The sequence below is a fragment of the Nicotiana tabacum genome, chromosome 12 (genome assembly GCF_000715075.1).
Source record: "Nicotiana tabacum cultivar K326 chromosome 12, ASM71507v2, whole genome shotgun sequence".
NCBI classification, from domain to species: Eukaryota; Viridiplantae; Streptophyta; class Magnoliopsida; order Solanales; family Solanaceae; genus Nicotiana; species Nicotiana tabacum.
Window position 1 is genome coordinate 125,993,443 of NC_134091.1, and position 72,089 is coordinate 126,065,531.

The 72,089-nt window shown below is 37.8% G+C and overlaps 3 protein-coding genes across 3 annotated transcripts; 1 reads left to right on the forward strand and 2 right to left on the reverse strand.

Moving 5' to 3' along the window:
- The first annotated feature begins 12,150 nt into the window (after positions 1–12,150).
- On the forward strand, positions 12,151–16,470 carry LOC107780375 (putative galacturonosyltransferase 12). Its single transcript, XM_016600898.2, has 7 exons — positions 12,151–12,397; positions 12,581–13,648; positions 13,819–13,874; positions 14,026–14,181; positions 14,642–15,232; positions 15,338–15,640; positions 15,940–16,470. The coding sequence occupies exons 2-7, from the start codon at positions 13,426–13,428 to the stop codon at positions 16,222–16,224; spliced, it is 1,614 nt and encodes a 537-aa protein (XP_016456384.1). The 5' UTR covers positions 12,151–12,397; positions 12,581–13,425; the 3' UTR covers positions 16,225–16,470.
- Positions 16,471–21,708: 5,238 nt separating this feature from the next.
- On the reverse strand, positions 21,709–25,677 carry LOC107780376 (transcription factor ILR3). Its single transcript, XM_016600899.2, has 5 exons — positions 25,355–25,677; positions 23,256–23,318; positions 22,569–22,646; positions 22,326–22,488; positions 21,709–22,180 (listed from the first exon to the last, which is right to left on the reverse strand). The coding sequence occupies exons 1-5, from the start codon at positions 25,492–25,494 to the stop codon at positions 21,920–21,922; spliced, it is 705 nt and encodes a 234-aa protein (XP_016456385.1). The 5' UTR covers positions 25,495–25,677; the 3' UTR covers positions 21,709–21,919.
- Positions 25,678–33,169: 7,492 nt separating this feature from the next.
- Positions 33,170–33,958, reverse strand: LOC142167376 (uncharacterized). The gene has a single exon (XM_075227540.1). The coding sequence runs from the start codon at positions 33,956–33,958 to the stop codon at positions 33,170–33,172; it is 789 nt and encodes a 262-aa protein (XP_075083641.1).
- Between the last annotated feature and the right edge of the window lie 38,131 nt (positions 33,959–72,089).

Here is a 72,089-nt window from a genome sequence, read left to right on the forward strand (position 1 = left end):
GCCTTGGAGAAGGGAGTTATTCTCAAGAACTGGACTGTTGCACCATCAAGGGCCCATCGAGTTCTTGGGTAGCCTGGCAATTAGCATCATTTATTTTAAAAGCAATTTTTATGAGAATTTAAGACGTTTTCAACATTTCGTTTTAAGAATGTTTTGTTTGAAATAATTGCTCGGGTCATCGAGACGCACATGTTTGACGTTTTCAAGATTTATCTAAATGCATTGCTACTTTTAGTATTTATTATTATTCTTTACGTTTTTTTTTTCTTTACAACATTATTATTACCTATCCCGATGAACTTACGACTGTGACATGTAATGAGACAACGCAACATAAGGATAATGATTCAGAGGATCTGGAAGAGGATATAATGCCCGAGGAAATTGTCAGAGAAGTGGAAAAATTTAAAAACAAGCCTAAGTCCAGTTTGGATGAGACTGAAACAGTTAATCTAGGAGACTCCGAAACAGTCAAGGAAACATTCACCTGTCACCATCAGAGAAAGAAGAATACACTCGTTTCCTGAAGGAATATAAGGATATCTTTGCATGGTCCTATGATGATATGACCGGTTTGAGCACGTCTATAGTGGCTCATAAACTACCTACCAACCCAATGTGTCTTCCAGTAAAGCAGAATCTCAGAAAGTTCAAGCCAGATATGAGTTTGAAAATCAAAGAAGAAGTCACCAAACAGATCAAAGCTAAGGTTCTCAGAGTGGTTGGATATCCAACTTGGTTGGCTAACATCGTGCCAGTTCCGAAGAAGGATGGGAAAGTCAGGGCCATGACAACTATTTTCCACGACATGATACACAAGCAGATAGAGGTATATATGGATCACGTCATCATCAAATCCAAGAAGAGTACAGATTACATAGCAGACTTGAGGAAATTTTTTGATCGGCTTCGGAGGTACAATTTGAAATTGAATCCCGCAAAATATGCCTTCAGGATCCCCGCAGGAAAGTTATTAGGGTTCATCGTCAGCCGCCGAGGAATTGAGTTAGACCCACCAAAGGTCAAGACTATCCAGGATTTTCCGCCTCCAAAGAAGAAGAAAGACGTGATGAGCTTCTTGGGACATGTTAACTACATCAGCCGCTTCATAGCACAATCAACTGTAATAAGTGAACCAATTTTCAAAATGCTGAAAAAGGATGCCACCACTAGCTGGACTAAAGACTGTCAGAAGGCTTTTGATAAAATCAAGGAATACCTGTCCACACCACTAGTCCTAGTCCCGCCAGAACCTGGTAGACCACTACTACTCTACCTTTCCGTACTAGATGGGGCTTTCGGTTGTGTCTTGGGACAACATGACGAGATAAGGAGAAAAGAGCAGGCCATATATTATCTAAGCAAGAAGTTCACACCCTATGAAGCACGATACTCTCTGCTAGAACGCACTTGTTGTGCTCTAACATGGATAGCCCAGAAATTGAGGCACTACTTTTGTGCTTATACCACATATCTCATATCGAAAATAGATCCACTGAAGTACATCTTTCAGAAGCCTATGCCTACAGGAAAGCTGGCCAAATGGTAAATATTGTTGAGTGAGTTTGACATCATCTATGTAACTCAGAAGGTAGTCAAGGGACAGGCATTAGCAGATCATCTTGCAGAAAATCCTATAGGAGGAGAATACGAACCACTGAAAACGTATTTTCCTCATGAAGAAGTGTCTTTCGTAGGAGAAGATATTGCTGAATCCTACGACGGTTGGAGAATGTTTTTTGATGGAGCTGGAAATTTTAAAGGAGTCGGTATCAGAGCCGTTTTGGTGTCAGAAACCGGTCAACATTATCCGGATAGAGGCAAAACTCAGGTTTCCATGCACCAATAATATGGAGGAATATGAAGCCTGCATATTAGGGCTCAATTTGGCCGTTGACATGAATATCCAGGAATTACTGGTAATTAGCGATTCAGATCTGCTGGTACATCAGGTGCAGGGAGAATGGGCTACAAAGAATACCAAGATATTACCATATTTATATCATGTGCAAGAGATGATGAAGAGGTTCACGAAAATAGAGTTTAGACATGTCCCGAGAATCCAGAATGAGTTCGCAGACGCATTGGCCACTTTGTTCTCCGTGATACAACACTCGAACAAGAACTTCATCGATCCCATTCCGGTAAGAATCCATAATCAACCGGCTTACTGTGCTCATGTTGAAGAAGAAACAGATGGGAATCCATGGTTCCATGATATCAGGGAATATTAGACAAAAGGAGAATATCCAGAGCACGCAAACCACACCTAGAAACGCACACTTCGGAGGTTGCCCAAACCATTTCTTCCAAAGCGGAGGAATTTTGTATAGAAGAACTCCTGATCTGGGGCTATTATGGTGTGTTGACGCCAAAGAAGCCTCCAAACTGCTTGAAGAGATACAAGCCAGAACCTGCGTCCCATATATGAATGGTTTCGTCCTAGCCAAGAAGATACTCAGAGCCGGATACTTTTGGATGACTATCGAAACAGACTGCATCCGGTATGTCTAGAAATGTCATCAGTGCCAGATACACGCAGATATGATACGGGTACCTCCACATGAACTTAATGCAACCAGCGCACCTTGGCCTTTTGCTGCCTGGGGAATGGATTTCATTGGACCAATCGGGCCCACCGCTTCAAACGGGCACAGGTTCATTCTAGTGGCTATCGACTATTTCACAAAGTGGGTTGAAGCTGCATCTTACAAAGCTGTAACAAAGAAATTCGTCACAGATTTTGTCAGGGACCATATTGTTTGTCGATTCGGGGTTCCATAATCCATCATCACTGACAATGCCGCTAATCTCAACAGTGATCTAATGAAAGCCATGTGCGAAACCTTCAAGATCAAGCACAAAAACTCCACAACATACCGACCCCAAATGAATGGAGCTGTGGAAGCCGCCAACAAGAACATTAAGAAGATACTAAGGAAGATGGTAGAGAATCACATGTAGTGGCACGAGAAGTTACCATTTTCCTTATTGGGATACCGTACCATAGTCCGCACGTCAACCAGGGAAACTCCTTACCTATTGGTCTATGATATTGAAGTCGTCATCCCCGCCGAGGTAGAAATTCCTTCCTTGAGAATTATACAAGAAGTTGTGCTTAGTGATGCGGAATGGATAAGAAGCCGCTACGAGCAGTTAGCTCTCATTGATGGGAAAAAATGAATGCGATGTGTCATGGTCAGCTTTATCAGAACAGAATGTCCAGAGCTTTCAACAAAAGGGTTAAACTTAGACAGTTCACACCGGGGCGGCTAGTGCTGAAACGGATCTTTCCACATCAGGATGAAGCCAAAGGAAAATTCTCACCCAACTGGCAAGGGCCTTATATGGTTCACATGGTACTAACAGGAGGAGCACTCATACTCGCAGAGATGGATGGAGAAATTTGGCCAAAGCCTATTAATTCAGACGCAGTCAAAAGATACTATGTCTAAACTTTTTGCATATGATGTAACTGAACTACGCTTGACCTGATTCCCATTTAAGAGGGGATACGTAGGCAGCCCTGTGGGTTCGGTCACAATTCAATAAAATTTCCATTTTCCCCATAATCGGAAACTGGGGCAGAATTTTGAGGATGACCCTCAAAATTCCGAAGCAAGTTCAGCCAACGACACTGTATGCAGAACAGCCAGAGATTCGTCTAGGTAACTGGGGCAGAATTTTGAGGACACTCAAAATTCTATGGCAAGAAGGCCACAATGTCTCTAATAGTGTCGCAATTATTGGTTCATCTAATCAATTTTTAAATTGCACAGTACTATGTTTTCAATAACTATGCATGCATATTGTTTTCAAAAACTTTATTCTTAGCCAGATGCTACCCATGGTAACTCGGACAGGATTTTAATGCAGAACAAAGCAAAGCAAGCAGACAAAGGCACGAACCAACCCCCCCTCCCCCCGCAAAACTCACGATTTTTCTTTGAATGCAGGAACAAGAGATAGTCGCCAGTACATGCGCACCTTAGAATCACTGTATTCACAACAACAAGGCTATCGAACTCATCCACGGCTAAGAAATACTCCGCTATCACTTATTATTTATTCGCTGCATGAGACTAAGCATTGTCTCCATCCTGAAAGAGGTTAAGCCCTGCCTCCTCAACTGCATAAGGCTAAGCATTGCTTTCCATTTGCATGAGACTAAGCATTGTCTCAAATCTTGCATGAGGCTAAGCCCTTACCTTCCATTGTATGAGACTAAGCACTATCTCAACCTTGCATGAGGGTAAGCCCCGCCTCCTTAATTGCATAAGGCTAAGCTCTGCCTTCCCATTGCATGAGACTAAGCATTGTCTCAAATCTTTGCATGAGGCTAAGCCTTGCCTCCTTAATTGCATAAGGCTAAGCTCTGCCTTCCCATTGCATGAGACTAAACATTGTCTCAAATCTTGCATGAGGCTAAGCCCTTCCTCTCAACTGCATAAGGCTAAGCTCTGCCTCCCCCCTCCCACGAGACTAAGCATTGTCTCTCCTTGTATGACCATAAATGTTGCTCTATTCCAAAAACCTTGCATCATTCTCTTATCTCGAGGCTGAGCTCTGCCTCCGACCTTACACAAGACTAAGCTCTGTCTTGTCTTATCTCAAGCATCATGTCTTTGCATCTCATGGGCTGATACATAGGCAAATTTTTCAAGGGCGTCATAGTCCGAAGGCATCATCTTCATAGCCGGAAGACACCATGCCATGGCCTGAGGATCTCTTAATATTGCACATCATTATTCAAAGGCATCATGGTTCAGAGGCACCACCTTCATAGCCCGAGAACATCATTTCATCACCTGCGAATCCCCTATCTCACAACTCATGGCCCGGGACATCATCCTCACCGTCCAAAGACGATCTCCATGGTCCAGAGGGAATTTGCATCATGTTTAAATTCTTGCATTATATATATATATATATATATATATATATATATATATATATATATATATATATATATATATATATATATATATATATATATATATATATATATATATATGAGTTTGCAGGTGATCCAAGAAGTAACCGTTCTCTTAACGGGAGCAATCTTCGCTCCAATTTCCAATCAACGTTCATATCCTTCAATTATTTTAAACGTAACCAATCACCATAGCCGTTCAAATATCCATAACCATTCTCAGACACATCCATTCCCAATCCCGATATTGTCCTATCCATAATATCTTGTCCGTTCTTACAATAACTCCGTCGACTTATTCCACCGTTGGATCCAGAGCTACACATGGCCTGATTCCTGTAAAATCAGGGATATGTAGGCAGCTCAAAGAGAGTCCGGCCAATATCTTTTCAATCACCCCATTCGGTCAAAATCGGTCATCATTTCTTTACCCGACAACTCTTTCATCCTTCCCGTGTAAAGAGGGGCAGCTGTTGATACCCGATTTTTCCCTCATATTTTTCATATATATATATATATATATATATATATACCTTCAAAATAGTACATATGCATCATCATTTGATTTACAAGCATACACAAGTATTTTCATAATTTTCCATGATTTTTAAAGACTTTAAACCAATTTATTTTTGTATTTTTATTGTATAAATATCCAATAATTATCCTCCAAATTATTTTATGATGATTTAATAATCTAAACTTATCATTTACACCAATATGAGGTTTAAATATTTTCAGGGCATTTCTTATAATTACATTTGCATTTTTCTAGGGCCAAATTGCACATTTTGCAATAATAGCCCATATGCATGTATAATTACATTATTTATGCAAAAAATAACTTTTATATTTTTATAATGTTAAATAATTTTAATTATTTTTATGCAGAAATGATAATTTTGATATTTATTAATTATTTTTATAAATTATTTATTTATTAAACATTGGGTATTTAAAATCTACCCCTAAATTCCTTTTAATTTCTGACCTAACTACCCAATCCCAGCCCAATAACCCTTGAGCCCAAACCAATTAACCCAACCCCATACCCGGTCGCGACCCGTTTCACTAACCCGACCCGGAACCCCCGACTAATCGTGTTCGTTGATCTCTGAGATCAACGGCCCATAATACACCCGCCCTTTTAAATTATACCTGAACCCCCTAAACCATTCATCCCTTCACCCACCGCCCTCGAACTCTCTCAAACTCCCCTTCTCTCTCTGTCAAACCCTAGCCATCTCCCCCCCCCCCAGTTTTCTCTCCTAATCCCACCGATCATGGGATTCCATGGTCGCTTCTTGCCATATTCGACTCCCCCTTGGTACTGGAACCTTCTGTATACCGCTTGCCTAAACATGCAAGCGGATTTCATCGATTTCGAACCAAAGCTGGTTCATTTCCTTGACATTTTCTGTCTATGTTCGTTCTTATTCGTTTATGGTATGAATCTCTATGCATTTCCATGATTCCTACTCACCATAAAATTAGGGTTTAGATTCTTTTAAACCGAACCAAATCTGGTTCGATTCTTTGATTTTAAAAGTTATTTCTATCTATGTTCATCTTATTCTATGCAGCATGTGATTTTCACCTTTTATTTATTTTTGGTTTCTGCCGATTTTACACTTTCCCTAAAATTAGGGTTTGAGATTTTTCTCTTTTCCTTACTGATTTGATTGCATGCGATGATTCTTTCCTTTCTCGTGTTTGGTTGATGATTTTCTTTGTTTGGATGTTAATTTCTACTATTATATAAACCCCTCCCCATTCCCCTTTTTGGGACAGACTTGAATCATGAATGTTTACTAAAAATGAAATTATCGCTCTTTGTTCTCTAAATACTTTTGTTCTATATTCTGGTTCCCGGCCAGGTGAAAGCCAAGGCAAGAAATTCTGGGTTCTTGTTACTGTGTACTTTGTTCTTTCTTGTCTCTTCGCTTAACGGCCAATGCCAGAAATTCTAGGTTCTTGCTACTGTGGACTTTGTTCTTTTTTGCTTTTCGTTTAACTGGTGAGTTGCTGAACTTTCGTCACTTCATTCCTATTTACCTGTCATTAGCATGTGTTTTCACTTCTGAAGGTTGTTGTTCAATATGTTTCTGGGTTGTTCTCGTATACAATCCTGACTGTCTTACTTCAATTCTAGGCCTTTCTAATCTAAAATGCCATTACGCTTGTAGTTTGAGACATATTTAGACCTCCTTTAAGTTGATTAATTTCTTTTTAAGTCTGCCTAGCCTATGTGTTACTGATGTTTAGAACCTTTGCACTTTAGCCATCTCTTTAGTGTTTAAATTTGCTATTAACCTTGTTACTTGAACATGCTTTCATATCCCTTTTTATGGATTAGATGACTAAGCATGAAGGTATTCACTAAGTGTTTAGCATAAGTTTGTTTCTGAACTTGCTGTGATAACATGTAGCATGTTTGATCCTGTATGCTTCTACCATGTCTTGACTTCCCAATAGTGGCCTTAATTTGTTCTCATTCTGTTAAGTTCTGTTGCCAATTGATATGATCCCTTCTTGGGACACTAGCATCTACACTTAGCATAATTTGAACCCTTTTTGTTTCTAAATATAAGTATGTGTACATCAATCTTGCAAACATGTCTTGATAGTATATGCATTATGTGTTGAACTTGTTTTTCTGAAACTTTGTTAAGTCTGTTCTCAAAATCTAAGCATGTTCTACTACATGTTCTATGTTCTTAATTTGAATCTGCTTGTATCCCTCAGTGATGTCCCTTAACCTTAGTCTATTCCCTTATTGCCTGTTCTCTTTTGAGTTCTTATTCTTAGTCGGCTGAAAGCCAAGGCTACTTAGGTTCTATCATTTGACCTCCCTAGTGTGAGCACTGCTCGGGGTCCAATTGAGATCCTTGTGAACTCTGACACACTAAGATTTGGTCCTTAGGCTTTCTCTGAATTTTCCCTATCAATCTCCCTAGTGTGAGCACTGCCCTGGGTTCTTGAAACCCTTGGGAACTCTGACACACTAGGGCCATGGTTCTAATGCTCAACTCTGCCATGTGCCCACTGGGTGAATAACTTGATTCCCGACTACCTTATGCCCATGAGGATGTAATTTTGGGCTGTTATGAACTATGAGAATGAAGGTCTGGCCTGGTCGGGTGTATCTTTGGGCCTGCTGTAGGCTCCCTATAGCTATTCTACTTTGTAATTCATTCTATTCATTTTAGGACTATAATAATTCTTGTAATAACATTTGGGGTATTAGTAAAATTGGGAAAGAGATTTTTGTCTTATATTTGCAATCAATGGGGTAGGAATCCTGCCTATAGGTTCAATAATGTGTGTTTAGTTATCGTGTATTAGAAATCATGCCTATAGGTATCCTATTATGTTCAGTCATTATATGTTAGCAATCCTGCCTATGGTTTCAATACTTGGTTCAATTGTGTTCTATTTCTGCTTATTAGAAACCATGCCTATAGGAAATCACATACTTCACTTAACCTGCCTAATACCTACACATTATTCAAAAGCATGATAATTTGACAAAATATTTTACCTGCTCCTATGCCTATTTCTGTCCTATCATTAGATATCATGCCTATAGGGAATGAATGGTAATAACAGTCTTTTCAATCTGCACCACGCTCAATAGATATCATGCCCGTAGGATTTTAATTACTTAAAATCGCTATTGCATCATACTATCCATCTAGAAACATGCCTGTAGGAGCTAACATATGAGAATTAGTTCCAATCACTAGTCTCTAGAAATCTTGCCTATAGGACATCACCACTCACTCTTCAAACGTTGTTATCCTTGCGATTATAAGGAGGCATAAGTAATTTTGAGCATTTTCAATAAGTTTTATTGACCCTACTACGTGAATCACCTAGAGGTCATGTCTATATGTTTAATAACCTACAACATGTAGTCTCAATAATCAGCGTGTAATACCAAATGCTCCTAAACTGTATAGTCGCTTAGAAAGCATGTCTATAGGTTTCATGACCTCCATAATCTGCAAATCAGTTAACTTGGGACAGCAGCACCACATATACGATATTGAATTCGGCATCACCTAGAATCCATGCATATAGGACTCTAAGTCTCAAATTCTCAAACTATGTACTGCCCCGCGTGTATTTGTTTGTTTGTGTGTGGAGGCTAACTTGAGCCCTTAATTGCCTTTACATGAAGTCCCAACTTGTTTTTTTTGTATGTCGCATATTTTTATCATTTTTTAGCAACCTAAGTTAAAGTCTAGAACCCCCCTGAAATAGAGGTCCAAATGCCTCCTGGACCATAGGCATGAGACGGGTAGTGCACGCATAAAGTACGACTTAGAATTGACTAGTGCGTTTTAGGTAAATAACTTAAAAATAATAATCGGGTAGCAGGAGATGATAGTCTGTGCATATGAGTAATATCCCATCTTGAGGGAGTTACAAAGTATTATTTATGTTGCACGAGGTGATCCTTTAGGCTAAAAAACTTAGGACCCCCCACCTTTGTTAAAGTCAATCATTTTATTTGTCCAAATTGCTTCCTTTCCCTTAGACTAATTCATATAATTCGAGTTCGGTCGGGACCCACCGTTGTGGACCTCGAGGAGTGCCTAACACCTTCTCCTCAAGGTAATTTGAGCCCTCACCCAATCTTTGATGACACAAACTAGTTAAATCAGAGTTATCTGCAAAATAGGTCCCCTAACGCACCTTAATTCGTTAGGTGGCGATTCTCTTTTAGTACCCTCCCATTTAAAAGAGTTGTCACGACGTCGAGGCCCGCTTTCCGCGAAGGAAAAACGGCGCGCGCCACCTACAATACTCCCAACTCCTTACTGATGTGTATAGAGCTACAAATCCATACACAAAGCACCCATCATATGTTTTTCCAACCTCACAACTGATCCGGGGTAAGTTTTCTCCAACATGTATAAATATCTAGGAAGCCGGTTGTAAGACTCACCTGGATCACCTCTCAACATTTGGAAAGTATTTTATTGTGCTTTCCAAGCCTGCATATATGTTAAGTTCACACCATGTTCCTTCAGCATGTCGAATTGTATGTCCTTCGGTGTATATAATTTTAGGATCTAAATATTTGGTCATGGTAGTACTCCAAACAACCTTGGCAATTGCTTGCCGACATGTATAAATAATATCCACCAACGAGCATGTGTGTACAGTGTTGAATTCCTTTACCTTGAACATGGTCGATTTATATAGGTTTGTAGACTTAAATTTCTATGCACAATACTCGTTGAGGCACTCCAGGCAGTAGCTAAGAAATAAAACCATTATATATGATGCAATACAAATAACATACAAAAATCATACAATAGTAAAATTCCTTTAATGCACTGCTTAACTATCAAAAACATACTTACTCAACCATCATGCGAAATTGATACACTTACCATATAAAAAATTACATACAGTAACCATACATATAATGCTAAAACAACAAAACCAATGTTATAGGATTCTTTCACTAAAACTATAAGAAACACAATAAGACATTAAATACATTTCTTTGCATGTTAATACAAAGTCAAGTATCATATTTGTATATTTGTCAAAAGTAATTACATGTTTTCACATGACCTTTTTACCCTGAATTGGAATTTATTCATAACTGCGTAATGTTTCGTATCTTTGTCTTAGTAAATCTGACCGACCTCAATACTTTTAGGTAATGTGTCTGATATTATTAAATACTCACAGCCACCAATGTCATCACATGCATCAACCTCAAGCAACTTTACTTTCTCGAAAACACTGCTGAATGTATCAACATTGTATGGTAATTGTAGCAGGCTATATTGTGTATTTTCAAAAGACCCTGCAATATTATTCTCGTCTGTCGTATTCCAATCCAGTGCGAATTCCTTCAGTGTTATACATAATGGATACATTTCGAACTCCTTGTAGTTCCTTTTCGTCTCTATATACACTCGTAGCCCCATATCATTGTGAATTTTCATGGGAGGGCACCTGTCATTGACTATATATTTGATCTCCATTATTTTAACAGAGGTATCTATAGATAATTGCCGAGCAATGACTGAAATTAACTCATCGTAGCTTGACTCTATGTTGATTACAACTCCGTCGACATTGAAATCGACATATCGGCCAATAATATCCCATCGGCCTGAGTGTTGAAGCATGAATGCCATAGTCGCCATTTGAATCTCTATCAGGCTTTGAATTAGAATCCTACTCGATATCGAACTTCAAAATTGTATCACAGTGACCATGATTTTTTTCCTCAAATCGAATTTTGTTCTTCAATTGTAGCAAAATACCTATTTAATCGATGCTACTTAGATTTTACAGAGCTATCGTTAATGGTTGGAAAGAGAAGAAAGGGAGACTCTGGACGGACATCAAGCGATTTTGAGGTAAATGAATCCCAAATTTTTCGATTATAACTGATCGCTCATATCACGGTAGTATTAAAGGAAAATCCTACGGTCTTGAAAAGGTAATACACTAATTGTATATACATTGTTAAAAAACGTAGGGTATTTGTTGAAAACTACTAAACCTAGAGGAAATTGATAATGAAGTCCTTACTATAATATACCTAGGAAAAGTTCCCTAGTTAATGGGCATCACTAAACATCGGAAGCATGGGATTATTAATATTACTTAATAAGTAGTATTAGTTTAATTGTGGACTTGAGACTTGAGTATGGTTAGCAACACTATGTAATATGTCATGTAAATATTTATGTATTTCCATTTTAGATTAGAATTTGATTTTAAAAAATTATGTAAAATATTTTTAAAGTGATGGCTTGGCCCGGCCTAGCCTGCGGCCCACTCAGGGCGGGGCTGACCATTTTAATGGTCCATCAAAATGGTGGACTCATCCCAGTTCATAAAATTCCAAGGCTGGCATGGGCATGCCTAGCCTATATGAACAACTCTATAGGGAACTGAAATTTTATATATATACACACATCTTTTCAGCTACTAGACGTAAATAGTTTCAGCCGCGGGCTAAAGGTGATCTTGTCCCAACTCTATATAAATTATTCCCGGTCAGCCGTGGTGTACGTTCGGATAATTCAGATTAGATACGAAAATTTCAGCTTGGATTTTTTATTTTTGGATTGAAGAAATATTATCCAAATCCAATCCAAACTATTTTTTGCTCCAACAGCCAACAACTCAAAGCCCAACCACACTCGTATTAAGACAGACCAAGAAAGGAGGAAGACAGTATGTCATTGTCCATTAGAAACTCTGTTCAAATCCCTCATGTTTTTTTCAAGCTTACTATACTCATAACTTCATGTGAAGGCAAAGTGAAACAACACCAAACTGTCTTCTCTTTTCCTCTAACATGTACGCTTGTTTTTTAAAAACTTTTTTCACAATGTCCCTCCCATCTTCTAAACCAAGCCAAACCAATTCCACAAATCAGCTGCAGCCTTTTCCATTCTACCATCTCTTTCTTGAAAAGATGTAAGTTATATACGTACACAAAATTCTACACTATCAGGTGTTACAAATTTATTGGTAAATGTTTGATTTATTGAACTTAAAACACGATTATACATGGTATAGTACAAAAAATGTATTTGGTTCTACACTAGATAAACTTGGATAAATGTTTATTTTCAGTTTTGACCTTGGCTTTGTTAACAGACTTGAGAAGAAGAGCTTTGGAGAAAGGCAAATATGACATTTTGTTGTTTCAACCCGAGATTAATATTCCCGGGATTGTATCCTACATAGAGTGTGGTATAAAAATAGCATTACAATTGTGGTATAAAATTCATCAAGATGCGGGATAAAATAAACTCACATTTTATCCGGAAATTATTATCCTTATCTTTGTAATCCTTTTAGTAAAAGATTAGCCCAAGTTTAAGTGCAATTCAATTAAGAGATACAAGGATAATTACTTGAGTTCTAGCTCTTTATCCTTCTTTATTTCCTGCTAATTTATCTACTAGTGTCTATTGTTTTTCTTTATCCAAAAAATCCGCTGAACAACCCCTCAATATATTTTATCTATTTTAGCAGATAGTCTACCTTATTTTTCAAGTTACTAATCCCCCCTCTCATGGACGGTTACTTGTAATTATCATTAGGCGACATGAAGTAAAAATTATTTTACACTATAAGTTTATCTATAGTACTTAAAAGTTAAAACTACCACAATCCTCAGAGTCTTCTTCTCTGTCAAATATTGATACAAATATGTTAAAACCTGGAAAACTTGCATGTCTAACCTTCATGCTAAGCAAGGTTAGGTGAGTGACAGCAACTTTGAACATCAAACTCCCTTCAACAACCTTTTGCAAAATCCTTCCTTTTACAGCATCTCTCCTACAAGGTGTCTTTTGCAATTCAACTCATCAAAAACTTATCATATGAATGATTGCCAAATTGAATAACTAAAACCAGGAACACCAATAGTAACTCTAGTTAAAGCTAGAGTTACTAACATTGGCTATTTTTTTCCTCTCTTTTTCCTTTGTTATCGAATGAAACAAACAATGCAGCTCCTCATATCACCAAGTCTAAGGCATGTTACTGTCCTACCAGCTAAAGGTTTCAAGGAGTTCATCAAAATAAAAGTTGGTTCCAGACGATTATCGTATCTCATGGTCTTCTATTCACTCCTGCTTTTTACATTTCTTCTTCGGTTTGTCTTCGTTTTAACAGCTGTAGACACCATCGATGGAGAACTAAAATGTTCAACACTAGGTACATCTATCTCTCTTTCTTTCTCACACACACATGCGCGCATACAATTCACCAAACCAAGAAGCATGTATAAGAAGATGTATTAAGCAGCACTGGATATAAGAAATATAGAAGCATTAATGAGGATCTCTCAGCATACTGAAGAAACTCCAAATTTCATGTTACTGCAGGTTGCTTGGGGAGAAAAATTGGACCAAGGATTTTGGGAAGACAGCTCGAATCAACTGTACGCTTCTGAGCCGTGTATTTTTTATCCCTTTGTGCATAGTACTGTCCCCTGCACCTACCTAATAACTCTGAAATCTCCTTTCATTGTGCTTTTATAGCTAACTTCTAAAATCACATGCTAAAATCTCTATTCCCCTGACTTCTGTTAGGTTCCAGAGGTGATATACCAAGTATTGGAGGAACCTTCAGACCAGATTGAAATGGAAGCAGGTCCCGAAACTCCTCAAACATTAGAAGAGTTTATGGCAGAAATGAAGGACACAAAGCCAGATGCAGAAACCTTTGCTGTCAAGCTTAAAGCTATGGTATTGTGCACTTATCATGCTTTCTCCATTATACATAGATATAAAGTAGATCTAAGATACCACGATGTGTAATCACATTAACCAGTCAAGGCAAAAAACAGATCTTGTATGCAATCCAGAAGAAGCAAACAGTTACTCCTAATCTGCCTAGCTGCGAGTCAAGGCCTGATTAGTGCGATCATCTCATCTAAAAGTTTAAGCTGTAAGAGAGCATACTGTTATTTACTTATTTATGTCTTCAACACACCTCCTCTCGTGTGAGCCTTATTCTTTTTTATGCACCTAGGATGTGATTTTTTTTTTTTTTTGATAATGGATGACAGTGAGACTCGAACTCAGGACCTCTGCTTAAGCTGATACCATGTAGAATCATTACTGTCTCATCTAAAAGATTAACTTATTAGAGAGAGTACACTTTTACTGAATTATGTCTTCAAAAATTAGTGCCTATTTATTGCAGGTAACTCTCCTTGAACAAACAACAAGAACTGCCAAAATTCAAGAGTACCTTTATCGGCATGTGGCATCTAGTGGCATCCCGAAACAGCTGCACTGTCTTGATCTCAAGCTAGCGCACGAGCATTCTATCAACGCCAATGCCCGTCTCCAATTACCATCAGCGGAACTTGTTCCTGCCCTAGTTGATAATTCATATTTCCATTTTGTCCTTGCCTCTGACAATATTCTTGCTGCTTCTGTTGTTGCATCATCGCTCGTCCAGAATTCTTTCCGCCCTGCAAAAGTTGTCCTTCACATAATCACAGATAGCAAAACCTTCTCGCCGATGCAAGCTTGGTTTTCATTACATCCTTTGACACCTGCAATCATCGAGGTTAAAGCGTTGCACCATTTTGATTGGTTAACAAAGGGAAAGGTCCCAGTTCTGGAAGCAATGGAAAAAGACCAAAAAGCAAGATCACAATTCAGGGGAGGATCATCAGCAATCGTAGCAAATACAACCGAAAAGCCTCATATCATTGCAGCAAAGTTGCAAGCCCTCAGTCCCAAATACAATTCCCTAATGAACCACATAAGGATATATTTGCCAGAAGTAAGGGTAGTTTAATTTTAAGCTGACTTAAATTGCATATAACATCCATCTTTTTTTTTATGCACTTAAAAATTTCAGTACTGAGAAGTACAAATATTTTTGCAGTTGTTTCCCAGTCTTGATAAGGTAGTCTTCCTGGATGACGACGTCGTTGTTCAAACTGATCTTTCATCTCTATGGGACATTGACATGAATGGAAAGGTGAATGGAGCAGTGGAGACATGTAGAGGAGAGGACAAATTTGTGATGTCAAAGCGCTTCAAAAGCTATTTGAATTTTTCTCATCCTATGATATCAAACAACTTTGATCCGAATGAATGCGCATGGGCTTATGGCATGAATATTTTTGATCTAGAAGCATGGAGAGAAACAAATATAAGTCAAGCATACCAATATTGGCTTGAACAGGTAACTATAAGCAGTGGCAGAGCCAGAAATTTCAGTTAGGGGGTTCAAAATACAAATGAGTAAACATACAAGGGAATTCAACATCTAATATATATACATAAAAGTTTTGACCTAGTATAGTTAGTGTGATTCTTCGGCTCCGCCCATGACTACAAGTGACATCAACTTTTACTTCAAAAAAATGCATTCCAAACATTATGCAAAATTCTTGAATTTTGTTTCAACTAGTAAATCTTTTGCAGTTATTCGAAAGCGCTTACTGAAAAAGTTAGTGATCTAGTTTTCCTTCTGTTGTGCAGAACTTGAAGTCAGACCTAAGTTTGTGGCAGCTAGGAACATTACCTCCAGGTCTAATTGCATTTCATGGTCATGTCCATGCCATTGAATCCTTCTGGCACATGCTAGGACTCGGGTACCAAGATAATACGAGCATCGCGGATGCTCAAAGTGCTGGTGTGATCCACTTCAACGGTCGAGCAAAACCTTGGCTAGATATATCATTCCCTCAACTTCGACCCTTGTGGACAAAGTATGTCAACTTCTCTGATAAATTTATCAATAGCTGTCATATTAGAGAAACTTGAACCTGGGGAAAGGATTTGTTGACCATGTTGCTTGTAAACAAGAAACAAAATTTTGAGAAAGGTGAATCATGTATAGAAGGTTTTCGCTCCGTGACGCGAGATGGCAACAGCCCCAAGCCTGACATTCTGGAACTCTTCAAGGCTACTATAGTTTCTGCTTCCCTGATGTACTTTACTCTATAGTTAGATATTGTACAATTTATGGTGGATTCTTTCACTAAATAATACTTAGAGATAATAAGAAAAGATACTCTTCCATCCAATTAATGTGACGTAGTTTGACTGGGCATGGAGTTTAAGACAAAAATGAAAGGATTTTTGAAACTTGTGGTATTAAACATGCCATGAGATTTCTGTGGCTATATGCCATTAAGAGTAAAATAGAAAGTTTATGGTCAAATTGAAACCAAAATATAGGAAGGTGCGTTCTTTTTGGAATAGACTAATAAAGAAATAGTGCCACATAAAATGGAACGAAGGAAGTATCATCTTACGTACCATACTAAGTGTGTTTTTGAGGTTTATCATGCAGACTGAGTATGCAAGGAACCAAAGGTACTAAAAGAGAGTGAAATCACTATACAGGCAAAAGGAGAGAACTTGTGCAGAAAATAGCTTCCACCTTCTTGCAATATGAGCATTTATGTTGATGCCTAATTCATGACAGCTACCAATTCTCCTAAAACCAACTATTTAATTAATTTATCTTCTGATTGGTTTTTGATAAGTTAAACACTAACAAAATGTCTTCAATAGATTTGGTTTTTGAAAAAACTTGCATTAGTTTTTTGAAACACTTTATGCTCTCAATACAGCTAAATATGCATTTTATCTGGAAAAGTCATTGCTTTTTATTTAAAAATACAAACAAGCAGATAAAGAGGACTTCAGCAAGCATTAATGCGAGATAAGTACAAAAAACTCACAACTCACATATATATACTTAGCGGAGCTAGAAGTCGGGTTCGGCCAAAGCTAGTAGCTTTTGTCCAAACCCTATAACCAGTTACTAACACTTGATATCGCTATCCTAGAATTTAGAATCCATAAAGTCCAATTCCTGGCTCTTGCCTATGTTAGGTTTCAGAAGATTCAAGGCATTTCTCAACAACTATGTGCTACTAAAACTATCCTCATTCCTTTTGTATTTCTAAGTACAAACTGAAACCCATAAAATCTGAACCACAACGCTAACTCGACACCACTAATTTACACAACAAAAACAGTAAATACTGCACAAAAAAGCAACAGCATGCAATTCAGAAGATTTTGAGAGGAACAAAAGGGGCAAACTTTCAGATGAAATTGAGCAAAAACTGTACAAGCAAACATGGAGTCCGAGAATCCGAAATATTCAAAATGCACAAAATAAAATGGTAGAAATCAGCAAATACTCACTGCCTATATATATATTGAAATGGAGACTCGCTTCCGGTGTTTTATGTGACAATAAGGTGCTACCGAAACTTAAGGGTAAGTTCTACAGAGTGGTGGTCAGACCAACGATGTTGTATGGGGCTGAGTGTTGCCCAGTCAAGATCGCTCATGTCCAGAAGATGAAGGTAGCAGAGATGAGTATGTTGAGATGGATGTGCGGGCACACCAGGTTAGCTAGGATCAGAAATGAGGTTATTCGCGACAAGGTGGGTGTAGCCCCTATTGAGGACAAGATACGGGAAGCAGGGCTTAGGTGATTTGGTCATGTGAGGAGGAAGAGCACAGACGCCCCGGTGAGGAGGTGTGAGAGGTTGACATTGGAGGGCCTACAGAGAGGTAAAGGTAGGCCAAAGAAGAGGTGGGCAGAAGTGATTAGGCAACACATGACGCAACTTCAGCTGACCGAGGACATGACCCTTGATAGGAAGGTATGGAGGCCGAGCATTAGGGTAGTAGAGTAGGTAGTCTAGACTGTTCATAACAGTAGTATTGGCACGCAGTCTCGCTTTCTGTGGGAAATAGGTTTTTATGACTAACCATAATTTTCTTTCATTGTTGATTAGCTTAATATCTTGTTGTTTTTATTCTACTTTTATATGGCTTTTTGGTACTGCCCTTCTTGTCTATATTTTCATTAATGTGGTGCTTATACTTTCCTGAGCCGAGGATCTATTGGAAACTCTCTATCCTCACAAAGGTAGGGGTAAGATCTGCGTACACACTATCCTCCCCAAATCCCATGGTGTGGGATAAGACAGGGTATGTTGTTATTGCTGTTGTTTGTGTGTATATATATATATATATATATATATATATATATATATATATATATAAAACTCAAAATAATAAAGATTATCATTAGATTAGTTAAAGTCTTACCAAAAAAAATTGGAAGGGCGAATTGGCACTGTTAGGGCTTTTTTCTCGGACGAAGCTGAAGCCCGGCAATGAAGTTCCGTTCGTCGGAAGGGGAAATGAAGATTATTACTCCCTTCGTTTCAATTTATTTGAACTCATTTGACTGGACACGAAGTTTAAGAAAAAAGAGAAAACTTTTGAACTTGTGGTGTAAAATGAGGCACATATATTTTGTGTGGTTATAAATCATTGGATAAAAGTAAATTGTTTCAAAATAAGGCATTCTTTTTTGCACAGACTAAAAAGGAAATAAGTTTTCATGTCTCGTATTTAAAATATGCGATTTATATTTTTCTATTATTTTTCTTTTCTTACTTTTTCCCCTTTTCTCTCATTTTTCTTACATCATTGGATTAATTTTGTATATGATCATTGTTTTTATATCAAATTATCACGTTCTATTGTTTTAGCTTTTTATTAGTATCTTTTAAAAAAAAATTTACTCACTCTGTTTTAATTTATGTGAACCTATTTCTTTTTTAGTGTGTGCCAAAAAGAATGACTCATTTCCTTATTTGAAAATAATTTATCTTTATGTAATGATTTATAGCCACACAAAATATATGTGTCTCATTTTACACCACAAGTTCAAAAGTCTTCTCTATTTTCTTAAATTTCGTACACAGTCAAATGAGTTCACATAAATTGAAACAGAGGGAGTATTATTTTTTATAAATTTACTTCATAGGTACATATTGATTTTCTTATTTAAATATAACGAATAAAAATTATAAGTCAAAAATACAAACAAACAAAAAAGTAAAGAAGAATAAATAATTATTGAAATCCCCTAGCAATGCTTCCAACGCTCGAAATTAACCTCCAAGCAGAGGCTCATCCAGGATTTGATGTCTACGGGTGTTACTTTTTAATGCAAACCTACCATTAGGGAAAGAGATTGAATTAGTGTGTACATTTTGTTGGTTTGATCTATTTTGAACTAATTCGGTTCACTTCGGTTTGGTTCGATCTATTTTGAATTAATTTGGTTCGATTTACAAGATTTTTGGTACATAAATAAATGTATGATCATCAAACCGAATAAATTTTGTCCAATTCGATCTAATTCTCTGGCTCTATGGAATGATGTGATTAGATGCACAAAATTCAAATAAAATTTTAAATTATCAAATGCACTCCTTATATGTCTATTGATGCCATAATTATAAAAGATTTTTGAAATCATGGAAATAAAATTATATGGATAAAAAGAGAAAATATTAAAATCACATTCAACTAAAATATTGAAGATCTATGCAAAGAAAAAGAAGCAAATATATTATTGAATAAATAACAAAGTGGTTGTACTAAGAAAGAAAATCAAAGATGAAGAAATACTAGAAACTAAGAAAAGGAGCAGTAAGTAAAGAAAGAAAAAGGAATAACAAGGATTCGATCCTGAATATGGAATTTGGAACGTTGGCTTTCAACCATGGCACCTAGAGCCAACATACAAGTCTGGGTGCCATCCATATAATATATAACGACCTGTTTGTAAAAAAAAAATATATATATATATATACACGCTCAAAATTTTACCCGAGCGTCCGGGTGGCGTACCACCCCAAACCTTCTACATATATCCGCCCCTGCCTCCAAGTGTCACGTATGAATATTGTACAGATTTCATAAGGAACTAATTACTTTCTAAGAAAATTTCTTTTAATTTTTTCTATTAGTATATATATAAAATAAAATAAAATAATTTAAAGCCTCTAATTATGATTTAATGTTAGATCATCAATTCATTTGAGCCGCTCAGCTCTATGCGATACAACAACAATAACAACAACAACAATCCACTGAGTTCTCATGTATGGGATCTGGGGAGGATAAGATGTACGCAGTCTTACCCCTACCTTGGAAGGACAGAAAGGCTCTTTGCAACAGATCCTCGGCTAAAGAAAGCTCCGCTCTATTCGACATAGTGCATTTTAATTTAGGTGAACTATCATTTTCTTCTTTCTTTTGGTTAACTAGATAATTAATACTAGTAGGGGTTGTTTGGCAAGGGAACAAGTTATTCCGAAATTATAATGATTGGATTATAATACGAGAATTAAATAATGATGGGATTATTTAGTGAACATATTTTTATTGGAAGATGTTTGGTTCATTGGACTAGAAATGAGATATACGGGGTATAATATAAATATGTGTTTGGTGTATACTAGATAAGTTGAGATAAGCTAAATAATTAATACTGGTAGAGCGTATGCACAAGATATTACACAGTAGCTAGAGCATTGCAGAGAGGGGAAACCTTGGAGTAACGGTAAAGTTTTATTCCCATGATCTATAGGTCACGGGTTCGAGCCGTGGATATCCACTAATGCTTGCATTAAGGTAGGCTATATACATCACACCCTCTGGGGTGCGGCTAGAGGTGTTCCTCGGTCGGTACGGTATTTAGTTCGCTTCGGTATTTTCGTTATTCGTTTCTTAGAATGCAATATCAATACCGTACCTAATTAAATTCGATATGGTTCGGTTTTTCTCCTTTCGGTTACGGTTTATTCGGTTTGGTAACTTCGGTTTATTCGGTTTTAATACTAACTAGTGCATAGAGTCATAGACTGTAATATTCTTAATTAAAGTACTCAAAAGTGTATAAAACTAAAAACGTTTGTTGACAAAAGTTTTGTCCAAAACTAGCAAATATCAACCCAGAGAGAAAACTGTACATAAAGGAATAAATTTGATCATTAAAAATGTCTTATTACTTGCTTAAAGTTAATTGATGAACTTAGAGAATAAAGAAAAGTAAAAGTTTAGATTTTTTATATTTATGATATAATTAATAATATGTATATTGTGTAATATAATATATATTTCAGTACGGTATCGATATTTAGGCATTTCTTTTTAAAATACCAAATACCATACCTAATACCAATTTTTTTTAAAAACTTAAACCGAATACCATACCAAATACCAAATACCAAAATATTCGATTTCGGTACGGTAATTCGGTATTTATCAAATTATGCACGGCCCTAGGTGCGGCCCTTCTCCGAACCCTGTGTGAATGCGAGATTTTGTTACTTAATTAGCCAGCAGTGTCATAATCATACCAGACAGAAGGAGCAAAAATAGCAGAGAATTTAACCAGAAGGCGAAAGAATGTACACGTAAATGCCAGGTTGAAACTGCTAAAATTTACAGTTGATAAAACCAGCATTAACTCTGTTAAAAGTCCAAAAGGTCACAAGAAAACTTCTATTGTTCACCAAAATACACCAAGAGGACTCGAGGCAAAAACTAAAACAGTCAAAGGGCATTTGACTAAAACAACATAATCAGAGTAAAGTCAACTATCATAGGCTTTAGCTGCCACAACTTAAGCAACTGGAGGTCGGAGAACGTGGTCTTGCGACGTGTCTACTGCAGCAGGAGGCATGAACTGCCACATCGCGACCCCAGGGTAACTTATGATCGGCACGAGCTTGCTTCCTGCAGCTTGACCTGGAGCAGCAATAGCAGCTGGTATGCCGGGAGGAAAGAAGCTAGGTTGCGCATTCATAGTCTTTAGTTGTTGCTCTAGCTTCTCTTTCTCAGCCTTAAGCCTCTGCTTTTCATCTCGAAGCTCATTTTTCTCGGCCTACATAAGTTTTAAAAAAAATACTTGAAGTCGAGGGACAGTACAGTAAGGCAATGTTTTAGTTTTTTCTTGTCATCAGGTTGTTTTGTGGAATTGACAATAAGCACAAAAAGATTTCAAAGGGAAGAACATAACAAATACTTGCCTTCAACTCCGTTATCTTTTCCTGTAGATTCAAATTTGAGTCTTTCAGCTTTTCAGCCTCACCACGTAACTGGGTTACCATACGAACAGCATCAACCAGAATGGCGCTCTTGTCTGTTCTTGGAGTTCTGCCAGGCTCAAGAAGTGCACCCAATTCCAGGAATCTGAGACCGTATCAATTTAGCAATATATAATATGAAATAAAGGGAGAAATGGTTCTAAAAAGAATGAATAGTTAACACACTTGTCATTTAGCCTCTCTCTCCTCAATTTCTCCCTGCAAGCTTTGGAACTTGACGAAGTGCATGATTCAGCTCTTGCCCTGTAACAAATGTCCAAAACATGTGTAAACATTTAAGAGCGCACCTGGCTTTCCTTCAAAAATCAATACTATGAGGACATGATGTTCAATGCATATACCTTGACAAACAAATTAGTTCATCCTTTAGTTTCAACCTAATAGTAGAATTGCGAAACTAGAAGCAACATAAGGAGAACTTAGTCTACTATTATTACATTACAAGAATGTGAATCTAAACTAAATTTGTGGAATCGATGTGGGATAATAACTTCTTTCAAATAGAGCAAAGAGAACTATATCTCTATGAAACCTTCAGAAGGCTGCTTAGGGCATATAAGTCCTCCATTCAGGCCGTTAAAACAAGAAGACAGAACAATGGTCAAAATCTTTAAACTCTCCTATTTAAATGCATAACGTGATCGATATTTTCTCAACAATGAACTGTCGAGATGATAGTGGAAAAAGGAAAACTCACAAATGAAATAAAGGGAGGGGAGATTTATCTTTTTTCCTTATCAAAAGAAGAAACAACTGACCAGATAATAGTGATGAGTTAGTGCAACATCACATCTCTATGCTTAGGTGAACAGCCAATACAACAAAATGTCCCTAAATGGCAAAAGTTTTTACCTTTTCTTAGAGCCGCTTTCCTTCAGGCAGTCGGATTCACCAATTGAGCCATCAATATCAACACTAAAATAGACATAGAAAGAAAAGAGGTCAGAATAAATACCAGAAACAAAAGCAACCAGCAGATGGAAGAACGAAAATGATGTTAATCGAATATCTAGAATTCATGATCTTAAATAAGAAGGAAACAAAAGTTCTCATGATGTATCACACTTAGTCTCTGCCAGTGATAACCATAATTTTCAAATAGAAGCAGCCACAATTTTAAATCTCGGTCTGTATAACAAGTGTAGTTTACAATCAACCAAATCCTAGCCATTTAACTAGTGCTAGAAACATTTGATCCCAGCATAGCACAAATATAGCTGAAGCCCAAAGGAACACTTGTCCATGCTGCGCTTATTTTTGGGTTTCATATGATCTGGCTCCAGCCCTTTAATCACAAATTTGAGATGCCAAAAGAAATTTTAATGCACTTTAATCCAGAGAATAGTTGAAAAGCAATTAGGAAAGGCCCGACTGAAATAGCTCTATTTAGCAAACAATGTCTTCATAACACATCAGACCTGCCTCACTAAAAGATCTAGATTGCTACATCTTTAGCTGACCAATCCTTTAGAAGTTAGAACAAAGTGCACGAGGCTATCTAGAGCATTTCGGTAACACCTTGACATAGGGACTGCAGCTGGAAAACACCTTTCTTTCTGTCGTATACTAGCCACAACTTAGCAACAAACGAATCAAGTTTTGCTTTTGTACTCATATACTAGATAAATTTATGTGAATTTCCCATTTGATAGTAGGTGATTCGAAAGTGTTCTAACCACAAACTTGTTTTACTCTCTTTTAATAATTTCATAAGGTCCTTTTAATGTAATTGGGAGGGATCCCACCCATATGTTATAGTTAGTCTCTGAATTAGACCTACACATAGGTACAACTGTGAAGGAGTTGGTTTGTCCGCTCTTTGATCTAGAAAATATCTTGTATCAGGAGGATCCAAGCACCCCCCCCCCCCAATTGCCATCTCTTATGACCCCCACGATACCCCCAACTCCCATAGTAGTTTTCCCTAATCATTCAGGGTTTATCTTGATGTGATCCATCTTTTTTTTCCAGATAAGAAGTTTATCTTGATGTGCCAACGGAGAAAACCACTAGGAGAATTTTTTCCATTTGTCTAAACCTCGGTGGATAGAGTTACCTGTTGCTGGTGATAGGTAGCAAGTATCCCATGGAAGCTAGCCCGAACACCAGGGCTATTAAAAAAAAAAGAAGTTTATCTTGATGTGATCTAAAGAGAAAATTGCCACAAGATTAAGATATATCCAAATCCGGCCTAACATAGACAAAGAATAATGTCCCTCTCTGTATTCTGTAATCTTGCTCTTCTTGCTTTATATAAACAAGTAGGGGTCAAGGCCTAAACCCCTCCCCACCAAGTTAGGAGATTTAATTTTTTTTTTAAAAAAGAAGAAAGATCTCTGTTTTTTCTTTCTTCTATTTATCTCCTCTTAGCATTCTCACCCTATGTCTGACTGAGTTAAAGGACATTTAAATTTCACTCTTAGCTATTATCAACTTACAGCTTTTGGCTAGATCCCATATTTGTAGTAGGAAAATTCAATGTATAAGAATATTTAGTTGGGAACCCAGTATTTTAGTCAGGTTATTATAATATATTAATTTAAAGTCGATGTAGGAATCCATAAATTTAAAATACTAGATCTGCCTCGGTCCGTACACCTCTTTCAGTAGGTCGGATACATTGTCATAAAGCATTTTACTACCAAATTCCTCCACTACTGACTACTATTAGCTTTTATGATTCAATCAGTAGGTCAACTATAGAAACCATGTGTCAATCCAATCAAGTTGGGGTCGATTATATGAATTCTATTGTTTCAATTCCACTTCATTCAGAAGCAACAACACAAGACTCATCAATCAGCTAAAAAGATTCCAACTTTTAGTTGGAGTCAACTATATCAATCCTCTATATAAAGAGAAGTAATAAAGACTCACTAATCAGCTAAAAGATCCGAACTTAAGCGAATATTGTACAGAATCAATAAGGCAAAATTTGACAAAATAGGTACCTGACATTAGTAGAACCATTAAAGGGTTGCATAGACCAAGAAAACCCAGATGTTGAATTTGAGAAATTGGGATCAACAGAGACAGCCATATCTTCGAAATTGTAATCGTATAACCAGTTGGTAGTTTCCGGTGAAGCCATCTCCGATCAATCGCCGGAAATAGAGGAACTCAAAAAAAAAAAACGGCGGCTTTAAGAAAAATTGGTTAAGAAAGGGAAAGAATTTACAAAAGAGCTTTAAGCTACGCGGTTTGGATGGGGAAGTTGGAACGATTTGGGACTCTGGTTACAGATGAAATGTTATATTGGGAATCTGGCGGTTATAGGAATTTTCCTGTTAGGTCGCATTTTCAAGCAGCGACTTATAATGGTAAATTATTATATGGTAAATTATTATACGGCAAAGAGGCAAATATATCCCTCTACTTTCGAAAACGGTCTAAAAATATCACTCATTATACTATTGGGTTATCTATACCTCTGCAGTCATACTTTGGATTCAAATATACCCCTCATTTAAACGGAGTGACACGTATCATCGTCCTATTGGTCAATTCTAAATATCTTCTAATTAATTAAAAAATTCCATTAATCATACCTGAAAAGTAATTTTTTAAACCAATTTTATTTTATAAAAACTCGAAAAAACTGAAATTATTTTTACTAAAAACTGAAAAAAATGAAAATAATTTTTTTTCCAGTTTTTACAAAAAAACTGCTTTAGATAAAACTGAAAAATATTTTTTAAAATAATATTTTTGAAAAAACTAGAAAAAAAAGAAGTTGAAAATCAATTTTTAAAGAATATTTTTTTTGTAAAAACTGAATTTTTTTTACTAAAAATTGAAAAAAACGAAAATATTTTTTTTTTCTAGTTTTTACAAAAAACCTACTTTAAAAAAAGCTGAAAAACATTTTCTAAAATAATATTTTTGTAAAAACTGAAAAACAAAACTAAAAAGCAAATTTCTAAAGCAGTATTTTTGTAAAAACTGAAAAAATAATTTATTTTTTTTCAGTTTTTAGTTAAAAATATTTCAGTTTTTTTTCAGTTTTTAGTTGCTTTAGAAAATTACTTTTCAATTTTGTTTTTCAGTTTTTACAAAAATATTGTTTTAAAAAATATTTTTCAGTTTTTTTAAAGCAGTTTTTTGTAAAAATTGGAAAAAAATTATTTTTGTTTTTCTTTTGTTTTTAGTAAAAATGTGTTTTTAGTTTTTTTCCAGTTTTTACAAAAAATAAATTATTTTTCGGGTATGGATAATGAATCTTTTTAATTAATTAGGAGATATTTAGAATTGACCAACAGGACGATGATACGTGTCCCTCCGTTTAAATGAGGGATATATTTGAACTCAAAATATGACTGCAGGGGTATAGATAACCCAATAGTATAACGATGGGTATTCTTAGACCATTTTCGAAAGTAGATGGGTATATTTGGCCCTTTGCCGATTATTATATTTGTTAAGAGGTGTGCAAAGTTCACAGTGGATAAGTAAAAGTGAACGGATGGAGTATTTCTTAAAAACTACATTGTGTAAGCATTGTGTTTTTTGAATTTTCATAAAAACTACGTATTAATGAAATTTTTCTGCCCTAATTGCACATCTTAAAAAAAATATTATAAAAAAAATATTCTGTACTATATTTTTTTCTAAGTTTCCTTTCGAGATGCGAGTTGTAAGATACATTTTAGAAATTACAAATTGCATTGTAGAAATGTGATTTAAGCTAACATCATTCTCACACTGTCTTTTACTTTAATTAACTTAAGGCATGTAAATCGCATTTTGTATATGTATTTTCTGAATTCTCACAAATACACAATATATATTAAAAAAAATCAGTCAAAAATGCAAATTTGAAAAAAAAAGTTTATATTTTCTGTTATTGTTGTTGGGAGTTGGGTAGGGGGAAAGGAGGGGGGGGGGGGGTTATTTTGCAACTTGGCCATGTGTGTTTTTATTTGTAATATAAAAGATTGTATTAATGTCTGCACTCAATTATAGATTCCCCACAATCATGCCATATTGGGAAATTGGGATTTTGAATATTTGAGTTTTGGCTTCTTTTTCTCTTGAAATTTTATCCACGGAAAAAGGTTCTGTTTGAATCATTTATATCCTTGTCGTTATTGTAACGTCTCGTATATTTTTTTTTGTCATTAGTAGAGTTTCAAGGTGATATGGTTAATTCTTAGACCAAAAAAAAGAAGTTAAAGTTTATCCCTTAGCCTTTGGCTATATACGATTTAATATTACTCTCAAATTTGAACTCTAATTGATTTTAAGGACATAAATAAGACTTTTTCTAATGATAGAGTAATATTAGATGGTTATGTGGTAAAAGAAAATAGTTATTATAAGTTTGGTAACAATGTCTTTACCTTTTATGTTAAACCTCGTGATATTTATGAATTTAGAATATGATGAATAATCTAATACATACTTGTACTTGTTATGTTTTGACATTTCGTCTTTTTACTTCACGTATTTCATCGAGACACTTAAATTGATATCTTAGGTTAGATAGATTATTAGTACACCATTTAATATATTTTCCTATTTTTAGAAGCTTTCTTTAGATTTTCATATACATATAATACAGTCTGAATCTGAAGCTTGCATAAATAGATGTACTAATTTGTAAACAAAGAATTTCCTTTGGCCAACATACATCAAGCTATGTGGCTATGGAAAGTTGACAAAACAAGCTGACATGTGACTTAGTGGTAGATTTAAAGATTATAAAATGGATTTTACAATTGTTGGAAGACCTTTTCCTATTTGATAAATGACGGATAAGATATTCTAAAGTGTAGTTGTACAAGTTAGAGGTAAGCCACTTCAAAATAAGGAATAAATTAGGTACTATCTACTATGGTCAACTTTGATAAGATGATAATCTCACATTATTCCTCTTTAAACATGTCCTAATCATTCCTAGGCATAATCAAAATTTGAAGCTTATGCGATCACGATTATAGTCTTTTAAAGAGAGACGATAAAGGATATTTATGATATTTCGAATGTGATCAGACAACCAAAAATCAAACAATAACAAAGCTATTATGATTTCCAACACCCAGTGCAATATGAAAGAGTGCTTTAGAATTCCTTAGAGGTCGTTTTGTAGCTGGTTAGGAGAAAAGTTATCCAATATTGGGGGCATCATAACTTATATAATATTTGGTAGCCATTAATTATTTTGTACAAAATTCACCATAGCTAATACCATGTTTGGTTGTCATTTTACAATTCTACATAAATAATAGATGTATAAGTTATGAGCCAATTTGTGTATTATTTTTTGCGGGGTAGAAGATGTAATAACTAATACATGTATTAGTAATACATCGATAACATATTGAAATGACAAATCTACCCATATCATTTTACACATAAAGGCTTCCTTCTATAGATTGATATGTATCAAACCCTTTTGAGAACAAGCATGGAGATACTGATGCCTCACTGCTAGTCTCTTCCTCTTCTCAATCTATTATAGACAAAATAAGTAAATAAGTATTTTACTTTAAAATTTATATAATGTATATCAATTTCTAATCCAACAAAGCAAATATTCAAAAAAAAAATCTCAACGCAACTAATTTATGTATAACTAATACCTGCATAACTAATACATGCATAACTCTAACTGGCAACCAAACGACCCCTTAGATCATAAAGTAAAGGTACGTAAGAGAGAGAAGATCTCAACTTACCTAGCCTTAGACCTATTTTTATTGCAAAAAAATATAAAAATTGCTATTGCGACTATACCTCCTGCTTTGTCATGTATACTACGAAGAATGACATGGATCAGTATCATTTTTGATACTAAATTAATAACTTGTATATATTTAATATTTAACCCGTAAGACACACTAGCTCTGCCCCTACTAATCAATATTGTGACTACATGTGAGTTCTTTCCTTATTTGTTTCAATATATTCAACATAATCTCAGCGACAATGATTAACAATGGAAAACTGTAAAATTCTGCACACTTAGCTCATATTCAGCTCAAGCTTTCTACTCTACATTAATAGAGATGTAGAGAATAAGAAGAAGAAGAGCTTCTGTGAAGCTTCGAGAACACAACAGAAAATGAAAATGAATGAGCTTAACTTCTCATTGATTTAATCCTCTATTTATACAAGCAGCTAACTCCTACATCTAACTGACAGCTCATTGATAGCTGTCCAAATTACCACTAACTAACTAAGTACCCTTCCAATAATTAGTTACATAACTAACTCTAGTTTAACTCCTAACTGCTTCTACTTAACCTTGATTCCCAGAACAGCTTCAAGTTTTCCCATCTCGAACACTCTCCCTTAAGCTGGTAGGTGCAAAAATATTGAGCACTCCCAGCTTGGACATCAAGTACTCATGCTGCAACCTCAGTAGCCCCTTTGTCAAGATATCTGCTTGTTGATCTTTTGAACTCATATGCATTATTTTCACCAGTCCTTGTTGTAGCTTTTCCCTGATAAAGTAACAATCTATTTCAATATATTTCGTTCTTTCATGATATATTAGATTTGCAGTAAATTGCAGAGCTGCCTTATTATCACAGAACAATTCAACTGGAAGCTTCGCTTCTGCACCAAGCTCTTTAAACAAGCCTGTCAACCAAATAAGTTCCGCTATTGTCCAAGCCATGCTCATGTATTCTGCTTCTGCAGAGCTTCTTGAAACTATATTTTGCTTCTTAGACTTCTAGGATATAAGAGAATTGCCATGCTTAACAAGAAACCCTGTGACTGATCTTCTTGTGTTAGGACATGAAGCCCAATCAGCATCACAATATGCACTTAGTGTATTGCTCCTTTGACTGCTCATGAGGATTCCCAAGCCTGGTTCCTTCTTGACATATCTGACCACTCTCAATGTTGCTTCCCAGTGACTTCTTTTGGGTTGTTGCATGAATTGACTAAGTTTTTGGACTGCAAAGGATATGTCTGGTCTTGTCAATGTTAAGCATAACAACTTCCCAATCAGTCTTTGATACTTGCCCCTGTCCTCTAGTTGCTCATAACCTTCTAAGCCTGCAATATCATCCAACTCTTTGAGAGTATACTTATAGTTATATTCTAATGGGGTAAAAGCTGGTTTAGAGGCACTTAGCCCCATCTCTTCAATGAGTTCTAGTGAATACTTCCTTTGATTCACCAAAATGCCTCTCTTTGACCTGCTGAACTCCATCCCCAAAAAATACCTCAACTCACCAAGGTCTTTCATCTTGAAGGCCTGCTGCAATTTCTGCTTTGTTTCTTCTATCAACTGGAGATTATTCCCAGTGGTTAGCATGTCATCCACGTAAACAAGAATAACAATGATATTGGTTCCTATCTTCTGTGTAAAAAAGAGAGTGATCAAGAGTGCTTTGCATGAATCCCTAAGTTGTAAGTGCTTCTGTGAGTTAAACATTCCATTGTCTACTTGCTTGCTTCAGGCCATATAAGGATTTAACAAGCTGACATACCACTGGAGTCTTCCCCTAGCTTGTAAAACCCTCAGGCAGTTGCATGTAGACCTCATCAGGTAAGTCACCCGGCAAGAAAGCATTGTACATATCTATTTGATGGATGTGCCACCCTTCCATTATAGCTAATGACATGACTGATCTCACAATGACTATTTTCAAAACTGGGGAGAATGTCTCATTGTAATCAAGCCCCTCCTGTTGATTATAGCCTTTAGCTACCAATCGAGCCTTGAACCTTTCAACCTCACCATTAGCTTTGTATTTGACTTTAAACACCCACTTGCAGCTAATAAGGATCTTCCCATCAGGTAAGGAAACCAACTTCCAGGTGTGGTTATCTTCCAAAGCTTAAATTTCAGCTCATATGGCCTCTACCCACCTTGGATCTTTGGAAGCCTCATGAAATGTTTTAGGTTCCACAATTGAAGTGAAAATTGCTATGTAGTTCTTGTATGATGGCTGTAGAGAAGAGTAATTTACTGAGTGATCAATAAGATAGGGGATGGTTGAAGTAGTGATGGTAGGTGTAGTGATGTAGTCTGATAGCCATCCTGGAGATTTCTTTGTCCTAGTAGACTTTCTGAAATTTTGTAAAGCTTCAGAAGTTGAATTATGGGATAAGTCTTCTTGCTGATCTTCAGAAGCTGCAGGTTGATCTTCATTCTGATGCATCAGTTCATGATGGGAGTGACTTTCATGTTGTTGTTGAGCAACATCTTCATGAGTTTCCTTATGGTGAGCATGTGATTCCTCCTCTTGAATTGTCAAGTCCTCTTCTTGTACTTATGTCAGCTCATTTGCTGTGTAGCCTAGGCTTGGATCACTGTTTGGTTCAACTTCTGAGAACAATGATGAATGTGTAGCTGGCTTGTGCTTGAAAGAAAAAATATGTTCCTTGAAATGAACATCCCTATTTATAAAGAACACACGATTAGTGAGGTCATATAGTATGTACCCTTTGCTGATTGCTGAGTATCCCATCATAACTACTGCAATTGCTCTTGCTGCAAACCTGTCATGGTTATGGACCTTCTTGGAAAAGCAAAGGCATCCTATTACTCTCAAATGATCCAGTTTTGTTTTATCTAGTAAAAACATCATAAGATGACTTCCCTCCTAAAACAACTGATGGCATTTTGTTAATCAAGTATACTGCAGCTAGAACATAGTGTCCCCAAAACTTCAGAGGAATACCTCCTTGAAACTTGACTAATCTTGTTATTTCTAGAATGTGTCTGTGTTTTCTCTCAGCAATCCCATTCTGCTGAGAAGTATAAACACATGTTCTCTGATGTATTATCCATAAAGATTGAAATAAATGGAAACAATTGGTGTTGATGAACTCTCCACCATTATCAGATCTTAATATCTTGATTGTTTTCCCAAATTGAGTTTTAACCAATGAAAAGAAATTCCTCAGCATCACAATTACATCACTTTTAAGTTTGAGTAAAACAACCAAGTAGTTCTCGAACAATCACCCACAATAGTCAGAAATATTTTATTTCCATCAACTGTAGGTACATTGTAAGGTCCCCACACATCAACGTGTAACAACTCAAAAATATCAGAAGACCTACTTGTACTGTTGTGAAATGGTAGTCTAGTATGCCTTGCTAAAGGGCAGATTGTACAGCTATCTATTGCTACTTTACATTCTTCTTGTCCCAGACCTAAGATCTGCTTTATGGCTACTGCTGATGCATGCCCAAGCCTTCTGTGCCACAATCCAATATTTAAATTCTCCTTTATTCCAGTCAATCCTCTTGCTATAGTGTTGTTGTTATTGATAGATTTTTGAAGGAACAGATAAAGTCCTTCACTTTCTCTACCAATCCCCTTCACCATTCCACTGTAGAGGTCCTGGAATATACAGAAATGTGGAAAGAATCATACTGAGCATTGCAGCTTGGTAATTTAGAGACTGACAGAAGATTATACCTAAATTCTGGTATATACAGGACATCATCTATTTTAATGTTTATCAGCCAATCTACAGGATCCAAGATGTGTCACAACTGTAGTCTCATCATTTGGCAAATATATCCTTTTTCTTTCATTCTTATCACTTTTCCTTTTTGTACTCAACATGTTTAAGTCAGCTACCATATGATTTGTGGCTCCAGAATCAACAATCCAATATTTTATGTGTGCATCTGCTAGAAAAGCATTAATAGTACCAGCCATGTTGGCCATTCCAACTGAATTTGAACTTTCACATATGCCATCCTTGCTGAGCAGCTTCAGTATTTGATTATATTGTTCTTGTGTGAAGTACGGTCTTTAGATCCCATATGTGGTGTTGAGTTTGTCTGCTCCTCAATCAGTATTTTCCAATGCATCATGCCTTCCTTGATCCTCCACTACAGCATTCTGAGCAGCTCCAACACCAGGCTTCTTTCTATACTTAAAGTCAGCAAGATATACTATCAACTTGTAGCATCCTTCACGAGTGTGCCCTTTGAGTTTGCAATAATCACAGTACAAGTAGTAGTTCTTTTTCCCTTTCTGAGCAGGATTATTGGCCCTTGTTGTCATGAGTGCTTTCACCTCTCCAGTATCAGCATTTACCATGCTCCTCTGGCTTTCCCTTTCCATCAATATCGAGTAGGTTTTGTTGATTATAGGCACTGACACTATCATTAGAAGCTGGCTCCTTGCCTGTTCATAGGACTCATTGAGTCCTATTAGAAACTGTAACAGCTTCAGCCTCTCCATAGACACTACAAATTCACGTGATTTGGCACAATCACATCCAGGAATTGGAGCTAGCCTGTCAAACTCAACCCACAACAGACGCAACTTTGAGAAATAAGCAGAAATAGAACTGGTTCCCTGAGTTATAGTAGCAATTTCCTTTTGTATTTGAAAAATCCTAGAGCAATCAATTTTGTTAAATCGTTCCTTCAAATCTCCCCAAACTGAGGAGGCATTTGTCGAGTACACTATTCTACTGTACAGTTCCTTCGACACATAATTCATGATCCACGATAGAATAATAGCATTGCGTCTCCCCAAGAAATCAACTAAATTTGGCCCAAAATCCTCTCTTTTACAGGTGCCGTCTATGAACCCTAGTTTGTTCCTTCCTAGGATTGCAATTCTCATAGCTCGACTCTAAACAAAGTTATTTTTTGGCCCAGTCAATTGAAGAGAAACAAATAATATACCTGAAGTGTTAGTAGAATGCAGGAACAACGGATGATTGTGACTCAACTTTTTCGGCTCAGTATCGTCAACCGCCATATTTTAATTTGTGATTGCTCCGAAGAAAATGAAATTTGAAGAATTGGATCGAAGATACAACTGCACTAACAATCGTGAAGCTCTGATACCATGTGAAATTCTGCACACTCAGCTCATATTCAACTCAAGCTTTCTACTCTACATCAATGGAGATGCAGAGAAGAAGAAGAGCTTCTGTGAAGCTTCGAGAACATAACAGAAAATGAAAATGAATGAGCTTAATTTCTCATTAATTTAATCCTCTATTTATACAAACAACTAACTCCTACATCTAACTGACAGCTCATTGACAGCTGTCCAAATTACCACTAACTAACTAACTACCCTTCCAATAATTAGTTACATAACTAACTCTAGTTTAACTCCTAACTACTTCTATTTAACCTTGATTCCCAAAACAGCTTCAAGTTATCCCATCTCGAACAAACTACACCAAATTATAGTTTGTTAGATTCAATTAGAACTCGATTATTCAGAATTAGCCAAAGTTTGTTACATTAATTCCCACTAATAGGGGTGTACAAAGGAAATCGATAAACTGCACCAAACCGATAATCCAAGTCAAATCGAGAAAAAAAAACCCGACTATGGTTTGATTTGATTTGGTTTGGTGTTAGAAAAAAAAACCTGACCATAATTGGTTTGGTCTGGTTTTAACTAGAAAAAGTCAAACTAATACCAAACCAGCCTGACATTGCATATATACAAGTTTTAAAAATATTTTATACATAAAAATAATTATTGTAATGTAATTTATAAATATTTTTTAAACTTTTTCATAACTCACTCTTTTAATGTATTATTTTAAACTAGGACTTAGAATTTTTGAATGGTCAAATATGTTTTATAGCCTATAAAAGTTAGTAACTCAAATAAAGCCCAAAGCAAAATAAATCAATACTAATGCTAAAAAAAATCAATCAATACTAGGAAGTAGGAATGACAATAGTATTATATATTTATTATTTTAGTTTTGCATTGGTTTAGATAGTGAAAATGCATAACCTATTTTTATCATTATTTAGTCATGTAATTAATACTTAGTACTTATTTTAGCATGACTTAGTAATTTTAGATTATGTTTATTTTCATTATATCTTATTAATTAACAATATTTATTTTATGCGACTTGTTGAGTATTTTAGTATAATCATGACTCATCTCACATTATTTTATATTATTTTCTTGAAAAACATCTTATATAGTTTTATCCTACTGTCACGACCCGAAATTCTCACCTTCGGGACCGTGATGACGCCTAACATTTCACTTGCTAGGCAAGCCAACGTTAGAATTATTTTAATCATTTTAACAATTTATTTTAATTAAGTAGTAAAGAAACCAAACAACTGGAATAATGTCTGAATGAAAGTAAACAAACCAAAATGATAACAATGTCTAAAAATCAATCCAGAACTGGAGTCACAAGTGCACGAGCTTCTAGAATAATACAAACAAGGGTATGAACAAAATAAAGTTGTCTGAAAGAAAGCACACAACTAAGATAAAATAGAAGAGGACTTCAGAGCTGCGAACGCTGTGCAGCTATACCTCAAGTCTCCTTTGATAGATGAATCCGAGCAAATCTACAGTACGCCGCTGGGACCAATTCCGGTATCTGCACAAGAAGTACAGAGTGTAGTATGAGTACAATCGACCCCATGTACTCTGTAAGTGCCGAACCTAACCTCGACGAAGTAGTGACGAGGCTAAGGCAGGCCGCTTACATATAACTGTACGCAATAATAATAATAATAATAATAATAATAATAATAATAATAATAATAATAATAATAATAATAACAATAGAGGTAAAATCGTTAAATCATATCAATAACTGAATTCAATTCAACAGTCATAAACCTTCAATTAATTTCCGTTGCGGCGTGCAACCCGCTCCAACAATATAAACTTAGAATAAAATTCATTGCGGCGTGCAACCCGATCGAACAATATAATCTTTCAATTTAATTCTGTTGCGGCGTGCAACCCGATCCAACAATATAATCTTTCAATTTAATCCGTTGCAGTGTGCAACCCGCTCCAACAATATAAACTTTCAATAAATCCGTTGCAGTGTGCAACCCGCTCCAACAATATAAACTTTCAATAAATCCGTTGCGGCGTGCAACCCGCTCCAACAATATAAACTTAACATAAATCCGTTGCGGCGTGCAACCTGCTCCAACAATATAAACTTAACATAAATCCGTTACGGCGTACAACCCGCTCCAACAATATAATTTAACAATTCTTAAATGTAAAAATACTCCAATAAATATCACATTTAATAAGAAATTATTAGGCAACAAGGCATACAAAAATTATGATTTATTTAGGAAACAAGTAATGACAAGTAGCAATTAATTGTGGAAATCATGGAGAAAATAAGCAATTTAATATTTAATATGCTAAATGTCAAGTAGCAATTAAGACACATAATTCAAATAAGCATGTAGCAATTATAGCATGAATTCAAGACATAATATTGGACAAGGAATATGAGAGAAATAATTAATATAATAATCAATTCATGATTTAAAATAATTTATGATTTTTAGATAAATATACAAACAATCAATTTGACGACGTATAGGCACTCGTCACCTCGCCTATACGTCATTACACATGAAATTCACTTAACAAATAATTCAAGGGTTTTATTCCCTCAAGTCAAGGTTAACCACGACACTTACCTCGATTTGCAACCAACTCCAGATTCCAATAAACCTTTACCTCGCGAATTGGTGTCTGAATGCCTCGAATCTAGTCACAAACAATTCAATATACTCAATACGGATTATAGAAACCAATTCTATGTGAAAATATTAAATTTTTCGATAAAAATCTGAAATTCACTCAATAATCGCCAGGGGAGCCCATGTCTCGGATCCCGACAAAAGTTATAAAATATGAAAGCCCATTGAACCACGAGTCCAACCATACCAAAATTACTAAATTCCGATAATATTTCGGCCATTAAATCTTCAAATTTAACCAAGAGCGTTTTTAAAATTCTCCAACTTAAATCACCAATCAAATGCTAAAAATAGTGATATATTCAGGTAATTTGACCAAAATTGAGTTAAGAACACTTAGCTCGTTACTTCCCTTGAACATCTCCCGAAAATCACCTCTCCCCGAGCTCCAAATCGGTAAAAATAGAATTTTCAGAATTTAAACTCACTGCCTAGGCTTTTCTTCTTCGCGAATGCGGAAGCTTCCTCGCGTTCGCGAAGCACATTTTTGCGCAGCCTAGAATTTCTCTTACGCGAATGCAAGCCTAGCATAGCGAACGAGATGCTTCACAAGCGGCTCAATCACGAACGCGTCCTCTCCACTGCGAACGCGAAGACCAAAATCACCCAGGCCGACTTTCCCTTACGCGAACGCGAGGCCCCAATCGTGAATGCGTAGGCTTGCCCCTCGAACCTTCGCGAACGCATGCCCTCAGTCGCGAATGCGAAGTACAAAATGGACCAGTCCAAATTTCCTCTTCGCGAACGCATGAGTTCCTTTGTGTTCGCGAAGAACAACATCAGTACGAGCAACCAGCGCAGCAACTCAACCAAACTTGGTTCGAAACTACCCCGAAACACACCCGAAGCCCCCGGAGCCTCAACTAAATACACCAACAAGTCCTAAAACATCATACGAACTTAGTCGAAACCTTAAATCACATCAAACAATGCTAAAATCACGAATCATACCCCAATTCAAGCTTAATGAAACTTAAGAATTTTGAACTTCTATATTCGATGCCGAATCCTATCAAATCAAGTCCGCTTGACCTCAGATTTTGCATGCAAGTCATAAATGACATAACAGACCTATTCAAATTTTCAGAATCAGATTCTGACCCCGATATCAAAAAGACAACTCCCCGGTCAAACTTCCAAACTTAAATTTCTATTTTAGCCATTTCAAGCCTAATTTAACTACGGACTTCCAAATAATTTTCCGGATATGCTCCTAAGTCCAAAATTACCATACAAAGCTATTAGAATCATTAGAACACTGATCCGGGTCCGTTTGATCAAAATATTGACAGAAGTCAACTTAAGTGAGTTTTAAAGCACTATTTCACATTTTAATTAATTTTTCACATAAGAACTTTTCGGAAAAATATACGGATTGTGCATACAAGTCGAGGAATGTTGAAATGTGCTATTCGAAGAATCAGAACACATAAATGAATATTAAAAATTAAAGATGATATATTGGGTCATCACACCTGCTAGGACCTAAGAAATATTATAGCACACATTATATATTTTATGCTATGAAGATTTTCTCGGAAAAAATCTGAAAAACCCGAGAAAAATCGAGATTGAAAGACCCGACTTTTGTTGGTTTGGTTTGGTTTATAGATTTAAAAATTCGAGACAATTGGTTTGATTTGGTAATTAAAAAATTCGAACCAATCCGGCATATGTACACCCCTACCCACTAAGATGGTGAAGAAATTGACTTTCACCAATTTTTAAGAGACATGGGATGGACTCAATGCTATAACTAATTCCTTTTCACTCGATATTTAGAGAGTTTATGCTCAAACCGTCACTCTAGCAAGATTCATAATTAAGCGAAAGAAAATTAAACTAATATGTGTATGTTCGAAAGAATCCAAAAAAGAAAAGGTATCCCAATAGAAATTAAAACTTTGAATTAGAAAAGGATTTGGCTACCTTTAACATGTCAATGTTGATTCCCATCAAAGTTAAATTATTGCAAGGACTGTATTCTTATTGTATATGCTGCTGGGTTTTTTAAAATTTGCTTGAAACAAGAACAAATTTGCTTGAAACAAGAACATATATATCACTGGTAAGTGGTAACATGTATAAACTTTGACATATATTACCAGCAAATCTTCAAATTCAATAAATTAGATCATTGGCATTAGAATATGCACATGACTTTATAAACGTAAAGAAATTTTGTGCCTATATTCATGTGGCAAGTTGAACCTTAAAAGAACTACATATGCGGTGAAGAAGTTAGGAATTTTCCCAAGGGTATTCAAATTTGAAAGAAGTGAAAATATATTCCCGACAAAGGATGTTCAATATGTGTTATATACCTCTAAAACGTAATATTTTACCTATATACACAATGTAATTTTTCGACGAAAGGTGATCAGTTTACCACCTTTGTGACCATTTCGCCACTATACATATGTATCACATGGAAAAACTATCACAACCCAACTCCATGTCAGGCCGTGATGGCATCCAGCACCGTTGCTGGACAAGCCAATAGTGTACAACTTAGTGATTTCCCATTTTTTTTTGTTTATTAAGCAATTCCAACATTTAGCTTTACTACATTTAAAGCATTTGATAAATAAAGGATTTTTAAGGCAAACAAACGAAAACATTTAAAAACAGTTATAACTATTGAATTACAACCCAAAAATAAAGTCTACTAATACGTGTCAAGATCTGATGTCACAAGTGTGTGGGCAACTAGTAGAATATACAAAAGATGACTATCCTATTGTCTAAAACAGAATAGACAGATAAAAAAAAAGAAAAACTCCGGCATGCTGCTGAACGGATAAGAAGGGGCAGCTCACCGTGAAGTCTCGGTCCAAGATCAGGTATGCGTGCCGGGCGGGTAACTAGATGCACCAGCCTCAGATCCTGTACAATTAAGTACAGAAGTATAGTATGAGTACATAAACAATATATACCCAGTAAGTATCCCGCCTAACCTCGAAGAAGTAGTGACGAGGGGTCGACTTGACACTTACTAGGCTAATAATAATATAGTTAAAGTACTATGCTAAGCATGGATATCATGAATGATACTGTCAGTTCAACAACAGGAAGTGATAAGTCCTTCTTTCATAATTATAACATAAATTTCAGTAATACTATTTAGCAGCTTTCATTTCAAGGCATTTAAACAGAATAAATCATGGAGAATTTCTAAATAATTAGCATGCGCAATTATGCCGAGGTCGTACGGCCCGATCCAACAAAAATATTTAAACTATGCACTGTCGGAGGGTCAAACGGAGCGAACCATAGATGTATCTATTTACTACCGAGGCGCTCTGCCCGATCCACAAATAACAAATATTTTCAAGAAAACACAAGTTTCTCATTTACAGTCAAGTATGTCATACAAACCTTCAAGTAAGTGAATTCAACCTTATAAAATTCTTTTATCAATTTCTATCATGACTAAGTGATTATATTAGCAACTAAGGACACAAACATTCCAAGTATAGCATGATACGGGTCCTAAACCACCCGGACAATAGCATAATAGTAGCTACGTATGGACTCTCGTCACCTCGTACGTACGTAGCCCCCACAATTAGGTACAAACATTTATTTAATTCACCTATGAGGTTAATACCCTCTTACAAGGTTAGAAAGGAGACTTACTTCGTCTCAAAGCCTACTTCCCAATTCAAGAACGCACTCAAACCTCCAAATTTGACGCCAAACAACTCAAAACTAGTAAAACATTACATAAACTAATCAATCTATGCTCGAAAGTTCATAATTTCACCATTTAAGAGATTACTCAACCTAAATTGCAAGATTCCTAAAATTTACTCCCGGGCCCTTGTGCCCGTATTCCGGAACGTTTTAAAGAAAGTTGTTACCCATAACCTTAGGGACATAAATGTATGATTTTTACTAAATTTCATAACGAATTTCGTGGTTAAATCTCATTTTTTTTAATCAAAAACCTAGGTTTTCATCTAAACCCATAATTTTCACTAATTTACATGTTATAACCTACCCATAAATCATGTATTTAACTCACATTTGATAAAAATTACTTACCTCAACTAGTTGATGGAAATCCCCTCTCTAACCAGCTCCAAAATCGCCCCCAAGAAGAGTAAGAAGTGAGCAAAAGTGCTCAAACCCTGATTTAAAACATCACTGCCCTTAGCGATTTTCGCACTTGCGGTTCAATTGGCGCACCTGCGATTCCGCTTCTGTGGACAAACTCACGCAGGTGCGGACCAAAGCCAGGCTACCTCATCTCGCTTCTGCGCCCAGATGATCACACCTGCGGCTACGCATCAGCGACAAATGACGCGCATCTGCGACACTGCCCGCTCCTGCGATGCTTGCCTTTGCACCTGTGCTTTCGCAGGTGCGGTCCTTCTCCACTTCTGCGATGGCTGGGCAGCCTATGCTGGGACACATTTGCGATCATGGGGCTCGCACCTGCAGCTGACCAAGTGCAGGTGCGATTATGACAGCAGCTGGAGCTTCAGCTTTGGCTTCCAAGTTCCAATTTGGTCCGAGCCTTGTCCGATTGACACTCGGCCCCCTCCTCTCTCCCCCCCTCCCCCCCGGGGCCCCGTTCGAACATGTCAACAAGTTTGAAATCAGGAAACGGACTCGCCCAAACTCTCGGTATGCCCAAAACAATATTAAAACTAAGAATCACAGCCTAAAACTAATTGAATCAAACTTAAGAACTTCAAGTTCTTCAATTTACTTCCAATGCGCCGAAACGTACTTACACTACTCGAAATAACACCAAACTTTGCGTGCAAGTCTTAAATAATATTACAGAACTATTCCCGGTCTCATATTTCCGTTTGGACCTCGATAACACCAAAACCTGCTCCAAACCAAATTTAAAGAACTTCAAAACCTTCAAGAACTAACTTTCACTATTAGGCGCCGAAACGCTCCCGGGTCATCCAAAACCTGATACGAACATACGCCCAAGTCTGAAATCATCATATAAAACTATTGAAACTGTCAAATCCCGATTCCGAGGTCGTTTACTCAAAATATTGACCGAAGTCAAACTTGGCCTTTCAAGCCAATCTTAAGGAACCAAGTGTTCCGATTTCAATCCAAACTCTTCCAAATCCCGAACCAACCGTCCCCACAAGTCATAAATCAGTAAAAGCATGTACGAGAAGTTTTATTTAGGGGAACGGGATTCTAGAAAGCAAAACGACCAGTCAGGTCGTTACAAAAACTATATATATATATATATATATATATATATATATATATATATATATATATATATATATATATAATGTAACGACCCTATCGGTCGTTTTAAGCTCTAGCGCATCGTTCGATAGTTTGAGGTATTATGACTTGTACATGTGGTCGGAATTGAACTTCGGGAAGTTCGAAGTTGATTTGGGAGGAAAATTATAATTTCGGAAGCTTTAAGTTGGAAGAACTTGCTAAGGTTGCACTTTTGAGTTAACGACCTAGATTTGAAGGTTTCGATAGGTTTGTAAGATGATTTCGGACTTGGGAATATGTTCGGGTTGAGTATCGGATCACCCGGGAGTAATTCGACGCTTATTATGAAAAGTTGGCATTTTTGAAAGTTTTAGAATTTTATAAGTTTAGTTTGAAGTGAATTTTTATGTTATCGATGTCCGTTTGGAGTTCTAAGCCTTGGAATAGGTTCGTATCATAATTTGTGACTTGTACATAAAGTTTGGCGTCATTATGGAATATTTTGGTATGGTTCGGACACGTTCGTTGAAGTTTGAAGGTTAAAAAGTTAAAAGAAAGGTTTTGGCCGTCGATTTGTATTTTTGACATTGTTTGGTATGATTTGAGGCCTCGACTAAGTTTGTAATGTGTTTTGGGACGCGTTGGTATATTTGGTCAAGGTCCTGGGGACGTCGGTGCGGATCGGATTTGAAACGGATCTTGTTTGGACTTGGAAGAGGTGCTGAGGCAGCTGGGATCTGGTGCAATCGCACCTGCGTGTTGAGGACCGTAGGTGCAAGCCCGCAGGTGCGGGTTTGTGGCTGTAGAAGTGACAATTGGACTGAGTTGGGGTGGCCGCAGATACGAGGCTATTTCCGCATCTACGAGCCCGCAGATGCTAAGGGTGTTCTGCAGAAGCAGAAAATGAGAGAGGCAGCTAGGTCACAGAAGCGGAAGATATCCCGCACGTGCGGGAGCGCATGTGCGTGTGGGGGACCGCAGAAGCGGTCGCGCAGGAATGAAAATTGGTTCGCATAAGCAGATTTGCCTGGCTTGGGGGAACCGCTCATGCGATGGATTTTTCCGTAGGTGCGGAGCCGCAAGTGCGACTGGTGTTCCGCAGGTGCGGAAAGTCGGCTGGGTAGATTGTTTAAATATCGGGGTTTGCTCATTTCACTCATTTTCTCTCTTGGTTTGGGCGATTTTTGGAGAGCTTCAAGTTAAGGTTTTCATCATCTATGACAAGGTAAGTTATTCCCACCTATTGTAAGTTAACTACATGGACTCTATAAGGATTTAAACATGGGAATTAGTAGAAATTGTGGGGTTTTGGTAGAAAACCTAAAATTTGGTATTTTTGAAATTTGACCACGAAATTGGATATGGAATTAGGAATGAATTATATATTTGAGTTCGTGGTGTTATGGATAAAGTTTATCTTCAAAAAATTTCGGAATCTGGGTGCGTGGGCCGGAGGGTTGACTTTGTTGGCTTTTGAGCGAAGCTGGGAACCATTATAAATTGTTAAATTATATGTATTGGGGTATAGTTTGATTGGTTTGTACGCTGTTTGACTAGTTTTGAAGAGACGGGCATCGGGTTGAGGTAGTTGAGTGGAGTTGGAGCCGGTTATAGAAGTACAGAGCGAGGTAAGTCTTATGTCAAACCTTGTGAGGGGGAAACTACCCTCTAGGTGATATTTATTAGTATGTGCAACTAGTTGTGGGTGCTACGTACACACGAGGTGACGAGAGTCTATACGCAGCTTAAGCATGTTTATGTCCGGATAGACTTAGGACTTTATCTTGTAATAATTGAATTATTTAAACTCGTTTTACTGGCTTAATTAATTAATGTTATAACTAAATTTGATTTAGAAATAAATATATGTATAATAGGTCGAGCCTTAACACTTTGAGTTATGGGCGAGTTATTTGAGAAACGGTAAAGATTATATTCGATATGTGCTCATGTACTGTATTGTAAACAAGTGTCTCGTAATTCGATAACTTTCTCCATTTCTTTTGGATCGGGCCGAGTGCCTTGGCAGTATAATAGATGCATCTATGGTTCGTGCCGCTCGACCCTCAGCAGTGTACACATTATTCTGGATCGGGTCGAACGACCTCGGCAGAATCGTGCGTTATATCGCTAGTAGTCCGAATATTCACGAGATGAACCTTCCACTAATGCCCGAAATTTTTATGGTATTCCTTATTTATTTGATATTGACACTTGGCCTCATTTGAGCTGTTAAGATAGAATGCAAGTTCGAGAAATTTATATTTTAAAGGAAATATTTGGAAGATTATGAAATTTGCAGATTTACCCCATTATCGATGTGCACTCCATATCTGTTATGAATTATTATATTATTTTATTGGACCCCTAGTAAGTGTCGAAGTCGACCCCTCATTACTACTTTTCCGGGGTTAGGCTAGATACTTACTGGGTACGCATTGATTTACGCACTCATGCTGCACTTATGCACTAAATGTGCAGGATCTGACAGGTTCACTTGGCGATCATCTTAGCACGTAGGCCCACCTATTGAGGGGACTTTATGTGAGCTGCAATCTAGGCTATCGCAGTCCACCGACTCTCCATCATACTGTGTGTTTTATCCTGTCTATTTACATTCTGGACAGATGTTGCATTATTATTATTGTACTCCTTAGAAAAGCTCATGCGCTTGTGACACCGATTTTTGGGATTATGCTAGTTGATGCTTAGGGTTTTGTTCATTATTATCGCCTTTTATTTCTTTTATAAATTACAAATGTTGTACGTTCTCGTGATTTAGAAGTGTAAACCTTCTTTTTATTTGTGTTTTTGAAAGTAATAAAATGAGTAATCAAATTGGTGAATCACAGTTGGCTTGCCTGATGGCGGCGTTAGGCGCCATCACGACCTATAGTGGATTTTGGGTCGTGATAGCTTGGTATCAGAGCGTTAGGTTCACTTAGGTCTCACGAGTCATGAGCAAGTCTAGTAGAGTCTTGCGGATCGGTACGGAGACGTCTGTACTTATCTTCGAGAGGCTACAGGACTGTTAGGAGCACTTCCCTTCTTGAATCCTCATCGTGCGGTTGGATTCCTTTGATACTTATGCCTTTATTTTCTTCCTACTCAATCTTATGCGATATGAAGCGCTTGTTATCAAATGGGCGTCGAGTAGTTGTAGTGGTACTGCAAACGTGGTGCAAGATATTTTTCCCTGCTTGTTCAGGCAGGCTATTATCGTCGCCTTGCGGAAGGATGTTCTTTTATACCAGCTCAGTATCTGTATTTTCTATGGTTTTGATACTGTGCACGGATTGCTACGATATCTATGCGTTGTTATCGCACAATATTGGTGTAATGGTAGGGTACTTGTTAATATGTTGGGGCAGTGAATGACTTGAAAGGAGAATTTCTCAGCGCATGATTTAGAGGTTCAACATTTAATTCCAGCAAAGGAAGGGAAACCAAACTATAGTGTTTAGTCCTTGGGCAAAAGTAAGCATTGCTGCGGCCAATTCTGCGGCCGCAGAACCACTCTGCGGCCCGCAGACTGGTCGCAAAGTGGGGCAGGTTTCTGGGGCATTTTTTGATGCCCAATTTCACGGCCATTATATGACCTTATAACTGTTTTGCGGGCCGCATTCTTGTCGTATATCCCATCTTGGGATTTCTCGGAGGGAGGTTCTGTGGTGCACTATGTGACTGTAGAACCATTCTGCGGTGTATTATGCGACTGCAGAACAGGTCTGCGGGCCGCATAGTGACCGCAGACCAGGTCAGTTTCTTTCCAGCTCTGGCACCCATTTTCGCGGACCGCATAACCATTATGCGGTCGCATATACGACCGCAGAACCCTTTCCGGAGCTTCATTTAAACCCGACCCTATTTCGTTAAAACACATCCCATGGACTATTTTGATCATATTTTCTGATATTTTTAGAGTGAGAGAGAGGGTCCTAGAGGGAGAAGTGATCTTCATCGCATTGCTCTTCAATTCTCACTTAGAATCTTGAAGATTATCAAGAGAGGCACCTAGGTCTTCTTCCTAAGAGGTAAGATTCCATCACCCAAACTCTTAATTTCAAAGTGTAACTAGAATGGGCCATTAGTAAGGTAATTCATGGGGATGAGAGTGCTTACCTTGCATGCATGTATCCTTGTAGTATGTGGGAAGATTGTGAGCTAAAAATGGTAGAGAGTGGTTGGAAAATGATAGAATCTTCCATAAAAGAGCCTTAAAATATTGATGCACACCTAGTGTTTGATAATATTCTCAAATGAGCTAAAACCATGTTTATCTTCCTAATTTTGGTTCAATTTTGTTATATTGCTAAAATAGATTGAAGTTGCTAATAGTCCAGAACATCTTAGGCTTTTAAGAGGCTCAATTGAGGTATGTTGGCTAAACCCCCTTCTTCTTAGAATCGAATCCCATGGTGTTCATGTAATTGGAGTAAGTCCTTGATCATTATTGAATTGGCTTTTCCTAATGTAGTTGTGTTGAAGGATGTTTATTCAATGTTTATGCTAAATGCTTCATCATGTCAACTTTCCTTTTGAGAATATGTTCAAAATGTCAAATATGTGTTAGGAATATTAAGACTTCATGTCAAGATTGAAATAAAGGTTGTTTTGCCAAATTGTATGAAAGGCCCCAATGTGCCTAAGATTTTCTAAATTGCTCATATGTGAATTAATGTCTTGAATGGGAAGCCCTATTGATGTTGATAATGATAATGATATTTGAAGGTGGAAAAGGGGACTGGAATTATGAAATACGGCCAAGTGCTAAGAATGACTTTGTAATCATAATCACTAGTGCCAATGAATTGAAAGTATATGAAAGAAGTTTGATGTGAGATGATTGACCAAAAAAGGTAATGTATCAAGTGAGATGGCCTAGACGATCGGGCTGAGATCGGACTCCATGTAAGAACACGATGGTATTACGGTAATGTCTCAAATGAGATGGCCTAGCCGATCGGGCCGTGATCGGACACCATGCCGCACACATGGAGGTACCGTGCTAGAAATTATAATGAAATTGTGATGATATCTCAAATGAGATGGCCTAGCCGATCGGGACAAGATCGGACTCCGTTTAAGAATACAGAGGTATTGTGAATTGTGGAATATTGGTGCTAAAGATCACCCAACCTAATAATATGGAAATTGACTTGAAAACGTATATGATCCTTAACTTCTTGCTTTAATATTATTTGAATCCTTATTGGATTCTTGATTGTTCCTCTTGTATTATTATTCATTCTATTGAATTGGTGTTTAACTTTACATACTAGTGTTATTCTATGGTACTAACGTCCCTTTTGCCGGGGGTGCTGCATCTTTAAGTGGATGCAGATGGTTACATAGCAGACAGTATTGATAACAGATAGTGTGGCATCCTCTTCTCAGCGGACTCGGTGAGCCCCATTTCATTCCGGGGTCATGTATTCTACCTTTTGTTTATATCATGGTCACGTTTTGAGGTATAGCTGGGGCCTTATTGTCGGTGCCATCTTTACTCTCTTTTGTATCTTTAGAGGCTCCGTAGATACTTTGTGGGTTGTATATGGGTGTTGGGATTGTTAAACAAGTATATGTTGTGTTGATCACTTGTTCCACTCAGACTATAAGAAATGTGTATTTTGAGACTTAAAGGCGCAATGTCTAATGAAACAATTTAAGATTGTATGAATGAGCTTCCTACTGTATAATTAATGAAACCACGTCTTTTCTTGATCATGGGTGAATTGGGTAGAAAGTATCTAACAGACTTGCTCAGACGGGTTCCCTCGGTTGAGCGTCGGTCACGCTTCCCGAGGTTAGAGCATGACACGACGAGACTTGATATTTTTGAGTATGGTGGAATTCTCATTTGTGATGTGGTGCCGTCGTCCTTGTTGGAACGCATTAAGGTCCGTCGGTGTTATAGTCTTCTTTGATTTTTGCCTTCGGGGCAGGGTGTTGTGAAATGGTGCCTGAGAAGCGGTTGTCAGAGATAGCGGTGTGTAGGGGTTCAGAATTGAATCGGTATTTCTAATGTTGATGGCTCGAGAAAGATGATCTTTTAGGAGGTTTAGAGTTTGTAGCAATTCATTAGTTTCGGTGCTACATGTATGGATTTGATTTGAGGTAATATTTGGGCAGTGAAGTATGAGGAAGGACATGGAGCGAAGTGTCTCGTAGTGGTTGAATTACTAGCAGGTCAAGTATAAACAACAAAGGTCGCGAAGTGTCTCGTAGTGGTTGAATTACTAGCAGGTCAAGTATAAACAACAAAGGTCGCGAAGTTGCTTAAAGGAGATGGTTTAACCAAAGTAAGAGTGGAAGATTAGCATATGGATTCTATGGTAGGATAGCCACGTGCCTTAAGAAAATATAGAACGGTTTGGGAATCGCGATGGAAGGTGATTTGGTCTACGAATTTTATTTGGAATAGTGGTTACTGTATGGAGAAAGATTGAATATGGCAGAAAGGAGTTTGCTTGAAATGAAGAGGGGTGTGAATATTTGATTATCGTTTCAGATGCAACATGACTTGAGTCTGGAAGGTATTGTTGAATTTTCAGTTGATGTCAACGGGGAAGGAACAAACTTATACAGCTGGTGGGTGAGCATGGGCTCAGGAGAGTTTACTCATTTCATGATAGTTGTACCCAGTGCAACATCGTTGGAAGATGTTGGTAATGAATTTCACATGTGGGTGATCTCCTGTGAGTAGATTAGCGATTGTGTGATTCTGATGAAGTTTCTGCGAAGAGTTCTACTTACTACCCAGCAGAAGGTCAAATATGCAATTCTGGCAGATAATTCAGAATGTTCATGAGAAGTTTGATGAAAGATTTTGAGAAATTTGGCGGGTTAAAGGTGCGAGATCATGGTAATTGAGAAGGAGGAATCCTCGTGGGTTCTAGTTTATGTAATGGTAGCTTAAAGTTAAGTGGGGGAGCCCCACCGTCTACGATTGGATTGTGTGGTTGTCTGCTTGTTCGGTTTTAGTTATCGATGCGTTGGTGGATTATTTATGACTAAGAAAAGAAAATATCAGGAGTAATTCGAGCAAGGAAATCAATGAATGTGTGATATACTTCACCTTATCGATTGAGGTGCAGGATTTAGGAAGACTCAAAGTTTATGCTTCTTATGGATGTAATGTACAAGGAAAAGAATTCAGTTGGTTGCTTCTTTGAGAGGGTGTTCATGTGCTAGCATAGCGTCGAAATTTGGTTATATTCGGGATCAGGTCAGAGCGGGTGACTCTCAACAACGGTCCTAGTGGGTTCAAGAATTAAAGTGCAGTACCTAAGGATTTTGGGTCCGTTGTGCTATTAAGGATCGAGTTTTCACAGTGGATTACGAACGAGACTAGGAATGTTCTATGTTATCATCGGGTATGCAGTGCAGTATTGAAGGAAAGGAAGAAATAGCTTCGGATTCGCGGAAGGTCTTGCAGAATGGGTGCACCAGTTGGAGATGCTATTGTGCGCATAGGGAGAGTATGAGATGGTTCATGAGTATTGAGACGATGTGGTATCGTGATGCGGGTCACTCGAGATGAGTGCAGATTTGGTTCGTTATGTTTTTGAATAGAGCTATTATTATTTATAAGGCAAGTCGAGAGTAAATTGGAAGAAGTTGGGTCGGTTAGTAATGGCTGAATAAGCATGATTGTGGCAAAGATCAGTTCCTTCAGCGTGTGAAGTTATACATGTGGTTTGTGGTTGTACGCGCGGGCTTGTCAACCACCATAACTTGATTGATTTGGGAGGTATTTGATTCAAATGGCCTTGCGGTGTAAATTGATTCCGGATGAGTCATGGCGGTTTAGATCATGACTTGAGGTTTGTATTTTCTGCGGTTGGGGAATTCAGTTGCGTGTTGCATTGGTTCTTCTGTAATGAGCTAAGTGAAAGGTTTCTAGCAAATGAAGTGTTTATTCTACTAGTAGTTCAAGGGTTATGGTGAATGCTTGTATTATCGCGTAGCGGGATGATTGGGTGCAGTGAGCAGCATAGGAATTTGAAAGTTGAGGAATCAAGGTTGTGGTCCGGTGTTGACAAGAATGCCACGAGCTCGGATGAGCAGGGGAGAATTCAGATATTCAAAGTAAGCTGCATTTTCTTTAGTGTCACCTGAGAACGGCATTTTGTGTAAGAGGCTTGGTGTATGGATTTGCGGATTCTTGATTTGCTTTACAGAACTAGAATGGTTGGTGGTATGGATGTGCAGACTTTGCTACCTGGTGCGCAAGGTCGTGGGAGAGTATCCCACGGGAAAATCTGTATAAGTGTGACATGTTAGTCACTTGATTGTAAAAGATTGAAACCAAGTATGGAGATTATGGTACTATCATTAAAGTGAGAGTTTATGCCTAACAGGCGTTCTATTCCTTTGGTTATGGACTGTGAGAGTTTGTTCCGGATTGGATGGATGCTCGTGTGTGTCATGAATGGGGCCATTATAGATCCTTGGAAGGTTATTGGCCCAGTATGGTATGATCAGAATTTGGTTTGAGGTCCCATGTAGCTTGTGGTATTATGGGAGAAAGATGACTCTCGAGATGCAAGTCATTTATTGCACCTTGGTTGTGCTTGGGTTTCGTAGCATACGACACTATCCGTCTCCCTAGGATTTGTATTATGCACTTGGCGTGCTTGTGGTCGATATTCGAACATTTCGTAAGTATAAGCGTTATGGCTTGATGTGTGTGTTTTCTTCTTGATTGTTAAGTGTGGATCGAGTGGCACGCTTCCATAGGTATATTATTTGGATCGGGTTGCACGCCGCAACAGTGTCATATTTGGATTGGGTTGCACGTTGCAACGGTATCATGCGTGGATCGTGTTGCACGCCGCAACAGTGAGATGTTGAGTACAGTCCCCTATACTTATTTTGTATATTTGTTTCTCATTCTGTGAGGAAGGTTCATAGCATCTCTTCGGCCAATTTATTCGTTACGCGGGTAGGGCAGTTCTTTTTTCAGAGTTAGTTTTTCCTAATGTATCACATTCGAGTTTGTAGCTTGTTGGCACTTTGGTGGCATCATATGAGATTCTAGACGGTGTTTGAGGTGGCTTATTGCCCGAGCAGCTTGTACTAGGTGAGGCAAGATTATTGGATCTGAGATTAGTGCGATAGGAGTTATGTAGGGTATATGAAAGAGCAAATATCGTTATTCAGTTCAGAATGAGATATTGGTCATTGTCAGGAGAAGAGACTCTATGATTTGTTGATTCGGCAGGTGGTTATTAGTTTCTACACATCTCTGCCATCGTGGCAGTATTGCGAGAGTTGGAACAGGACTTATATGTGTCATGAGATGTGTTGTGGGCACCAGATTCGTGGAATTGCGGATATTTTGGTCGGAGAATGTGATTATGGGCATGCGAATTATGCGGTGCATGGTGAGATTTCAGCAAAAGTGCATGATCATATTTTGGTACAGTGTGTAGTGATTGATGCGGTGTTCGTATGTTAGAATCATGTCTTGTAAGGGAATTCAGAGGTTGAGATTTTGTTCTAAGGCTTATTGACTAAATAAAGAGGGAGAATTTTCAGGCTGGCTCGAGCTAATATGCTCACATGGGTTGTAGTGGCACGGTTAGGTGCATGAGGTGTTAAATAGTAATTTCGGACAACTCCAGAGCAGTCCTTAGCACGTTCGAGGACGAACGTATATATAAGTGGGAGAGAATGTAACGATCCAACCGGTCGTTTTGAGCTCTAGCGCGTCTTTCGATGGTTTGAGGCCTTGAGTAGCTTCACTTCAGGTATTATGACTTGTACATGTGGTCGGAATTGAACTTCGGGAAGTTCAGAGTTGATTTGGGAGGAAAATTCTAATTTCGGAAGCTTTAAGTTGGAAGAATTGGCTAAGGTTGGACTTTTGAGTAAACAACCTCAGAATCAGGATTTGAAGATTCCGATAGGTTCATACGATGATTTCGGACTTGGGCGTATCTTCGGGTTGAGTATCGGATCACCCGGGAGACAATTGAGTGCTTATTATGGAAAGTTGGCATTTTCAAAAGTTTTAGAATTTCATAAGTTTGGTTTGAAGTGGATTTTTATGTTATCGATGTTCATTTGGAGTTTCGAGCCTTGAATAAGTTTGTATCATGATTTATGACTTGTACGCAAAGTTTGGCGTGATTCCAGAATGTTTTGATATGGTTCGGACGCGTTTGTCTAAGTTTGAAGGTTGGAAAGTTGAAAGAAAGGTCTTGGCCGTCGATTTGTATTTTTGACGTTGTTTGGCATGATTTGAGGCCTCGACTAAGTTTGTAATGTGCTTTGGGACGCGTTGGTATGTTTGGTCAAGGTCCCGGGGCCCTCTGGTGCAAATCGGATTGGAAATAGATCGTATTTGGACTTGGGAGAGGTGCTGAGGCAGCTGGGATCTGGTGCAATCTCACCAGCGTGTTGAGGGCCGCAAGTGCGAGCCCGCAGGTGCAGCGTTGTGGTCGCAAAAGAAACAATTAGACTGAGCTGGGGTGGCCACAGATGCGAGGCTATTTCCGCATCTGCGATCCCGCATATGCGAAAGGTGCTCCACAGAAGCAGAAAACGAGAGGGGTAGTTGGGTCGCAGAAGCGGAAGATATCCGCACGTGCGGGAGCACAGGAGTGTATGGGGGATCGCAGAAGCGGTCGCACAGGAGCGAAAATTGGTCCGCAGAAGCGGATTTTCCTGGCTTGGGGGGAACCGCACCTACGATGGATTTTTCCGCAAGTGCGGAGCCGCAGGTGCGGCTGGTGTTCTGCAAGTGCGGAAAGTCGGTTGGGCAGATTGTTTAAAAATCGGGGTTTTCTCATTTCACTCATTTTCTCTCTTGGTTTGGGCGATTTTTGGAGAGCTTCAAGTGAAGGTTTTCATCATCTATGGCAAGGTAAGTTATTCCCACCTATTGTAAGTTAAAACATGGATTCTATAAGGATTTAAATATGGGAATTAGTAAAAATTGTGGAATTTTGGTAGAAAACCTAGAATTTGGTATTTTTAGAATTTGAGCACGAAATTAGACATGGAATAAGGAATAAATTATATATTTGAGTTCGTGGTGTTATGGGTAAACTTTATCTTCAAATATTTTCGGAATCCGGGCGCGTGAGCCCGAGGGTTGACTTTTTTGGCTTTTGAGAGAAGCTAGGAACCATTATAAATTGTTAAATTATACATATTGGGGTATATTTTGATTGGTTTGCACGCTGTTTGACTAGTTTTGAAGAGACGGGCATCGGGTTGAGGTGTTTGAGTGGCGTTGGAGCCGGTTATGGAACTACGGAGCGAGGTAAGTCTCATGTCTAACCTTGTGAGGGGAAAACTACCCTCTAGGTAATATTTATTGTTATGTGCAACTAGTTGTGGGTGCTACGTACGCACGAGGTGACGAGAGTTCGTACGTAGCTTAAGCATGTTTATGTCCGGGTAGACTTAGAACTTTATCATGTAATAATTGAATTATTTAAACTCGTTTTACTGGCTTAATTAATTAATGTTATAACTAAATTTGATTTAGAAATAAATATATGTATAATAGGTCGAGCCTTAACACTTTGAGTTATGGGCGAGTTATTTGAGAAACGGTAAAGATTATATTCGATATGTGCTCATGTACTGTATTGTAAACAAGTGTCTCGTAATTCGATAACTTTCTCCATTTCTTTTGGATCGGGCCGAGTGCCTTGGCAGTATAATAGATGCATCTATTGTTCGTGTCGCTCAACGCTCGACAGTGTACATATTATTCTAGATCGTGCCGAACGACCTTGGCAGAATCATACGTTATATCGCTAGTAGTCCGAATATTCACGAGATGAACCTTTCACTGATGCCCGACATTTTTATGGTATTCCTTATTTGTTTGATATTGGCACTTGGCCTCATCTGAGCTGTTAAGGTAGAATACAAGTTCGAGAAATTTATACTTTAAAAGAAATATTTGAAAGATTATGAAATTTGCAGATTTACCCCACTATCGCTATGCACTCCATATATGTTATGAATTATTATATTATTTTATTGGATCTCTAGTAAGTATCGATGTCGACCCCTCGTCACTACTTTTTCAGGGTTAGGCTAGATACTTATTGGGTACGCGTTGATTTACGTACTCATGCTGCACTTCTGCACTAAATGTGCAGGATCTGACAGGCTCACTTGGCGATCATCTTGGCACGTAGGCCCACCTGAGGGGACTTTATGTGAGCTGCATTCCAAATATCTCTTCTCTCTTTTTTCCTGGTATACTAGTCAAGCAGAAGGTGTATTAGAAGAGTATAAGGTTTAAAAAACATAAACTATCTTGAGTTTCCACATAGATTGATAACACCTAGATGAAATTACTTTATCAACACTCAATTGTCACTTATTTGGTCATCTAAAAATTCTCGATCATTTGAATCTCTTTTCGCCAAAAGGATTTTGAGGTGTGTCTCTTTCTTTAGTGAACTTCTCTTAGGTATATGTGATTTACATTTTAAATTTAAATATAAGTAAAACTACTTCCTTGATCGATAAATTTTCTTACATTTTATCATAATATCATGTAAAAGTTGCATTGTTTATTCATTTGCTATTCTATAACTCAAAACCAATTTTTTCATAATACGTGTCAGTTTCTAAATTTAATTTGTCGTTCTTGCATGCAAAAATGAATAAGAATATATGTGCAACGCACGTACATAGAAGCTAGTTATAATAAAAGCGCGAATACAATATTGATAGACCAAAATAGTCCTAAAATATTAAACAGAATAACTCATAGGGAAAGGACATAACTGTAATAACTTATTTTTTTGGACTACAATAACTTTTATGTTAAATTTTTTAATATTTAAGATTTTAAAATTAATACAATCTTGTCTATTGAATTCTTATTAAAAATATATAGGAAGGTCTAATAAAATAAATTTCATAAGAATCATTCACATTGGTAATACATTACAACTCTATAATATTCAATACCAAAAAAGATATAAAGTAATGTTAAACGGACTGCCTAAAGCATTTAAATAGGGATACAAATTCCCACGATAATATATTATTATATTATATTTGAACTGCTTTCCTACTCAAATAATATTTTTTATTATTAAATTTTCGTGTAATATAGAAAAATATACCCAAGTATTAAATAACAACTAAGAAAATTTTTAAGAATATAAATGTGTGAGAAAGAGAAAGAAAAAGGTTGGTAAGGGTCAATACCACTAATGATTTTGCAAACATAAAGATCTAAAAGTGGAATGTCAGATCGATCTTTTTACTCTTTGAAAATAAAATTTATGGTCGATAAATTTATAATTATAGTTATATATTCAAACATGAGATGAACTAATATTAAGAATCTGAATCAACAGAAAATAAATTATTTTTTTATACCAAATAATCAAATCTTTCAACTAATTATTTAGCAAGAGGTTCCAATTAAATTATTGTTTAAATTCATCATATGAGTCAAATTACTTTTCAAGTTAGAAAAAATCTTAGGGTACATAAATTTATTCCATAAAAAGAGTGTTAGAGATTAAAATAATAGATCACAAAGTAAAGAAGATTAGTATAATATTACGAAGGCCATACAAGTGTTTGAGAAAGCACAATCAAAGCTAAATCCTGAACAAGAATAAGCTTTCAAGACTATATTATAAAAAGTCGACTCTGGTATAGTGGATTTATCCTTTGTAGATACCTCTGACGGAATTGAAATAATATTCTTATGCCATGCATTGCTTGAAAATGTCAAATCAAGAGGCATGATATTGTTATCAATAAGAACAAGTGGTGTACCAGCAACGATTTTATTATGAGGTCGTACATGTCACGACCCAAAATCCATTAAAGTTCGTGATGGCGCCGGACATCATTGTCAGGCAAGCCAAAAATAAATACTTAACTTGGTTCTCATTTTAATATTTTTGAAATCATATTCCCTTCAATTAAATGGTGAAAGATGAAATTTACAAAATAAATAATAATATTTTTAACAATTCCAATACAGTGCAACCCATAATCGCCCCAAAAAATGGTGTCACAAGTGCATGAGCCTCAACTAAGAATGTAAAATTAAATACAACATCTATCCGGAATACAAATTGGATAGAAAAATATAAATACTCTGAGGGAGACTCTGCTGGCTATGGACTCGTAACGTGGAATGCAGCTCACCTAAGTCCCAGCAATAACTGCGCCTCTACGCTCACAAGGCCAGTAGGCATATATGCACCTGCACAAAAATATGCGGCAAATGTAGTATGAGTATGTAAATCAACGCGTACCCAGTAAGTATCCCGCCTAACCTCGAAAAGATAGTGACGAGGGGTCGACTTTCACACTTACTATGGGTTATAAATAAAATGTCAATGATATAATTAAGCATGGATTATATAATACGGTTGCAAGTTCAATATTTTGAAGTCAGTAAGCAGTTCCTTTATAATTAAGAAATCTCCAAATTTATTTCTCATTATTTAACAATTTATCTCGGCCAAGGAGGCAATATCATTTATTGTAAATTCCAAAACAATCAATTAAATCATGTGCAAATTATGCCGAGGTCGTACGGCCAGCTCCAACATAAATATTTAAACTGTACACTGCAGAGGGTCGAACGACGCGAACCATAGATGCATCTATTTAATCTGCCGAGGTGTTCGGCCCATTCCACAAAAGATAAACACATTCAACAGTCAATCTAGAATTCTTTAAGGAGCAATTATCCAAGAAATGTCAATTCTCATTTAATGGTCAAGAAAAATGAAGTTTAACCTTTTAAAAATTCATTTACCAAGTTCAATATATTTTAAGCAATTTAAATTAACAATAAGGTTGCAAATATCGCAAGTATAGCATGATTTGGGTCCTAAACTATCCGTACATGAGCATAATAGTAGCTACGTAACGACCCGACCGGTCGTTTTGACCTCTAGCGCGTCGTTTAGTAGTTTGAGGCTAGGAGTAGCTTCACTTCAGGTATTATGACTTGCACGCATGGTCGGAATTGAAATTTTGGAAGTTTAGAGTTGATCTGGAGAGAAAATTCTCATTTCAGAAGCTTTAAGTTGGAAGAATTGACTAAAGTTGGATTTTTGAGTAAACGATATCGAAATCGGGATTTGAAGGTTCTAACAGGTTCGTATGATGATTTCAGACTTGGGCGTATGTCCGTATCGGATTTTGGATAACCCGTGAGTGTTTCGGCACCTATTGTGGAAGTTAGCATTTTGTAAGAATTCCATAAATTTGGGTTGAAGTGCATTTCAAGGTTATCGATGTCCGTTTGGGATTCCGAGTATGGGTATAGCTCCGTATGATGATTCTGAAATTGGGAACGCATCCGGAAATGGATTCGGAGGTCCGTAGGTCATTTTGGAGTCATTTGGCTAAAGCTAGAAATTTGAAGGTTTTTGAGAAGTTTGATCGGAAGTGGACTTTTTGATATCGGGGTCGGATTCCGATTTTGGAAGTTGGAGTAGGTCCGTAATGTCGAATGTGACTTGTGTGCAAAATTTGAGGTCAATCGGACGTGATTTGGAAGGTCCCGCAATCGAATGTAGAAGTTTGAAGTTCTAAAGTTCCTTAAGCTTGCATTGGGGTGCGATTCATGATTTCAATGTTGTTTAATGTGATTTGAGGCCTCGAGCAAGTTTGCGTTATGTTATGGGACTGGTTGGTATGATTGGACGGGGTCACGGGGGCCTCGGGTATGTTTCGGGGTAGTTTCGAATCATTTTGGGTTGTTTTGCAATAGCTGATGCTGGTGTTTGGTGTTGTTCTTCGCGTTCGCGAGGATCCTCTCACGTTAGAGAAGAAGGATTTGGCTTCTGGGATTTTCTTCTTCGCGTTCGCGAAGAAGAAAATTTCTGTTCCGCAAGTCTGACTGCGGAGGCTCATATCTCACAATCAATAAGGAATTTTGAGATGATCCAAAAAAGAAAATTGTAGCCCTTTGTGTCTAGTTTTCAGAAAGGTAAACCATTTAGAATTTGGATTTATGTACAAAGAGTTATAGCTAGTAAACTACAGGCTGTCCAGGAAGATAAAGAAATTTGTATTTCACAGGGCTGACTTTGACAGCTTATATCTCAAAATCTATAAGGAATGAGGAGATGATCAACATATAAAAGTTATAGCCCTTGATGTCTAGTTTCCAAAAAGTCAAACCATTTGTGATTTAGAGTTTTTTACAAAACATTATGACCATTATACTAGAGGTTATCTGAGAAGAGTTTGAAAATGGCTTCTGAGAATTTTGTTCATCGCGAACGCGATGGGGGTCTCGTGAACGCGATAAAGGTTCGCCTGGGCAGTGTATAAGTTTGAAAAAATGTGTTTGGCTCATTTCATCTCATTTCCTCCATGGGAGCCGACCTAGGAGCGATTTTGGAGCTCCATTTCATCATTTATGTCAAGGTAAGTGATTCCTATCTATTGCAAGTTAAATACTTGGTTTACATACGAATTTAGGCGTGAAAATTCATGGAAATTTGTAGAAATTTGGGGGTTTGATGAAAAACCTAAAAAATGGTATTTTTGAATTTTAACCACGAAAATTACTATGGGATTGGATGGAAATGATATATTTGAGTTCTTGAGATTATGGGAAACGATTCCCTCCGAAAATTTCCGAAATCCTGGCACGTGGGCCCGGGGTGAATTTTAGGAATTTTACCATTTTGGATAGGGTAATTTATTTAATATATAAATTTTGAATTATTTAACATGTATTAATTATTTCATATAACTTTTGGATAGTTTCGGATTTTCGACACCGAATTGGGATTTTTACACGACATCGTGATCGGATGTGGGCATTGAGACAAGGTAAGTCTCTTGTCTAATCTTGTGAGGGGAAAATTACCCCATAGGTAATTAAATTAATAATTGTTGCTAATTGTGGGGGCTACGTACGCACGAGGTGACGAGAGTCCGTGCGTAGCAACTATTAATGCTAAAGTTCGGGTAGTTTAGGACTCAAAGTATGAATTAGTTGTGTAAATTGTATCCGTTATTTAATTACATTATTTGATATATATCGTAAATCATTAGGAAGAGATAGTAAAAGATGAAAATCTCATATGCTTATATCTGTTTAAATTAATTAATTGTTAAAAAAAATTGTTCATCCTCTCGAATTTATCTTATAATAAACATACTCTCATTCCGGAGGTACATAAGAAAATGTCCTCCTTTCTTGTGGAGCGGGCCGAACGCCTCGGCAGGATAGATGAATCCATGGATCATGCCGCACGTCCCTCGACAGTGTACACGACACTCTGGATCGGGCCGTACGTCATCGGTAGAAATCGTGCCTAATAATAATAATTACACGATACTTTGATAATTTATTGTAGCTTGTGAAGCTAATTGATAAATTGGAAATTATTGGGATTTAAATAATTTATTTATCTTGGTTTGTTAAGGAATTAATTGTTATTCCTGTAAATGAGATTAATTGATAAATTAAAAATTATTTGAATTGAAGGAATTTAATTAATATATTGAGAATTGTTGCATTTGAAGGAATTTAATTATTTCTGTTTGTTCAATAAAAATTATTGTTAACTCTCTGAATCATGTTGATAAAAATATTTCTGCTTTTATGTTACTTATTATTATTGACCCTAAGTGAGTGTCAAGGTCGACCATATCGTCTCTACCCCTTCGAGATTAGGCTTGATACTTACTGGGTACACGTTATTTTCGTACTCATACTGTACTTGCTGCACATTTTATTATGCAGGTACATATATGTATAGCGGCCTTGTGGGCGCAGAGGTATGGTTAATAATTGTGGGGACATAGGTGAGTTGCATTATATATTATGATCCATAGCTAACAGAGTCTCCTTCAGAGTTATTATATGTTCCTGTCTAATTTGTATTCTGGACAGATACTGTATTTTATTTTAAAATTTCTAGTAAATGCTCATGCACTTGTGACACCGAATTTAGGGAATGGTTGTGAATTATTTAGAAATTTAGTTGCTAAAATTATTTATCATTTACTATATGAGTTTTATCTTTACTATTTCATTGAAGAAATTTTTATTTCAAAAATACTAAAATGGGTAATTAAGTTATTCGAATTATGGTTGGCTTGCCTGACAGTGGTGTCCGGCGCCATCACGGCCTTAATGGGTTTTGGGTCGTGACAACATGGTATCAGAGCACTAGGTTCACTTAGGTCTCATGAGTCATGAGCAAGTCTAGTAGAGTCTTGCGGATCGGTACGGAGACGTCTGTACTTATCTTCGAGAGGCTATAGGGCTGCTAGGAATATTTCCCTTTTTGATTCCTCATCGTGCGATTTGATTCCTTTGAGGAATATGCCTTAATTTCCTTCATACTCAATCTTATGCGCCGTGAAGCGCTTGTTATAAATTGGGGATCAAGGAAATTTTTAATGGTACTACAAATGTAGTACATGATGCTTCTCCCTGTGTAATTAATTGGGCTATTGTCATCGCCTTGCGAAAGGCCGCTCTGTCATTTCAAATTAAGTATCGGTACTTCCTAAGGTTTTGAGATTTGGCATTGATTGTTATGACGATTCGTGCGTTGTTATTGTACAGTGTTTATGAAATGGTAAAATGCACGTCTATATGTCAGGGCAGTAAATGACTTGAAAGAAGGTTTTCTCAGTATATGATTCAGAGGTTCCATGTTTTAATTCCAGCGAAAAAAATGCAATCGGGCTATGAATGTTCAGGTTTGGGGTTGATGGAGTAACAAAGCTTGATATTTTCGAGTGTGGTAGAGTTCTCAATTTTGATGTGGTGTCATCGCCTTGTAAAATGCATTAAGGTTCGCCGGTATTATGGTTTTCTTCAACTCGCCTTCACGACGGGGTGTTAGGAATTGGTACAGGGGAATCAGTCATTAGAGATCACGGTGTGCAGTGATACAGGATCGAAGCTGCATTCCTAGTATTGATGTCTCGAGAAGGATGATCGTCAGAAAGGTTTAAAGCTGGTAACGAGCTATTGGTTCAAGTGCTACAGAGACGGATTTTTAGTTTAGGAAACAACTGGGCAGCGAAGGATGAGGAAGGACATGTGGAAGGTGTCTTGTGGTGGTTAAGTTCCTAGGAGGCCAAGTGTGAGAAACATAAGTCGAGTAGTTGCTTAAAGAAGAGTGTCAAGGTAGCATATGAGTTACGTGGTAGGATAACTACACAGCTTGAGGAAAGTTTGAAGTGATTTGGGATTTAGGATGGGCAGTGACTAGGTCTACGGACTTAAGTTGTAATATTAGCTGCTATATTGAGGAAGATTGGATACAACAGGAGGGAGTTGCTTGATATGAAGAATGATACAACATGACTTTGGATTAGAATGTATTGTTGCACCTTTAGTTGACATTCATGAGAAGTGAACGGACTAGTGCAGATGGTGAATGAGCTCGGACTCAGGATGATCTACTGATTTCGTAGTATTTGAACCCAGTGCAGCGGCATTGGAATATGTCGGCATGTAATTTCCACATGTGGGTTATCTCATGTGAGCAGGCTAGCGGTTGCATGGTATTGACGAAGCTTCTACGAAAAACATTCTACTGGCTACCCGGTAAGAGATTTAATATGTAAATATGGCTAGTGGTTCGGAGTATTTATTATAGGTTAATAGGAGGATTTCGAGAAAATTTGGCGAGTTGCGTGTGCAGGATCATGTCAACAATGAAGAAAGAATCTCGGTGGATTCCAGAATTTTGTAATTGTAGCTTCAAGCTAAGTGGGAGAGCCCCACCATCTATGATTGGATTACATAGTGTCAACTTGTGCGGTTTCTGGTTATCGGTGTATTGGTGGGTCATTGCAACAAAGGAAAGAAAACATCAGTGGTAATTTGAGCAAAGTATTTGGGGAATGTGTGCCATATTTGGCCTTATTAATTCATATTCAGGTTTTTGGAAGACTCAGAGTTATGCTTCGTGTAGATATAATGCACACGGAAAGTGAGACATTCGGGTGTTTCCTTGAGAAAGTGTCCATGTGCTAGCAGGGCCTTGGAGTTGATCATGTTTGGGAACAAGTCAGAACAAGTGACTCTCAATAACGGTCTTAGCGGGTTCAAAAATTTAAAGTGCGGGGTTTAAGGATCTCGAGTCCGTAATATGGTTGAGTATCGAGCTTTTGCAACAGATTATGAAACGGGGCTTGGAGTACTCTGCGTTATCTTCAGGTTGTGGTGTAGCATTTGATAAATAGAAGAAAATAACTTCGGATTCATAAAAGGAGTATCAGAATAGGTGTACCAGTTGAAGATGTAGAAGTGCGCATAGTGAGGGGTATGAGATGATTTGTGGATTTTGAAACAGCGTGGTCGCGTGAAATAAGGTCACTCGGGATGAGTACGGATTTGAGTTCATGATGTAATGAATGGAGCTATTATTATTTCTAAGGCAAGTTGAGAATAAATTGAGAAAAAACGGGTCGGCTAACAATGGTTGAATCGGCATGATGGTGGCAATGATCAGTTCCTTCAGCGTATTGAGTTATGCATGTGATTTGTGGCGGTACGTGCGAGGCTTGACGGTCGCTGTAATTGATTTTATTTGGAGGAATTCAAGTATTACGACATGTTATGTGTAGAGGGACCCCAGAAGAGTTATGGTGGTGTAGACCACTACTTGAGGCCGGTATTTTCTGCGGATATAGGAATTCAGTCAGGTGTTACAATGGTTCTCTTGAAATAAGTTAAGTAGAAGGTTTCTATATGATGAAGTGCTTACCCTATTAGTGGTTCGGGAGTTATGATGGAATTCTTGTACTCATGCGCATTGGCGTGGTTAAGTGCACTAAGTAGCATGGGATTCGAAAGTTGAGGATTCAAGATTTCGGTTCGGTGTTGACAAGGATGTCATGATCTCGGATGAGCAGGAAAAGGATTTAGATGTTTAAAGTAAGATGGTATTGTTTTCGGCATCATCTAAGGTCGATGTCAGGTGTAAGAGACCTTGTGTATTGATTTGTGGATTCTTGATATGCTTTACAGCATTAGTGTAACCGGTAGCATGGATATGCAGACTTGTTACCTGGTGTGGAAGGTCGTGGGAATGTGTCTCACGAAAAGATTATGTAAGAGTGACATGTAGTCACTTGATTGAGTGAAGATTGAAACCAAGTATGAAGATTATGGTAGTATCGCTGATTCGAGAATTTATGCCTGGAGGCGCTTGATTTATTTGGTTGTGGACTGTGGAAGTATTGTTCCGGTTATGATGGCTATTCTTGTATGTTATGGGAAAAAGGGTTATTATGGATCCTTGAAAGGTTATTAGCCTAGTACGATGCGATCAGAATCGACTTGAGGTATGTGGATGGATTTGAGTATGAATATGGGCTCTATATCAGGACGGATGTGTTCATTTCAGCATAAGAGCTCCCTATGGAGGTGTATTCGGATGTTGGATGTCGTTTCGTTGTCGGTTATTTCATGTAATACTATATTTTGCCGTGTGAGTTGTGAAACGGCTTGATAAATTGCTTATGTGTTGAGGTTCCGCGTAGCGATGGTGCCATGTGAGCCGGATGGCTCTCGAGATTAAGATCATATATCGCACCTTAGTCATGCTTGAATTTTTTAGCATATGGCGCTGTCGGTCCTTCCAGGGATGATATTATGTACCGAACGTGCTTGTGTCCACTATTCGGATATTTTGTAGTAATAAGCATTCTAGCTCGGTAAGTATTTTCTTATAGATTCTTTTTATGCGGATCAGATGGCACGCCACCACGGGTATGTTATTTGGATCGGGTTGCACGCCGAAACAATATCATGTGTGGATCGGGTTGCACGCCGCAACAGTGTGATGTTGAGTATAGTCCCCTATATTCTATTTTGTGTGTTTTGTGTCCCATTTTCTGAGAAAGGTTTATGACACCTTTTCGGTTGTCTAATTAGTTACATGGATTGAGTAATCCTTTCCATAGTTCATTTTTCCTTAGGTATCACGTTCGGGTTTGTAGCTTATTGGCACATTGTGGCACCATATGAGACTTTTGGCAGCGTCTGCGGTGGCTTATTGCCCGAACATCTTATACTGGGTGAGCCGAGACTATTGGAAGAGTTGGAACAAGACTTATATATGTCATGAGGTGCATTGTGAGCATCAGATTCGTGGAATTTCAGCTATTGTTATTAGAGGATGTTATTATGGTCATGTGAGTTATGCAGTGCATAGTCTGAATTCAGCAAAGGTATGCAATCATGTATCGGTGCATCGTGTAATGATTGATATGGTGTTCGTACGATGGGAACATGCCTAGCAGAGAATTCCGGATGTTGGAATTGGACTCTAAGGCTTATTTGGCTAAGTAAAAAGGGAGAATCTTCAGACTGGTTCGAGCTAGTGTACCCAACTGAGTTGTGGCAGCACGGGTAAGTGCACGAGGTACTAAACAGTAATTTCGGACAACCCCAGAGCAGTCCTTAGCACATTCGAGGACGAACGTATATTTAAGTGGGAGAGAATGTAACGACTCAACGGTCGTTTTGAGCCCTAGCGCGTCGTTCAGCAGTTTGAGGCCACGAGTAGCTTCACTTCACGTATTATGACTTGCACGTGTGGTCGAAATTGAAATTTTGGAAGTTCAGAGTTGATCTGGAAAGAAAATTCTCATTTCAGAAGCTTTAAGTTGGAAGAATTGACTAAAGTTGGATTTTTGAGTAAACGATATCAGAATCGGGATTTGAAGGTTCTAACAGGTTCGTATAATGATTTCGGACTTGGGCGTATGTCTGTATCTATAACCCGTGATTATTTCGGCACCTATTGTGGAAGTTAGCATTTTGGAAGAATTCCATAAATTTGGGTTGAAGTGCATTTCAAGGTTATCGATGTCCGTTTGGGATTCCGAGTATGGGTATATCTCCGTATGGTGATTCTGGAATTGGGAGCGCGTCCGGAAGTGGATACAGAGGTCCGTAGATCATTTTGGAGTCATTTGGCTAAAGCTAGAAATTTGAATGTTTTTGAGAAGTTTGACCGGAAGTGGACTTTTTGATATCGGGGTCGGATTCCGATTCCGGAAGTTGGAGTAGGTCCGTAATGTCGAATGTGACTTGTCTGCAAAATTTGAGGTCAATCGGACGTGATTTGATAGGTCCCGGAATCGAATGTAGAAGTTTGAAGTTCTAAAGTTCATTAAGCTTGCATTGGAGTGTGATTCATGATTTCGATGTTGTTTGATGTGATTTGAGGCCTCGAGCAAGTTTGTGTTATGTTATGGGACTGGTTGGTATGATTGGACGGGGTCCCGGGGCCCTCGGGTGTGTTTCGGGGTGGTTTCGGATCATTTCGGGCTATTTTGCAATAGCTGATGCTGGTGTCTGGTGTTGTTCTTCGCGTTCTCGAGGATCCTCTCGCATTCGCGAAGAAGGATTTGGCTTCTGGGATTTTCTTCTTCGCGTTCGCAAAGAAGAAAATTTCTGTTCCGCAGGTTCGATTTCGGGGGCTCATATCTCACAATCTATAAGGAATTTAGAGATGATCCAAAAATAAAATTTGTAGCTCTTTTTGTCTAGTTTTCAGAAAGGTAAACCATTTAGAATTTGCATTTTTGTAAAAAACGTTATGGCTGGTACATTACAGGCAATCCAGGAAGATGAAGAAATTTGTATTTCACAAGGCTGACTTTGACAACTTATATCTCAAAATCTATAAGGAATTGGGAGATGATCAACAAATGAAAGTTATATCTTTTGATGTCTAGTTTCCAGAAAGTCAAACCATTTGTGATTTGGAGTTTTGTACAAAATGTTATGACCATTATACTAGAGGCTGTCTGAGAAGACTTTTAAAATGGCTTCTGAGAATTTTGTTCATCGCGAACGTGATGAGGGTCTCGCGAATGCGATGAAGGGTCGCCTGGGCAGTGTATAAGTTTGAAAAAATGGATTTGGCTCATTTTATCTCATTTCCTCCATGGGAGCCGACCTAGGAGCGATTTTGGAGCTCCATTTTCATCATTTATGTCAAGGTAAGTGATTCCTACTTATTGCAAGTTAAATACTTGGTTTATATACGAATTTAGGCATGAAAATTCATGAAAATTAGTAGAAATTTGGGGTTTTGAAGAAAAACCTAGAAGTTGGTATTTTTGAATTTTAACCACGAAAATTACTATGGGATTGGATGGAAATGGTATATTTGAGTTCTTGAGATTATGGGTAACGATTCCCTCCGAAAATTGGAGGGTGAATTTTAGGAATTTTACCATTTTGGATAGGGTAATTTATTTAATACATAAATTTCGAATTATTTAACATGTATTAATTATTTCATATAACTTTTGGATAGTTTCGGATTTTCGGCACCGAATTGGGATTTTTACACGACATCGTGATCGGAAGTGGGCATTAAGACAAGGTAAGTCTCTTGTCTAATCTTGTGAGGGGAAAATTACTCCATAGGTAATTAAATTAATAATTGTTGCTAATTGTGGGGGCTACGTACGTACGAGGTGACGAGAGTCCATGCGTAGCAATTATTAATGCTAAAGTTTGGGTAGTTTAGGACTCAAAGCATGAATTACTTGTGTAAATTGTATCCGTTATTTAATTACATTATTTGATATATATCATAAATTGTTAGTGAGAGATAGTAAAAGATGACAATCTCATATGCTTATTTCTGTTTAAATTAATTAATTGTTAAAAGAAAATTATTCATCCTCTCGAATTTTTCTTATAATAAACATACTCTCATTCCGGAGGTACATAAGAAAATGTCCTCCTTTCTTGTGGAGCGGGCCGAACGCCTCGGCAGGATAGATGCATCTATGGATCGTGTCGCACGTCCCTTGACAGTGTACATGACACTCTGGATCGGGCCGTACGTCCTCGGTAAAAATCGTGCCTAATAATAATAATTACACGATACTTTGATAATTTATTGTAGCTTGTGAAGCTAATTGATAAATTGGAAATTATTGGGATTTAAAGAATTTATTTATCTATGCTTGTTAAGGAATTAATTGTTATTCCTGTAAATGAGATTAATTGATAAATTAAAAATTATTTGAATTGAAGGAATTTAATTAATATATTGAGAATTGTTGCATTTGAAGGAATTTAATTATTCCTGCTGGTTCAATAAAAATTATTGTTAACTCTGTGAATCATGTTGATAAAAATATTTCTGCTTTTATGTTACTTATTATTATTGACCCTTAGTGAGTGTCAAGGTCGACCATCTCGTCTCTACCACTTCGAGATTAGGCTTGATACTTACTGAGTACACGTTGTTTTCGTACTCATACTGCACTTGCTGCACATTTTATTATGCAGGTACATATATGTATAGCGGCCTTGTGGGCACAGAGGTGTAGTTAATAATTGTGGGGACATAGGTGAGTTGCATTCTATATTACGATCCGCAGCTAATAGAATCTCCTTCAGAGTTATTATATTTTTCTGTCTAATTTGTATTCTGGACAGATGCTATATTTTATTTTAAATTTCCTAGTAAATACTCGTGCACTTGTGACACCGGATTTTGAGAATGGTTGTGAATTATTTAGAAATTTAGTTGCTAAAATTATTTATCATTTACTCTATGAGTTTTATCTTTACTATTTCATAGAAGAAATTTTTATTTCAAAAATACTAAAATTGGTAGTTATGTTATTCGAATTATGGTTGGCTTGCCTGACAGTGGTGTCCGGCGCCATCACGATCTTAATGGATTTTGGGTCGTGACAAGCTACGCACAGACTCTCGTCACCTCATGCATACGTAGCCCCCACACATAGAAGCACGTTAGAAAGGAGACTTAGCTCGCTCCGAAATTCCATAACCGGCTCCCAAGCCCTTTCAACAACTCAAACCAATGCCCAATGCTCCAAAACTAGTCAATAAATGTGTAAACCCATAAATATATACTCTAATGCTCATAATAATTCAATTTACAACAATTCCTAACTCCGCTTGAAAACTCGATAAAAATCACCCTCAGGCCCACGTGCCCGGATTCCGAAAATATTTGAAGATAAACTTTACCCATGACACCACGAACTCAAATATATAATTTATTCCAAATTTCATGTCCAATTTCATGGTCAAAATCCAAAAATATCCATTTCTAGGTTTTCTACCAAAAATCCCAAATTTTTACAAATTTTCAAGTCTAAATTCATATATAATCTAAGTATTTAACTTGAAATAGGTGGAAATCACTTACCTTGACATAGATGATGAAAATCTCCCTTCCAAGAGCTCCAAAAATCGCGCAACCAAATGAAAAGTGGAGAAAAATGGCCAAATGCCGTCTTTTAAAAAAACCTCACTGCCCAGGCGATTTTCACACCTGCGTTGCCTCGGCCGCATTTGCGGTCCCGCGCCTGCGGCAAATGCCTCGTGGGTGCGCCTTTCCCTCACTTGGCCGGGCTCCGCATCTGCGGACAAGGCGGGCCGCTTCTACGAGCCTAGCCGCACCTACGACCATGTCTCTCGCACCAGCGCTCACGCAGGTGCGCCCAATCTTCCGTATCTGCGGATTCTGGGTTGCCCTCCATTTCTCGCTTTTGCGGCTCGTGGCTCACACCTGCGAGCCCGCACCTGCGGCCCTTTTCACGCAGGTGCGATTACACCACGTATCAGCTGCTTCAGCATTTTCTTTAGTCCAAATATTGATCCGTTAAGTATCCGAAACTCACCCAAGGCCCCCGGGACCCCGTCCAATCACACTAACCAGTACAATAACACAACATGGACCTGCTTGAGGCCTCAAATCACATCAAACAACATCAAAATCATGAATCACACCCCAATTCAAGCTCAATGAACTTTGAAACTTCAAACTTCTACAATCGATGCCGAAACCTATCAAATCACGTCCGATCGACCTCAAATTTTGCACACAAGTCACATTCGACATTACGGAACTATTCCAACTTCCAGAATCGGAATCGGAATCTGTCCCTAATATCAAAAAGTCCACTCCCAGTCAAACTTCTTAAAATTATCCAAATTTCCAACTTTCGCCCAAATGACCCCAAAATGAACCTCCAAATCCACTTCCGAACGCGCTCCTAAGACCGGAATCATCATACGGAGCTATTCCCATACTCGGAATCCCAAACGGACGTCGATAACATTGAAATGCACTTCAACTCAAATTTATGAAATTCTTCCAAAACGCCAACCTTCCACAATAGGCGCTGAAACGCTCCCGTGTCATCCAAAACCCGATCCGGACATATGCCTAAGTCCAAAATTATCATACGAACCTGTTGGAACCTTCAAATCCCGATTCCGAGGTCGTCTACTCAAAAATCACACTTTAGTCAATTTCTCCAACTTAAGGCTTCCGAAATTAGAATTTTCTTTCCAAATCAACTCCGAACTTTCTGAAATTAAATTTCGACCACGCGTGCAAGTCAGAATACATGAAGTGAAGCTGCTCAGGGTCTGAAACCGCTGAATGACGCGCTAGAGCTCAAAACGACCGGTCGGGTCGTTACATTCTCTCCCACTTAAACATACGTTCATCCTCAAACATGCTAAGAACTGCTTTGGAGCTGTCCGAAATCATTAGTCAACACCTCGTGCACCTACCCGTGCTACCACAACCCAACTGAGCACATTAGCTCGAGCCAATCTGAAGATCTTCCTCTTTATTTAGTCAAGTAAGTCTTAGAGTCAAATTCTAACATCCGGAATTCTCCACCAGGCATGTTTCCAACATACGAACACCGTATCAATCACCACACACTGTACAAAACACGATTGTATAACCTTACTAAATTCTTACCATGCACCGCGTAATTCACATGACCATAATAACATCCTCCGATAACAATAGCCAAAATTTCACGAATCTGATGCCCACAATACACTTCATGACACGTATAAATCCTGTTTCGACTCTTGCAATACTGCCACAACGGAGGAGATGTGTAGAAATTCATAACCAACTGCCGAGTCAACAAATCATTGGGTTTCTTCTCTTGACAAGAACCATTACCTCATTATGAACCAAATAACGATATTTGCTCTCTAATATGCTTCATTTAAATCTGATCGCACTGATCCCGGGTCTAAAATTCTCGTCTCACCCAGTACAAGTCGTTCGGTAATAAGCCACCACAAACACTACCAAAGGTCTCATATGATGCCACCATGTGCCAACAATCCATAAACTCGAATGTGGTACACAAGGAAACGAACTCTGGAAAGAACTACTCAACCCACGTAACTAATTAAACAACCGAAAGGTGTTATGAACCTTCCCCAGGAACTGAGAAGCAAAACACACAAGAATATGTATAGGGAACTATACTCAACATCACACGGTTGTGGCATGCAACCCGATCCACACATGATACCGTTGCGGCGTGCAACCCGATCCAACCATGATACCCATGGCGGCGTGTCACCCGATCTAAACAATGTACCCGTGGCGACGTGCCACCCGGTCCACACATAATAATCTAAGGAAAACACACCTCGAGTCATAACGCTCATACTCACGAAATGCCCGACTATCAACCATAAGCATGTCAAGTGCATAATACAAACCCTGGGGAGATGAGTAGCGTCTTACGCTATAAAACTCAAGCACAACTAAGGTGCAATAAATGACCTGCATCTCGATAGCCATCCTGCTCATATAACACCACAAATTATACGGGATCTCAATACGAGTGCGAATAATCAAACCGCCTCACAACCCACATGGCATAATAGAGACTACACGGAAAGGCCGACAACAGAAATAACATCCAAGGCCCAATGACTCCTCCGAAAACAGCGCTATGCTGAAATGAACACATCCGGCCAGATATAGAGCCCACATTCACATTTAGATCCATCCACAAACCTCTAGTCGATTCTGATCATACCGCACTAGGCTAATAACCTTTCAAGGATCCACAACAACCCTTTTTCCCATGACACATAAGAACAACCGTCAATTTCGGAACAAACTTCCACAATTCACAACCAACTGAATAGAGCGCCTTTCAGGCCTAAACTCTCACATTAGCGATAGTACCAAATCTCCATACTTGGTTCCAATATTTAATCAATCAAGTGACTACATGTCACACTTATACAATCTTCCCATCGGACGCACTCCCACGACCTTCCACACCAAGTAATAGGTATGCACCTCCATACTGCCGGCCACTTTAATGCTGTAAAGCAAATCGAGAATCCGCAACTCAGTACACAGAGTCTCTTACACAGGACACCAATCTCAGGTGACGCTAAAGACAATACCAGCTTACTCTAAACATCTGAATTCTTCCTTGCTCATCCGAGCCTTTGACATTCTTGTCACTACCGAACCGCAACCTTGATCCTCAGTTTCAATTTCCCATGTCGCTCACTGCACCTAACATGCCAATACGTGAGAGTACCAGAATTCCATAATAACCCATGATCCACCGATGGAATAAACACTTCATCATATATAAACCTCTTTACTTAGCTCATTTTAGAAGAGCCATTGCAACACGTGACTGAATTCTTATAACCGCAGAAAATACAACCTCACGTAGTGGTCTAAACCACCATGTCCCTTCCGGGATCCATCTACTCATGATAGCCATAATAACCGAATACCTCCGAATAAATCAAATTATGGCGGCCGTCAAGCCTCGCACGTACCGCCGCAACCACCTGTAAAACTTCACGCTAAAGAAACCGATCGCTGCCACAGTCATGTTGATTCAACCATTACTAACCGGCCCCGCTTCCTTCCAATTTATTCTCTACTTGCCTTAGAAATAACAATAATAGCTCCATTCAAACGTAACGAACTAAATCCGCACTCATCCTAAGTGACCCCATTTCATGAGACCACATTGTCTCAAAACCCACAAACCATCTCATACCCTCCTTAAGCGCACAATAGCCAACTGGTACACCCATTCTGAAAATTCCTCTATGAATCCGAAGTTACTTTCCCCCATTCCTCCAATTCTACACCCCAGACCGAAGGTAACGTAGAACGTTTTCAGTCCCTTTCATAATCCACTGCAAAAGCTCGATACTTAACCATACTATGAACTCGAAATCCTTAGACACC

Bases quoted from the DNA above. Each gene is read 5' to 3' on its own strand.
- LOC142167376 (XM_075227540.1), bottom strand. From the start codon at position 33,958: ATGAGAATTGCAATCCTAGGAAGGAACAAACTAGGGTTCATAGACGGC.
- LOC107780376 (XM_016600899.2), bottom strand. From the start codon at position 25,494: ATGGCTTCACCGGAAACTACCAACTGGTTATACGATTACAATTTCGAA. The intron at 23,319-25,354 runs GTACCTATTTTG...TGTCTATTTTAG, and splicing joins AATGGTTCTACTAATGTCAG to TGTTGATATTGATGGCTCAA. The intron at 22,647-23,255 runs GTAAAAACTTTT...CATTTGTTACAG, and splicing joins GAAAGCGGCTCTAAGAAAAG to GGCAAGAGCTGAATCATGCA.
- LOC107780375 (XM_016600898.2), top strand. From the start codon at position 13,426: ATGAAACAAACAATGCAGCTCCTCATATCACCAAGTCTAAGGCATGTT. The intron at 13,649-13,818 runs GTACATCTATCT...ATGTTACTGCAG, and splicing joins ACTAAAATGTTCAACACTAG to GTTGCTTGGGGAGAAAAATT. The intron at 14,182-14,641 runs GTATTGTGCACT...TATTTATTGCAG, and splicing joins CTGTCAAGCTTAAAGCTATG to GTAACTCTCCTTGAACAAAC.